Here is a 72089-nt window from a genome sequence, read left to right on the forward strand (position 1 = left end):
TATTTTAGTCCATGGCCGGGAGATGAGGAAAACCTCCGAGGATTGTCTCACTTTGTCTCCAGACTGGAAAGTAGAAGATGAGGACATCACACAGTATAGTCCAGGAGAAAACCCGGCTCCCTCCAATGTCCATCCGGCACCACCCAGTGTAGATGGACCATCGGATTCCTCGTATCCTGAGGAACCTCAGACTCAGAACCTCAGAAACCGGGCCGACCTTCCAACAGGGAAGAGCTTCTCCTGTACTGAGTGCGGGAAATGTTTCTGTTATAAATCCTATCTTAATAGGCATAAAAGATCTCACACGGGAGAGAAGCCGTATTCCTGTCCTGAGTGCGGGAAATGTTTTTCACAGAAATCCAGTCTTTACAGACATCATATATCTCACACGGGGGAGAAGTCACATTCCTGTCCTGAGTGCGGGAAATGTTTTTCATTGAAGTCCCATCTTTACACACATCAGAGATCTCACACGGGGGAGAAGCCGTATTCCTGTCCTGAGTGTGGAAAATGCTTTTCAGAGAAGTCCATTCTTCATAAACATCAACGATCTCACACGGGGGAGAAGCCGTATTCTTGTCCTGAGTGCGGGAAAAGTTTTTCACAGAAGACCCATCTTTACACACATCAGAGATCTCACACGGGAGAGAAGCCGTATTCTTGTCCTGAGTGCGGGAAATGTTTTTCAGTGAAGTCCAGTCTTTACAAACATCAAAGATTTCACATGGGGGAGAAGCCATATGCCTGTCATGAGTGCGGGAAATGTTTTTCAGTGAATTCTCATCTTTACATACATCAAAGATCTCACATGGGGGAGAAGCCATATTCCTGTCCTGAGTGTGGGAAATGTTTTTCAGTGAAGTCCAGTCTTTACACACATCAAAGATCTCACACGGGGGAGAAGCCATATTCCTGTTCTGAGTGCGGGAAATGTTTTTCACAGAAGTCCCATCTTTCCAGACATCAGAGATTGCACACGGGGGAGAAGCTACTTTCCTGTCCTGAGTGAGGGAAATGTTCCTCACTGAAGTCCTGTCTTCCTGTACATCAGGGGTTCCACACAACCCTGGAGGTGTATTAGTGCCTTGAGTGCGGGAAATGTCTTCTAGATGAATGTTGCTGGACATCCCAGCTCTCATGTGGGGAAGAAGCACACCCTGATACACCTCAGATATACTCCATGGCTGATCTTCATCATGGAAGAAACAGTTCATAAGGAGATCAGAGGTCCCCAAAGACATGGATGAAGTGTGGGACCGGGTCGGCCATTGATAGCAGGAGAAGAATAAAAATGGAGTCATGGGGAGGCACATGCTTGGCAGCAGCTTATGACAGATGCGTAGTCCTAGTTACCGCTGCTCGTTTGCTTCCTAGGCCTCCTGAACAGTGGTAATCGTCTTTCATTAGATCGGGACCACAAACTGGGACCTACACATCCCAAGTGGCACCCATGAGCAAAACTGGCCAGTAGAGGATGCTTGCCTCACACCCCAGGAACAGTGTCTCTCCAAGACCCCAGGGGTGGATCAGTTCCTCTTTCAGCCATCCTCTCCTCCCCCTCCCACACAGTCTCCTGAAGATGAGCCCTCTGATCTTCTTATTGATCTTGGTGAGGACGCAGATCTCCATGCCTCTGATCTTCTCATTGATCTTGTGAGGACGCAGATCTCCATGCCTCTGATCTTCTCATTGATCTTGGTGAGGACGCAGATCTCCATGCTTCTGATCTTCTCATTGATCTTGGTGAGGACACAGACCTCCATGCCTCTGATCTTCTCATTGATCTTGTGAGGACACAGGCCTCCATGCCTCCGATCTTCTCATTGATCTTGGTGAGGACGCAGATCTCCATGCCTCTGATCTTCTCATTGATCTTGGTGAGGACGCAGATCTCCATGCTTCTGATCTTCTCATTGATCTTGGTGAGGACACAGATCTCCATGTCTCTGATCTTCTTATTGGTCATGGTGAGGACACAGACCTCCATGCCTCTGATCTTCTCATTGATCTTGGTGAGGACACAGACTTTCATGCCTCTGATCTTCTCATTGATCTTGGTGAGGACACAGACTTTCATGTCTCTGATCTTCTTATTGATCATGGTGAGGACGCAGACCTCCATGCCTCTGATCTTCTCACTGATCTTGGTGAGGACGCAGACCTCCATGCCTCTGATCTTCTCATTGATCTTGGTGAGGACACAGATCTCCATGCCTCTGATCTTCTCATTGATCTTGGTGAGGACACAGATCTCCATGCCTCTGATCTTCTCACTGATCTTGGTAAGGACACAGACTACCATGCCTCTGATCTTCTCATTGATTTTGGTGAGGACACAAATCTCCATGCCTCTGATCTTCTTATCGATCTTGGTGAGGACACAGATCTCCATGCCTCTGATCTTCTCATTGATCTTGGTGAGGACACAGACTTTCATGTCTCTGATCTTCTTATTGATCATGGTGAGGACGCAGACCTCCATGCCTCTGATCTTCTCACTGATCTTGGTGAGGACGCAGACCTCCATGCCTCTGATCTTCTCATTGATCTTGGTGAGGACACAGATCTCCATGCCTCTGATCTTCTCATTGATCTTGGTGAGGACACAGATCTCCATGTCTCTGATCTTCTTATTGATCTTGGTGAGGACACAGATCTCCATGCCTCTGATCTTCTCATTGATCTTGGTGAAGACACAGACCTCCATGCCTCTGATCTTCTCACTGATCTTGGTGAGGACGCAGACCTCCATGCCTCTGATCTTCTCACTGATCTTGGTGAGGACGCAGACTACCATGCCTCTGATCTTCTCATTGATCTTGGTGAGGACACAGACCTCCATGCCTCTGATCTTCTCATTTATCTTGGTGAGGACACAGACCTCCATGCCTCTGATCTTCTCATTTATCTTGGTGAGGACACAGGCCTCCATGCCTCCGATCTTCTCATTGATCTTGGTGAGGGCACAGATCTCCATGCCTCCGATCTTCTCATTGATCTTGTGAGGACGCAGGCCTCCATGTCTCTGATCCTCTCATTGATCTTGGTGAGGACGCAGATCTCCATGCCTCTGATCTTCTCATTTATCTTGGTGAGGACACAGATCTCCATGCCTCCGATCTTCTCATTGATCTTGGTGAGGACACAGACCTCCATGTCTCTGATCTTCTCATTGATCTTGGCGAGGACACAGATCTCCATGCCTCTGATCTTCTCATTAAACTTGATGAGGACGCAGATCTCCATGCCTCTGATCTTCTCATTGATCTTGGTGATGACACAGACTTCCATGTCTCTGATCTCATTGATCTTGGTGAGGACACAGACCTCCATGTCTCTGATCTTCTTATTGATCATGGTGAGGACACAGACCTCCATGTCTCTGATCTTCTTATTGATCATGGTGAGGACACAGACCTCCATGCCTCTGATCTTCTCATTGATCTTCGTGAGGACACAGACCTCCATGCCTCTGATCTTCTCATTGATTTTGGTGAGGACACATATCTCCATGCCTCTGAAGTTCTCATTGATCTTGGTGATGATACAGACTTCCATGTCTCTGATCATCTCATTGATCTTTGTGAGGACACAAATCTCCATGCCTCTGATCGTCTCATTGATCTTGATGAGAACGCAGACCTCCATGCCTCTTACCCTGCTGCATCCACTGGGCCTTACTTAACTAACTCCACCTGGATTACCGGGTTCAAGGTACTGTTGCAAAGTATTACACCCAGTATCTCCAATGAAGTGAGAAAAATGGCACAGGAGTTGAGAGGGGTGCTAGCCTTTTTGGTGGACTGCACAGATCATTTATGAAAACTAAATCTGATGATCTTATACAGTATGTACATGTTCTGGAGGAGCAAAAATATCCTGCAAAGCATAATGTCTTGCAATTAACTTCAACAAGATCTGGAGAATAGGGATCAAGGCCAGAACATACACATACAAGGGGTCCCAGAGATGGTGACTCTGATCTGCACCCCTAATTACTGGGCAACTTCACAATTTGGCCCCATCCTTTCCAGATATAGATTGGTGCCTAGACTGTGCCCATAGGTCTCTGGGCCCCCGTCACCCTTGTGACATCATCATGCATTTTTACTGCTGTGATAGTAAGGAAGCACCGCTACTGAATTCCTGAAACAAATTCAAATATTTGGTGATCCTTCTCCCATCACTCTTGCCAAATGCAGATCTTTATGACTGATTACCTCTTGAGAAGCACCGGGTACCGTATTGCTGGAGCTTTCCTTTTAGACCGATCGCTACTAAACATGGCGCACAGCCTCAAGGATGTTCAAGAAGGAGATGCTTTGCGTAAAAATCTGGTGCTGACATCTCTCCCTGAAGCTTTAATCATCCCACTTCTTAGACCTCGACCCAACAACTACTCAAAGCAGGATTTGGACCCTAGAGCTAGGAATACAGCCTTCAGCCACTTAATGATTTCTTTACCCAGACCTCCAACCTGAAGGGCTGTGATGAGGATTTTAGGATGTCCTTGCGGTTCTCCCCAGGGCAGTTTTCTGCCTACGTACCCTAATTTCGATACTGTTGCCTCCCCATCGGGTTTAATATGATTTGCTTATGTTGTGTTTTGTGCACAGCTGATTTTATAGGAAGCAGATGATGGCTTTTGCCCTGGTGCTGTTGTCTCCATGCCCCCTATTTCCACCAGTGGCGGGTCCATGGTGTCCTCAGACTGGTTTCTAGCTCCGGCTCCTACAATTATTATTTTCTTGGTGGGTCTCCACTGGCCCTTTTACAATATTTTTTGTTGTCAATTTTCTTGTGTACAAATTTCATTTCATTGCCATTTTTCATGACCAGATTTTGGGGGTTATTTACTGAAAACTGGAGAGTGCAAAATCTGGTGCAACTCTTCATTGAAACCAATCGGCTTCCAGGTTTTATTGCCAAAGCTTAATTGCACAAGCTGAAGTCAGAAGCTGATTGGCTGCCATGCACAGCTGCACCAAATTCTGAGTCCTCCAGTTTTAGTAAATCTCCCCCTCTGTTGGTAAATACGTTCTACACTGGATTACTGCAAATTTTCTGCTTCTCTGTCTTTGAAGTTTTGTCATATAATGTGGAGGGCCTAAAGTCTCTCAGGAAAGGATGGTTGGCACCAAGGGGCGGACTGACTATTTGGAAACTTGGGCACTGCCCGAGGGCCCGGGGTCAGTAGGGGGCCCCATGAGTTGTCAGTCCGCCCCAGTTGGCACTGAAAGAGTTTAGGTCCTCTCGGGCTGATGGCATTTTTGTACAGGAAATGCACTTCTGCAAGGAGGGTTCCCTCAAGTTTAAGTCTAAATATTTTTAAATTAATTTTTGGCTTCAGACTCTGCTGGTAAGGTGGGCGTGGTGACCCTAAATAGAAAATCATCCCCTTTGAGAGCAATCTCCTCCACTTTAGACCCCCGTGGGAGATATACAGGGGATATAAAAAGTCTACACACCCCTGTTACAATGTCAGGTTTCTGTGATGTAAAAAAATTTGAAAAAGATAAATAATTTCAGAACCTTTTCCACCTTTAATGGGACCTATAAACTGTACATCTCAATTGAAAAACAAACTGGGGGCAGTAAACATAAAGTACTGAAATAATGTGGTTGCATAAGTGTGCACACCCTCTTATAACTAGGGCTGTAGCTGTGTTCAGAATGAAGCAATCACATTCGCAATCATGTTACATAGGAGTCAGTACACACCCGCCATCATTTAAAGTGCCTCTGATTAACCCAAATAAAGTTCAGCTGTTCTAGTTGGTCTTTCCTGATATTTTCTTAGTCGCATCTTACAGCAAAAGCCATGGTCCGCAGAGAGCTTCCAAAGCATCAGAGGGATCTCATTGTTAAAATGTATCAGTCAGGAGAAGGGGACAAAAGAATTTAAGGCATTAGATATACCATGGAACACAGTGAAGACCGTCATCATCAAGTGGAGAGAATATGGTGCAACAGTGACATCGCCAACAGTGTCATCGCCAACAGTGACATCACCAACAGTGACATCGCCAACAGTGACATTGCCAACAGTGACATCGCCAACAGTGACCTCACCAACAGTAACATTGCCAACAGTGACCTCACCAACAGTAACATCACCAATAGTGACATCGCCAACAGTGACATCACCAAGAACTGGACGTCCCTCCAAAATGGATGAAAGACGAGAAGAAAACTGGTGTGGGAGGCGGCCAGGAGGCCTACAGCAACATGAAAGGAGCTGCAGGAATATGTGACAAGTCCTGGCTGTGCGGTCCATGTGACAACAATCTCCGTGTTCTTCATATGTCTGGGCTATGGGGTAGAGTGGAAGACGGAAGCCCTTAGGAAGAAAACTACCCAAGCCCGGCTACATTCTGCAAAAACACATCTGAAGTCTCCCAGAAGCATGTGGGGAGATGTGTTCTGGTCTGATGAAACCAAGGTTGGACTTTTTGGCCATGATTGCAAAAGATATGTTTGGTGCAAAAATAACACTGCACACCACCAGAAGAACAGCATACCCACTGTGAAGCATGGTGGTGGCAGCATCATGCTTTGGGGCTGTTTTTCTTCAGCTGGAACTGGGGCCTTAGTCAAGGTAGAGGGAATTCATATACCCCAAGAACCCCCAGTGGGTCTTTAATACAGCAATAGGATCATACATATATTGAAAGAGACATTTTGTGAAAAGAGATTTGTATCCACTTTATTACATAGACATTTCCATGGTAATAATGGATACATAGTTTCTAAAAAGAATATTGCTGTGACTGTTCTTGCAAGAGAACTCAATACAAGAATATGAAAGCACACAGAAAGAAAATACTCCGACGCGTTTCGATCATTCCACGTTCTAGATCTTCCTCCAGGGGAATGAGAGACAAAGGGCTTTCTAGTAAATATATAAGCAATCAGAAATGAGTATACCAAAAAATAAACAGATAATCAAAAAGATTTGATCACACAACCAAAACACTTCATTTACTTACAAAAACATATATCAGAGCAAGAGAGGGGATGACTTCCAAGATGGGAGGCTGGACACCATGTTCCGGTGGGATGTGACCCTAAAATTCTTGGTTGGTTGTACCAATATAGAATGCACCGCATTCACAAGACATGAGGTAGACAACTCCTCTAGTCTGACAATTGGTAAATATTTAAGGGTATGGGGGGTGCCATTAGGTAACAAGATAACCTTCATCTTATCAATTAAAGGGCAGTGTGGTCAGTTCCCACAAGGATATGTTCCAAAGTCCAGACAATGTTTATCTCTAGGTGTCTCCTTATACTCAGTATGGACAAGTTTGTCCCCTAGTGATCCAGCCTTTCTAGAGGTGATAGATGGAGCAGTGCTAACAAATTGTTTTACCAAGTCATCGTCCGTTAAAATTGACCAATGACGTTGCAAAATGTGTTTTGTGTATGCTGATTAGAATATTTCAACACTATCAGAGTGGGTTTGGCCACCATGTTCACCTTCTTCTGATAGAGAAGGTTCAAACATGATTGTCGACAAGTGAGATTAAGTGCTTTGCACAGACAGGTTTTGCTATCACCTCTATCAAGCCATCGTTCTCTCAGGTTATTGGCTGCCTCTTGGAAACCAGATATTCGGTGGAACAATTACGCCTAAACCTCAGATACTGACTATATGGTGTCTTGGAAATTCGCTTTCAATGAATTTTTCCTTACCGTGAGTACCCGCAGTTGGATGTGCAGCAATCCCCCATTGGTTTAGAGTTCTTGAGTGGTTGGGGGTGCAAGCTGGATGCATGTAATATGGTATTTGATGCTGTATCTTTCCTAGTCCACTTGATAAGTGGCCATCACTGTCCTTGTATACGCGAACATCCAAAAAGGTCCCAATTTCCCTATTATAAGACATAGTGACTTTAAGGTTATAGTCATTGATATTCATTTTGTCAAAACATTCCAAAATCATTTGCTCCAACCCCTCCCAGATGAGAAAAACATCGTCAATGTACCTGTGCCACATGGATATGCAGCCGAAGTACATAGTAAGGCTCTCATCTGAGAGGAACCACTGCTCCCACTCCCCCAAGTACAGATTAACGTAGGATGGGGCACAACAAGTCCCCATGGCCACGCCCTGGAGGAAGTGGGAGCCGTTGATCAAAAATCATTATGATGAAGGATGTAGTCTAGCCCTGTCAATACAAAATCATTTATAGGCCAGTCTAGAATGGGTCGTTGGGAAAGAGTGCGTCTTACGGCTGCTAAACCACGATCATGGGGAATGGAGCTGTATAGGGCCTCAATATCGATGGTAACTAACAAGGATTCTTTGGGAACAGAGGAATCCTCGATAATTTGTAAAAAATGGATGGTATCCTTAAGAAATGAGGGTAATGATGACACATGAGGTTGTAGGTATGAGACTATAACACGACTCAAGTCTTCAGTTAGACCGCCATTCCCCGAAACTATCAGAGGTCCAGTAGGATTTTTTGGATCCTTGTGTATTTTAGGTAAACTGTAGAATGTAGGAGTTCTAGGAAACTTCACTCTAATGTATTTCTGGATGATACCTTGTTCTAAAGCACTGTCAATAGAACTCTGCCACAAACCTTGCAATCAAAGTTGAGGGGATGGAGCGATACCAATTGTTGTTGGATGGAATTTTGTAACACATTTCCTTGTAATGTATGTTGTCCATAATGACTACGTTACCACCTTTGTCAGATGGTTTCATGGTTGTCATTGTTCTGTAGGGCGCGAGGCACATCTTGTTCCATAGAGGACAAATTGTCACTGTAAATCTGATCATAGGAGAGGTTCTTGATGCTTCTCAATGTAAATCTGATCATAGTAGAGGTTCTTGATGTCTCTCAATGTAAATCTGATCATAGGAGAGGTTCTTGATGTCCTTCAATGTAAATCTGATCATAGTAGAGGTTCTTGATGTCTTTCACTGTAAATCTGATCATAGGAGAGGTTCTTGATGTCTCTCAATGTAAATCTGATCATAGGAGAGGTTCTTGATGTCTCTCAATGTAAATCTGATCATAGGAGAGGTTCTTGATGTCTTTCAATGTAAATCTGATCATAGGAGAGGTTCTTGATGTCTCTCAATGTAAATCTGATCATAGGAGAGGTTCTTCATGTCTTCCAATGTAAATCTGATCATAGGAGAGGTTCTTGATGTCTCCCAATGTAAATCTGATCATAGGAGAGGTTCTTGATGTCTTTCACTGTAAATCTGATCATAGGAGAGGTTCTTGATGTCTCTCAATGTAAATCTGATCATAGGAGAGGTTCTTGATGTCTCTCAATGTAAATCTGATTATAGGAGAGGTTCTTGATGTCTCTCAATGTAAATCTGATCATAGGAGAGGTTCTTGATGTCTCTCAATGTAAATCTGATTATAGGAGAGGTTCTTGATGTCTTTCACTGTAAATCTGATCATAGGAGAGGTTCTTGATGTCTTTCACTGTAAATCTGATCATAGGAGAGGTTCTTGATGTCCTTCAATGTAAATCTGATCATAGGAGAGGTTCTTGATGTCTCTCAATGTAAATCTGATCATAGGAGAGGTTCTTGATGTCTCTCAATGTAAATCTGATCATAGGAGAGGTTCTTGATGTCTTTCAATGTAAATCTGATCATAGGAGAGGTTCTTGATGTCTTTCAATGTAAATCTGATCATAGGAGAGGTTCTTGATGTCTCTCAATGTAAATCTGATCATAGGAGAGGTTCTTGATGTCTCTCAATGTAAATCTGATCATAGGAGAGGTTCTTGATGTCTCCCAATGTAAATCTGATCATAGGAGAGGTTCTTGATGTCTTTCACTGTAAATCTGATCATAGGAGAGGTTCTTGATGTCTCTCAATGTAAATCTGATCATAGGAGAGGTTCTTGATGTCCTTCAATGTAAATCTGATCATAGGAGAGGTTCTTGATGTCTCTCAATGTAAATCTGATCATAGGAGAGGTTCTTGATGTCCTTCAATGTAAATCTGATCATAGGAGAGGTTTTTGATGTCCTTCAATGTAAATCTGATCATAGGAGAGGTTCTTGATGTCTCTCAATGTAAATCTGATCATAGGAGAGGTTCTTGATGTCTCTCAATGTAAATCTGATCATAGGAGAGGTTCTTGATGTCTTCCAATGTAAATCTGATCATAGGAGAGGTTCTTGAAGTCTCTCAATGTAAATCTGATCATAGGAGAGGTTCTTGATGTCTTTCAATGTAAATCTGATCATAGGAGAGGTTCTTGATGTCTCTCAATGTAAATCTGATCATAGGAGAGGTTCTTGATGTCTCCCAATGTAAATCTGATCATAGGAGAGGTTCTTGATGTCTTTCACTGTAAATCTGATCATAGGAGAGGTTCTTGATGTCTCTCAATGTAAATCTGATCATAGGAGAGGTTCTTGATGTCTCTCAATGTAAATCTGATCATAGGAGAGGTTCTTGATGTCTTTCAATGTAAATCTGATCATAGGAGAGGTTCTTGATGTCTTTCAATGTAAATCTGATCATAGGAGAGGTTCTTGATGTCTCTCAATGTAAATCTGATCATAGGAGAGGTTCTTGATGTCTCTCAATGTAAATCTGATCATAGGAGAAGTTCTTGATGTCTCCCAATGTAAATCTGATCATAGGAGAGGTTCTTGATGTCTTTCACTGTAAATCTGATCATAGGAGAGGTTCTTGATGTCTCTCAATGTAAATCTGATCATAGGAGAGGTTCTTGATGTCCTTCAATGTAAATCTGATCATAGGAGAGGTTCTTGATGTCTCTCAATGTAAATCTGATCATAGGAGAGGTTCTTGATGTCCTTCAATGTAAATCTGATCATAGGAGAGGTTTTTGATGTCCTTCAATGTAAATCTGATCATAGGAGAGGTTCTTGATGTCTCTCAATGTAAATCTGATCATAGGAGAGGTTCTTGATGTCTCTCAATGTAAATCTGATCATAGGAGAGGTTCTTGATGTCTTCCAATGTAAATCTGATCATAGGAGAGGTTCTTGAAGTCTCTCAATGTAAATCTGATCATAGGAGAGGTTCTTGATGTCTTTCAATGTAAATCTGATCATAGGAGAGGTTCTTGATGTCTCTCAATGTAAATCTGATCATAGGAGAGGTTCTTGATGTCTCCCAATGTAAATCTGATCATAGGAGAGGTTCTTGATGTCTTTCACTGTAAATCTGATCATAGGAGAGGTTCTTGATGTCTCTCAATGTAAATCTGATCATAGGAGAGGTTCTTGATGTCTTTCACTGTAAATCTGATCATAGGAGAGGTTCTTGATGTCCTTCAATGTAAATCTGATCATAGGAGAGGTTCTTGATGTCTCTCAATGTAAATCTGATCATAGGAGAGGTTCTTGATGTCTCTCAATGTAAATCTGATCATAGGAGAGGTTCTTGATGTCTTCCAATGTAAATCTGATCATAGGAGAGGTTCTTGATGTCTTCCAATGTAAATCTGATCATAGGAGAGGTTCTTGATGTCTTTCAATGTAAATCTGATCATAGGAGAGGTTCTTGATGCTTCTCAATGTAAATCTGATCATAGGAGAGGTTCTTGATGTCTTTCAATGTAAATCTGATCATAGGAGGGGTTCTTGATGTCCTTCACTGTAAATCTGATCATAGGAGAGGTTCTTGATGTCTTTCACTGTAAATCTGATCATAGGAGAGGTTCTTGATGTCCTTCACTGTAAATCTGATCATAGGAGAGGTTCTTGATGTCCTTCAATGTAAATCTGATCATAGGAGAGGTTCTTGATGTCTTTCACTGTAAATCTGATCATAGGAGGGGTTCTTGATGTCTTTCAATGTAAATCTGATCATAGGAGAGGTTCTTGATGTCTTTCACTGTAAATCTGATCATAGGAGGGGTTCTTGATGTCTTTCAGTGTAAATCTGATCATAGGAGGGGTTCTTGATGTATTTCAGTGTAAATCTCATCATAGGAGAGGTTCTTGATGTCTTTCACTGTAAATCTGATCATAGGAGGGGTTCTTGATGTCTTTCAATGTAAATCTGATCATAGGAGAGGTTCTTGATGTCCTTCACTGTAAATCTGATCATAGGAGAGGTTCTTGATGTCCTTCAATGTAAATCTGATCATAGGAGAGGTTCTTGATGTCTTTCACTGTAAATCTGATCATAGGAGGGGTTCTTGATGTCTTTCAATGTAAATCTGATCATAGGAGAGGTTCTTGATGTCTTTCACTGTAAATCTGATCATAGGAGGGGTTCTTGATTTCTTTCAGTGAAAATCTGATCATAGGAGGGGGTTCTTGATGTATTTTAGTGTAAATCTGATCATAGGAGAGGTTCTTGATGTCTTTCACTGTAAATCTGATCATAGGAGGGGTTCTTCATGTCTTTCAATGTAAATCTGATCATAGGAGAGGTTCTTGATGTCTTTCACTGTAAATCTGATCATAGGAGAGGTTCTTGATGTCTTTCAGTGAAAATCTGATCATAGGAGGGGGTTCTTGATGTATTTCAGTGTAAATCTGATCATAGGAGAGGTTCTTGATGTCTTTCAATGTAAATCTGATCATAGGAGGGGTTCTTGATGTCTTTCACTGTAAATCTGATCATAGGAGAGGTTCTTGATGTCTTTCAAGGTAAATCTGATCATAGGAGAGGTTCTTGATGTCTTTCAAGGTAAATCTGATCATAGGAGAGGTTCTTGATGTCTTTCAAGGTAAATCTGATCATAGGAGAGGTTCTTGATGTCTTTCAAGGTAAATCTGATCATAGGAGAGGTGCTTGATGTCTTTCAAAGAAAAATCTGATCATAGGAGAGGTTCTTAATGTCTCTCAATGTAAATCTGATCATAGGAGAGGTTCTTGATGTCTTTCACTGTAAATCTGATCGTAGGAGAGGTTCTTGATGTCCTTCAATGTAAATCTGATCATAGGAGAGGTTCTTGATGTCTTCCAATGTTTGTAAAAGGAATATAGCAATGCTAGGATAATTGCTCAAAGGTGTAAACTTTGAGGACGGCTTTTTAAATTGAGTCAAGGAATCGAATGGTGATTGGTCCGATTCCCACAATAGTGAGTCCAGATCGAGTTGATCAATAAGATCACTGGGTTGGCTTTCTTCCAGCAGGAGCATCAAATCTCTGAGGGCTTTGAAATCTTCTGGAGTATTGCGGCCAATCATAAGATTCGGTGGCATGGCCGGATTTCCCATAAGCACATCTTAGGGAAAGTTTTCTGGCAAAAAGCTTTAAATCCTTAACTAATGCGAACTCATCTGTATTTTGAAGTAGACAGAAGCTCAGTCCACGAGAGATTTTCTTGGAATTGGGTCAAGGCATATGAGGACAAATTGACAATATTCAATGTAGAGGTTAAGTTCAGGTCAGGTAATGTTCTATCCCCTGGCACGATCTCCCCCTTCGGGGCCTAAACAAATCAGAATGTGACTGGTGCATGCCAAAAGGAAGAAATCTAAACTACGGTGCTGGATGAGTCTGACAAAGAAGATTCAGACTCACCTTCTATTGCACCTTCTACAAGAGAGGATCGTGTGATAGGACTTCGTGACTCCCTCATGTGTTCTCCTGTAAGGATTCGGGGTGAGTATCCAGAGAACATTTTTTTATTTTGTTGTTCAAAAGAACCTTTTCTATTACGCTTTATTTTAAGGTGACCTTGTCCCCTGTTCGGAGTAGAATACATTTGAAGAGAAGAGGAGGAGTCAGAGTCCAATGGTGTATTATTGAAATATGATACTGCTAAGGTGTCCTGTGTAGTGTGGTGATAGCGCCTCCTCTGGAGGTTCATGTTCTAAGGTGTCCTGTGTAGTGTGGTGATAGCGCCTCCTCTGGAGGTTCATGTTCTCAGGTGTCCTGTGTAGTGTGGTGATAGCGCCTCCTCTGGAGGTTCATGTTCTAAGGTGTCCTGTGTAGTGTGGTGATAGCGCCTCCTCTGGAGGTTCATGTTCTCAGGTGTCCTGTGTAGTGTGGTGATAGCGCCTCCTCTGGAGGTTCATGTTCTAAGGTGTCCTGTGTAGTGTGGTGATAGGGCCTCCTCCGGAGGTTCATGTTCTAAGGTGTCCTGTGTAGTGTGGTGATGGCGCCTACTCTGGAGGTTCATGTTCTAAGGTGTCCTGTGTAGTGTGGTGATAGCGCCTCCTCTGGAGGTTCATGTTCTAAGGTGTCCTGTGTAGTGTGGTGATAGCGCCTCCTCCGGAGGTTCATGTTCTAAGGTGTCCTGCGTAGTGTGGTGATAGCGCCTCCTCTGGAGGTTCATGTTCTAAGGTGTCCTGCGTAGTGTGGTGATAGCGCCTCCTCTGGAGGTTCATGTTCTAAGGTGTCCTGTGTAGTGTGGTGATAGCGCCTCCTCTGGAGGTTCATGTTCTAAGGTGTCCTGTGTAGTGTGGTGATAGGGCCTCCTCCGGAGGTTCATGTTCTAAGGTGTCCTGTGTAGTGTGGTGATGGCGCCTACTCTGGAGGTTCATGTTCTAAGGTGTCCTGTGTAGTGTGGTGATAGCGCCTCCTCTGGAGGTTCATGTTCTAAGGTGTCCTGTGTAGTGTGGTGATAGCGCCTCCTCCGGAGGTTCATGTTCTAAGGTGTCCTGCGTAGTGTGGTGATAGCGCCTCCTCCGGAGGTTCATGTTCTAAGGTGTCCTGCGTAGTGTGGTGATAGCGCCTCCTCTGGAGGTTCATGTTCTAAGGTGTCCTGTGCAGAGTGGTGATAGCGCCTCCTCTGGAGGTTCATGTTCTAAGGTGTCCTGTGTAGTGTGGTGATAGCGCCTCCTCTGGAGGTTCATGTTCTAAGGTGTCCTGTGTAGTGTGGTGATAGCGCCTCCTCTGGAGGATCATGTTCTAAGGTGTCCTGTGTAGTGTGGTGATAGCGCCTCCTCTGGAGGTTCATGTTCTAAGGTGTCCTGTGTAGTGTGGTGATAGCGCCTCCTCTGGAGGATCATGTTCTAAGGTGTCCTGTGCAGAGTGGTGATAGCGCCTCCTCCGGAGGTTCATGTTCTAAGGTGACCTGTGTAGTGGGTGGTAGCGCTTCCTCTGGACGTTCATGTTCTAAGGTGTCCTGTGTAGTGTGGTGATAGCGCCTCCTCTGGAGGTTCATGTTCTAAGGTGTCCTGTGTAGTGTGGTGATAGCGCCTCCTCTGGAGGTTCATGTTCTAAGGTGTCCCGCGTAATGTGATAGCGCCTCCTCTGGAGGTTCATGTTCTAAGGTGTCCTGTGTAGTGTGGTGATAGAGCCTCCTCCGGAGGTTCATGTTCTCAGGTGACCTGTGTAGTGTGGTGATAGCGCCTCCTCTGGAGGTTCATGTTCTAAGGTGTCCTGTGTAGTGTGGTGATAGCGCCTCCTCTGGAGGTTCATGTTCTAAGGTGTCCTGTGTAGTGTGGTGATAGCGCCTCCTCTGGAGGTTCATGTTCTCAGGTGTCCTGTGCAGTGTGGTGATAGCGCCTCCTCTGGAGGTTCATGTTCTCAGGTGACCTGTGTAGTGTGGTGATAGCGCCTCCTCTGGAGGTTCATGTTCTAAGGTGTCCTGTGTAGTGTGGTGATAGCGCCTCCTCTGGAGGTTCATGTTCTAAGGTGTCCTGTGTAGTGTGGTGATAGCGCCTCCTCTGGAGGTTCATGTTCTCAGGTGTCCTGTGCAGTGTGGTGATAGCGCCTCCTCTGGAGGTTCATGTTCTCAGGTGACCTGTGTAGTGTGGTGATAGCGCCTCCTCTGGAGGTTCATGTTCTAAGGTGTCCTGTGTAGTGTGGTGATAGCGCCTCCTCTGGAGGTTCATGTTCTCAGGTGTCCTGTGTAGTGTGGTGATAGCGCCTCCTCTGGAGGTTCATGTTCTCAGGTGACCTGTGTAGTGTGGCGATAGCGCCTCCTCTGGAGGTTCATGTATTGAGGGGTAGTCCACCTTTATGCTTTCCATTCCAAAACAGTTTTATCTCCCCAAAATGTATTCCCCTTTTTCGTTGATAAGTGTTTGTACAAATCTGCTAGGCCTTCCCTAAGTTTCCTCCCCAAATCAGAATACAATGAATGTGTTGTGAATGCAGATAACAATCTCTCTGCACCTCCAATATCCTTCTCCAATGATAACATCTGTTCATTATATTCCGGAGCCACCGGACATCTTTTGCTGTGAGCATGATTGTAGGCTTTCCTCTCGTTCCCTCTTGAATTCCTCACTTATTTTTTCAGTGTTGGGAAAGATCTGGATCCTCCACCCAAGTGGGTTGATCTTCTCTCGGGCATACTTATCGAATGTTTTAATATGCCAAAAAAATGCCGATTTCTTTTCCAAGAGCTTTCCCAACCTCAAAAACAGCGAATATATTTCTGTTCCAGTTTGTTCCTTCTGGGAAAAGTCCACCTGATAAGAAGACATGAAATGTAGCCATTCTTGACCCCGGAACTCACTCATATTGATGGCTCCACAATCCCATTCCAACAAATGTAACACTTCATTGGCAGAGGATGTGCCCTGTACAGAGGGAAACATGTAAATTATATTCTTTGTAATGTGTAAACGATGATCGCGTTCCTTCATTGTTATATGTAATAAAAGCTCTTTTCTTATTATCTATCGCTTTTGTAACTTTGGCCGTCAGCCACATAGGTTGGATTTGTAGCCTTTTATACTTGTTGCCCATGGGAATATATTGTGCAGTGTGGTCACATACAGTCTTTGTGAAGAACTCCCATTTCTGTGTTGTGTTCATCGATGCCAATATTCCCTCCCAGTCTAAGTCTTGGAGAGCAGCTCTCAGCCTTGGAAAATTAGCTCTCTTAAAGTTGAGCGATTTTATTTTTCCCGTATGTGCTCGCTGTTTACAGCTAACAATAAATGAAATCATGTTATGGTCACGGCTACCCAGATGTTCTTTTATATGGACATTCGTAATAAGATCTGCATGGTTGGAGATGACCGGGTCCGGCAGAGCATCATTCCTAGTTGGGGCCTCTATGACACAGATCCAGCAGAGCATCATTCCTAGTTGGGGCCTCTATGACACAGATCCAGCAGAGCATTATTCCTAGTTGGGGCGTCTATGACTGTACCATACAATTGTCCTGTAGTAGGTTTATACATTTTTGCCCTTTAACTGTTCCTGCAGAACCATTACTCCAGTCAGTTTCCGTGTAGTTACCATCCCCCATTCTTATCACTGTCCCAGCCCTTTCCATCTGTGGGAGGAGCTGAGTCTCCACCTCCTCATTAATACTGGAAGGCCTATAACAAACTCCAATGATGACCTTCGTAGTACCGCCCCCCATGTGCAGTTCCACCCATAATACTTCAGCCTCATCACACTCTCCATCAACTAGGTCCTCTTTCACACTCGCTCAGATCACTTCTCACATAGAGACAGACACCACCCCTTTCCTGTTCCAGACTCCACCCCCTTTCCTATTCCAGACAGACTCCACCCCCTTTCCTATTCCAGACAGACACCACCACCTTTCCTATTTCCCCCGTCTCTCTGAAAGAGAACCTAGCCAGGAATATGAATGGCCCAGTCATGTGAGGAATGAAGCCAAGATTCAGCAACACCAATTCAATCCTAGTTCTCTTCATGCACCAAACCTTCCAACTCACCTATTGTGCTGGGCACACTTCTGGCATTGGTGAACAAACACTTTCATTCACCGACACCTTGTTCATTCACCGACACCTTGTTCATTCATTGACACCTTGTTCATTCACCGACACCTTGTCCATTCACCGACACCTTGTCCATTCACCGACGCCTTGTTCATTCACCGACGCCTTGTCCATTCACCGACACCTTGCTCATTCACCGACACCTTGTTCTCTCACTGACGCCTTGTCCATTCACTGACACCTTGTTCACTCACTGACACCTTGTCCATTCACTGACACCTTGTTCATTCACCGACACCTTGTTCATTCACCGACACCTTGTCCATTCACCGACACCTTGTTCATTCACCGATGCCTTGTTCATTCACCGACACCTTGTTCATTCACTGACACCTTGTTCACTCACTGACACCTTGTTCATTCACTGACACCTTGTTCACTCACTGACACCTTGTTCACACGGATTTTGTGTATTTTTTATTTTCATACAAATGGTACCAATTCCACTGGTTGTTTATAACATGGGAACCTTCTTACCATCTGCCATAGCCCTCCCCCCATCTTTCCCCATTCCACCCCCCAATAAGTACTGACCCGTCTGATTTGTCTACCCCGTTATAATTGAATTCTCCCTCCCCCCTCCATCCTAGTTTATATACTCCTCCAGCCTTCCCATAAACCCCTCCCCCAGCACAGCAGACCCCCTTCCATGTAGGTGCAAGCTGTCACTATCGCGGAATCCGACCGCAGCCTTTCTCACCAAACTCGTGACCGAAGGACTGGCTGATCTTAAACTGTGATGTGACGTGTGTAACAATACCACACCCAGCTGCACCCTGCACAAAGATTTTCCAGCTAATGGACTACAGTTTGTGTACCGGCAGCCTGAGCGATTGTTACTGGGTCAGGTTAATTACGCAATTAACCCTTCACACTGCCACCACCTCCTTTTTATACAGAAAAAGAGGAAACAGCAATACATTAGGATGATTGGTTAACCGTCAGTATCCAGCTATCTCCACAGACAGGTTATACAGAGGGTTAAATACTCATAGTAGTGTCTCTTTAGAGGCAGGGATTCATAAATTGCAAAGAGTTATAGAAACAGTTCAACACTTTCAGAAAGCAAGATTTATTACCAAAAGGTTAAAAGGGTGCAGTAGAAATATTTACAGAAAGAAGATGTAACCAATATATACAGTTATGTGCAAAATAATAGCAGTCAGACATCACTAACCGGATCAATCACTGTTTTTGGTGGAAATGATATTTCTACATGGCAGATAATTTCCTAGCAGGTGTAGTAGAGTCATAGAAATCCAACAGACCCAACAGTCATGACATGCATGCTGCTGATTCTGTGTCATTGAATCACTCATTGAGGGGCGTGTTCACAATAATAGCAGTGTGGAGTTCTATTAGTGAGGTCATTCATTCTTTGATAAACAGGTGGCAATTATTGCCCTTATTTAAGGAAGGAAGGCAGCAAATGTTGGACATGCTGGTTACAGTGCATTTCTCTCTGAAATTCTGAGGAAAATGGGTGGTTCCAGACATTGTTCAGAAGAACAGCGTACCTTGATTACAAAGTTGATTGGAGAGGGGAAAACATATAAAGAAGTGCAGAAAATGATCGGCTGCTCAGCTAAAATGATGGCAAATGCTTTAAAATGGCAACCAAAACGTGAAAGACGAGGAAGAAAGCGAAAAACTACCATTGGAATGGATAGAAGAATAGCCAAAATGTGGCGGACTCAGCCAACAATCAGCTCCAGGAAGATGAAAGAAGGTGTGACGTTCCCTGTGAGGACTCAGCCAACAATCAGCTCCAGGAAGATGAAAGAAGGTGTGACGTTCCCTGTGAGGACTGTTACAATTAGAAGACGCCGATGTGAAGCCAAGCTATCTGCAAGAAGTCCCCGCAAAGTCCCACTGTTGGGGGAAAGACATGTGCTGAAGAGGTTACAATCTGCCAAAGAGCACATTGACTGGTCTAAAGAGAAATGGGGCAACATTTTGTGGACTGAAGAAAGTAAGATTGTTCTTTTTGGGTCTAGTGGGCGGAGACAGTTTGTCAGACGACCCCCAAACACTGAATTCAAGCCACAGTACACTGTGAAGACCGTGAAGCATGGTGGTGCAAGCATCATGATATGGGGATGTTTCTCATACTACGGTGTTGGGCCTATTTATCGCATACCAGGGATCATGGATCAGTTTGAATCCATCAGAATACTTGAAGAGGTCATGCTGCCTTATGCTGAAGAGGAAATGCCCTTGAAATGGGGGTTCCAACAAGACAACGACCCCAAACACACCAGTAAACGTGCGACATCTTGGTTCCAGACCAACAAGATGGACGTTATGGAGTGGCCAGCCCAATCCCCGGATCTTCATCCAATAGAAAACTTGTGGGGTGACATCAAAAATGCCGTTTCTGAGGCCAAACCAAGAAATAGAGAAGAACTGTGGAATGTGGTCCAATCATCCTGGGCTGGAATACCTGATCACAGGGGCCAGAAGTTGGGGGACTCCATGCAACACAGATGTACAGCAGTTCTCAGAAACAGTGCGACTACAACCAAATATTCATGAAGTCATTCAAAGGAAAGCAAAATCTTCAAACATTTCTCAGTTTATATAGTGAATGTTGGAGTTTGGAAAGAAGAATACAAACACGCCCATTTTTTTGAACCGTCTAATATTCACTTTTCTTCCATTTTTTTTAGAGGAACAACACAAATTTGATGTATTTTTCTTCATGTTGTGATTTGGAATAGAATGTGTCGTGTTCCCAATGCATTTGTGTGGATGGAAAGAAAAGGATTAGAAGGATTTGCAGCTTTACTCACTTTTTTCATCACACGGATATTATTTTGAACACAACTGTATATATATATATATATACAGAGCACGACAGCACAGCAAACAGATAACAGAAAGACGTTTAGGTAAATAAGTACTTGCTACATAAATGCCTGGGGTCAAGCAGCTTCATGTTTCATGAGCTCCAGGATGATTTGCTTCTTGTCTCTACTGATAATTCCGTTGACTCATCGCAGGAGACTTTGCTTTCTGTCTGCAGATCTTGTATCGCAGACCGTTCTCTCTCTCTAACTGACCTCAAGAAGAGAGAAAACTCTCCTTATCTAAGACAATCGCACTGGAATTTTCCTATCACAGCCAAACCAATACCTTATTTGGCAAAAGGATTGTTAGGCAGGCCCAGCGTCATATGCTGCTTGCATTCCTGAGGGACGGGAATGAGGAGATACATGAAACCTCCAGGTGTTTGCATAGGAGTTTAAGAGAAATACCCAAAATGTATAAGTTTGAGGCACAATGGAGAACCGCACCTGTCCCTGTGGGCATGATTGTGACACAAGCCATCTCTAGCATATAGGTTGCACCACAATCAGAAGTCAGCCCAGTGCTCTAGGTCAGGACTCCATTTGTATTCTTCTCCTGCCATCAATGGCCGACCCGGACCCACACTTCATCCATGTCTTTGGGGGCCTCTGATCTCCTTATGGACTGTTTCTTCCATGATGAAGATCAGCCATGGAGTATATCTGAGGTGTATATCAGGGTGTGCTTCTTCCCCACATGAGAGCTGGGATGTCCAGCAACATTCATCTAGAAGACATTTCCCGCACTCAAGGCACTAATACACCTCCAGGGTTGTGTGGGACCCCTGATGTACAGGAAGACAGGACTTCAGTGAGGAACATTTCCCTTACTCAGGACAGGAATACGGCTTCTTCCCCGTGTGAGATCTCTGATGTCTGAAAAGATGGGACTTCACTGAAAAACATTTCCCACACTCAGGACAGGAATACGGCTTCTTCCCCGTGTGAGATCGCTGATGTCTGAAAAGATGGGACTTCACTGAAAAACATTTCCCACACTCAGGATAGGAATATGGCTTCTCCCCCATGTGAGATGTCTGTTGTGTAAAGACTGGACTTCTCTGAAAAACATTTCCCACAATCAGGACAGGAATTTGCCTTTTCCCTCGTGTGACATTTCTGATGTCTGTGAAGATTGGACTTCACTGAAAAACATTTCCCGCACTCAGGACAGGAATACGGCTTCTCCCCCGTGTGAGATCTTTGATGTGTGTAAAGATGGGACTTCACTGAAAAACATTTCCCGCACTCAGGACAGGAATACGGCTTCTCCCCTGTGTGTAATTTCTTATGTCTGTAAAGATTAGACTTATCTGAAAAACATTTCCCGCACTCAGTACAGGAGAACCTCTTCTCTGTTGGAAGGCCGGCCCGGTCCCGCACAGTCTGAGGTTCCTCAGGATACGAGGAATCCGATGGTCCATCTACACTGGGTGGTGCCGGATGGACATTGGAGGGAGCCGGGTTTTCTCCTGGACTATACTGTGTGATGTCCTCATCTTCTACTTTCCAGTCTGGAGACAAAGTGAGACAATCCTCGGAGGTTTTCTTCATCTCCCGGCCATGGACTAAAATACAAAGACAAAGAGGATTACTAGACAGGAGCTGGTTGGTTCCCCCAAACCAGGACTCCGCCCACATCAGGCAGCTTGGTCTCTGAGGAGCTTACAATTCCACCCTCAAGGGAACTAGGAAATGGCTCCTTTGATCTCCTACCAGGTCATTTCTTTATTCATGGACCTTAGTCAGAGAGTGAGGAAACAACCAGAACTGTCTTTTATAGGAGGGACAGTGATGAGGGGATTATAGGACGAGGGTCCCCACCCCCTCTATCACTCATCGCCATCTTCCCAACACAAGAAGTACTGCACTTCCTTATTTAGTCCATGATTTAGTCATGAAGAACAGCGGGGCTGAGCCCCACCAGAGGTCAGAGAGTGAGGATGGGGGGAGAACAACCAAGATGAAGACTGGACTGATCCTGAAGACCACCATCATTGGGGTATTGACTCCTCCCTCATTATCACTTTCTGTTTAAGGGTCCAAACTTGGAGGATGTTATCACATTATTATCACCATGTAAAAGTCTGTGCTCCAATCACATCATCCGATATAAAATGTCCAGCTGGGAGGAAATGGGTGTAACAAAAGAGAATCCATATTATGTGTATATATAGCAGTGGGGGGAGGGGGGAGCAGAAGTCAGGACTATGGAATGTACAACATAGAGTATATAGTGCAGGGGTCAGGAGTATGTAATGTACAACATAGAGTATATAGTGCAGGGGTCAGGACTATGGAATGTACAACATAGAGTATATAGTGCAGGGGTCAGGAGTATGTAATGTACAACATAGAGTATATAGTGCAGGGGTCAGGAGTATGTAATGTACAACATAGAGTATATAGTGCAGGGGTCAGGAGTATGTAATGTACAATATAGAGTATATAGTGCAGGGGTCAGGAGTATGTAATGTACAGCATAGAGTATATAGTGCAGGGGTCAGGAGTATGTAATGTACAACATAGAGTATATAGTGCAGGGGTCAGGAGTATGGAATGTACAACATAGAGTATATAGTGACGGGGTCAGGAGTATGTAATGTACAACATAGAGTATATAGTGCAGGGGTCAGGAGTATGTAATGTACAACATAGAGTATATAGTGCAGGGGTCAGGAGTATGTAATGTACAATATAAATTATACAGTGCAGGGGTCAGGACTCATAATATTGTATTCAGTAATCAGTGGAAGATTAAATGTTTACTGTAGACAAGTTGCAGAGATCCCACACCGCTGCCTCCCATCTCCTGAGACTGCACTCAGTGACTTGGGTCTGAGACACTACAGACATATCCCTCCACCCGGCACAGCCAGCAGATAACAGAGAAGGTCCCCTGGAAGAGTCAGGCACAAGGCAGGAGACCCCAGTCACATGTCCTGGGTGCCTACATTATGCAATGCTTAGAGTAAAAATCAACATTTTGCTGCCAGCTGAACCCCAGAACCTCCATAAATCCAGTCTAGAGACATAAATTGTGTCTGCAGCACAGAGAAGGAAGATTATCCGAGAGAAATCCAGGAATACAGGACGGGGAACACAGCTCAGGAAAGTGACCAGGGGATTACAGGCTGATATCACCCAGTCCCCGCCCTACTCTGGACCAATCAGTGAGCAGTATGGGTGGAGGAATGGATTTAGTGTTCATGACCCACCTGTGCTGATCTCTGTAGGAGTGTCCTCCTCTATAAATGTCCCCGTTATTCCATCCTCCTCCATAGACTGCTGATCATCCCTCACATACGCCTCTTCTTCTTCTGCTTTCACCTCAAATTCTATATCGATTGGATCTCCACTCTAAATCAAGGAAATGAGAGAAAATATCATCTGTAAAATATAAGGTCACATAAAAGAACTCCACACATTGTCTCCATGAATCCATGTTCTAGATTCTCCATCCCACCAACCTTGTGATACTGAGGGATGGTGTGACCTTCCTGTGTGGAATCCCGGGAATACAGAGGATGGGGACATCTCTCTGGTGGGTTCCTGGTATTAGGTGGCTCCATCATATCCTTGTGTCCTTCTGAAAACTCCTCCATCACTCCATACTCCTCATCCTCCTCTTTATACTCTTCTTTAACATCAATATTATCATCCCCGAGGATTCCACTCTGAAAGATATAATAAAACATTCATTGTAACAAACATGCTGTGTATAAATCACAACTACCAATAATTGTCATCATCTACCTGATGATGGTGAGGGATGGTGTGACCTTCCTGTGTGGAATCCCGGGAATACAGAGGACGGGGACATCTCTCTGGTGGGTTCCCATGACTGGATCCATCTGTAGGAAACACACACACTGACTGAATCCATTGTTTCTATGTGTTTATCAGATGATGGGGGATCTAGGTGGATCCTCCGTACTGCTCTCTCCTTTACAATAAAGTCTCCTCTTACCCGGTGATGTGAGGGGCGGCTGATTGTCCATCATGACGTCCTTGTAGAGATCCTTGTGTCCTTCTAAATACTCCCACTCCTCCATGGAGAAATAGACAGTGACACCCTGACACCTTATAGGAACCTGACACACACAATGATACAGTCACCATCCAGACACATCCCTTGTCTGTTACTGGAGAATGTCCCAGAATTCCCGGCACCGCTCACCTCTCCTGTCAGCAGCTCCATCATCTTCTTGGTGACTTCTAGAATCTTCTGCATGTTGTGTCTCTCAGGGTTTAGGGAGTCACATGGAGGGACTGTGATGGTCATATGATCACCTGACTTCAGAAGAGGAAATCTCTGAGGAACCAATATGAATATCATGTTAGACTCCCAGAATCCTCCTCACCTCTCCGGTCAGGTCTGTGTTTTATTAATAGAGATGAGAGTGATGTCATGTGACCTCCCAGAATCCTCCTCACCTCTCTGGTCAGGTCTGTGTTTTATTAATAGAGATGAGAGTGACGTCATGTGACCTCCCAGAATCCTCCTCACCTCTCCGGTCAGGTCTGTGTTTTATTAATAGAGATAAGAGTGATGTCATGTGACCTCCCAGAATCCTCCTCACCTCTCCGGTCAGGTCTGTGTTTTATTAATAGAGATAAGAGTGATGTCATGTGACCTCCCAGAATCCTCCTCACCTCTCCGGTCAGGTCTGTGTTTTATTAATAGAGATAAGAGTGATGTCATGTGACCTCCCAGAATCCTCCTCACCTCTCCGGTCAGGTCTGTGTTTTATTAATAGAGATGAGAGTGATGTCATGTGACCTCCCAGAATCCTCCTCACCTCTCCGGTCAGGTCTGTGTTTTATTAATAGAGATAAGAGTGATGTCATGTGACCTCCCAGAATCCTCCTCACCTCTCCGGTCAGCAGGTAGATGATCTCCAGGGTGAGGTTTAGTATCTTCTCAGTCATGTGACTCCGGTCCTCCTCCATCCTCATTGGTGCCATCATGTGATCTATACAGGTCTCCTTGTAGACGGATAACTTTGGGAAATGAAAGTAAGAATGATTTGGATGGTATTGGTCACACAATAATAGGATGTGGATGTGAGGGGGGAATAGGAGGGTTGCTGGACATTGAAGAACTACTCCCCCCATGGGAAGACATTTTGTTTGGACTGTTTAGTGTTTGTTACATCTTGGAGGACCTGGAACCCTCTTGGTTCGTCGGATCAGAAATCCCCTTTTCTCTGTTGGGTTTGTTTTGTTTCTGAACTGGTTTTCAGCTGAATTAGGACTCCTCTAAGAACAAGTGCTCACTGAGTGAAGGAATGTCCTTCTCTATGTTACTTGATATTCCAGAACATGTCACATGACCAGCGAGACAATAAGATGGCTAAGATTGCCGGTTCTGTAAGGTCAGAAAAATAAGTACAGGTGGGGGGGGGCACCAAAGACACAGAGACCTCCCCTCCCTCCGAGTCCCCTGAGCCCTCCAGCCCCCTATTCCCCCAAAGCCCTGCAGCCTGACTACCCCCTAAAAGGTCCCAGATTATCCATTCAGAGGCCCTAAAGTCCTTCAGCTTTACTAAACCCTCACAGCTTCTCAGCTCCTCTACTTCCCTCAGACCCCTCAGTATTTCCCTCCCTCTGACACCAATGATGGAACATATTCTTCATGGCCGGCTGGGGAATGTTTTCTTCCTCCTGAGCAGCAATGTAAGGGGCTCTATGCTCCATACTCCTGACCCCGGCACTCCATCATTGTGTTGGCTGCATAGTGTAATGATTGCCCATTGGCTGCCTGTGTAGTGTCATCATTGCCCTTTGTAGGCCATGTATGGTCAGGATGGTCCTTGTCTTGTCTATTTATTGTCAGTGCTGTTTGTTTAGAGGACCATATTACTAGAATTTATCTCCACAATGAGGAGAATGTTCCGGCCCCGGAAGTGGGGGAATGTTCTGCCCCTGAAGGGGTTCATCTGGGTTCCCACACTATATATGTGTGTATCATCATCTGCTGGAGATAAAAGACGTCACAGTGACTATGGAGGAAGAGGACGGACATGACTATGGAGGAAGAGGACGGACATGACTATGGAGGAAGAGGACGGACGTGACTATGGAGGGAGAGGACGGACGTGACTATGGAGGAAGAGGACGGACGTGACCATGGAGGAAGAGGACGGACGTGACCGTGGAGGAAGAGGACGGACGTGACCGTGGAGGAAGAGGACGGACGTGACCGTGGAGGAAGAGGACGGACGTGACCGTGGAGGAAGAGGACGGACGTGACCGTGGAGGAAGAGGACGGACGTGACCATGGAGGAAGAGGACGGACGTGACCATGGAGGAAGAGGACAGACATGACTATGGAGGAAGAGAACGGATGTGACTATGGAGGAAGAGGACAGACGTGACTATGGAGGAAGAGGACAGACGTGACTATGGAGGAAGAGGACGGACATGACGGGGGGTTACTGGGTGTAAATAGAACATAACATCTTATTACCTCCTCTGCTGCCACTTCCACCAAGGTCTCCTCTCTACTTCCTGTCTGTAGCTGACATCACTTCCTGTCTTCCATAGAGACTTCCTGTCTGGGTATAAGCGAGATCACCACCTTGTGGAGCTCAGAGGAACTGCAGCCCCGAGAAATGTCTCATGGTGTGATCCCGGCCTTGTGCTATGTTCAGCATTTTGAATGTTTTCTTGTCATATTTGCCCTTTAACCCCTTCAATTCCGGGCACTTTTACCCCCTTCCTGCCCAGGACAATCTTCAGGTTTCCCTATCGTTCATTCAGGAGGTCCAGTCCCCACCATCTGGGGATACAGTATGTATGGTAGGTATATGTGATATGGATATCAGCCGCTATGCACAAGGTAACCAAGTAACACCTTACAATCAGCAATGTAAAGGTATATACCTACCATACATACTGTATCCCCAGATGGTGGGGACTGGACCTCCTGAATGATGGATAGGGAAACCTGAAGATTAGCAGCACGAAAATTATTGCAAAAGGTCAAAAAGGTATATAAAAGTGACATAAATATTCACAAATTGTTTCTGAAAAATAAAGTCATGCGATATAAATAACACCAGACATATAAAAGTTCATAAAGTGACTAAGTGCTCCTATATCCTGTACAGTCCTGGAAACGGTGCTGTGCAATCAGGTCTGGAAGAAATGCGCACTCACCGGAACGCGTAAAATAACGTGCGTTTTGTAATAAATCCTGCTGTCATCTAATGGTCATCTCAGGGCAGGAATACAGTAAACTCCCCCTTATGGGGGATGGGTCCTGGGACTTTTCCAGAGTTCCCCTTAAGGGATGGATGGGTGCAGCTCACTGGGTGTAATAGAGGCTCCCTCTCTGGGAACTGGGCAGTGGATGTCTGTAAATCAATACTCCCCGGGGGAGTCAAGGCAAACACATCCCATAATTTAGTAGTATGAATATTTATTGAGATAATAATAGGTATCCAGATAAAAACACATATTGTGAGTAATCAAAACCGCATGGACTAACCAACCAGAGTTAAAGATGGCCACCAGAGCTCCACGTTGCTCCTGCGGCGTTATTGGCTCCTCCTTACGCGTTTCGTGCACCCGCAGGTCATCCGAGGGGAACACCAATAACGCCAAGCCGCGCGCCATCAGTTTATATAGACGACTGCGCATGCGCATTATACATGCGCCATCTTTGAGAAGACGTAACTTAGTGCGCACGCACGGCTAAGCGGGCGCCATTTTTCCTTAGGTGTTTTGAAGGATACAAGCTGGAGTGACATATACAAGTGTCAGCAAATACACAGTAAATATTAGATAGTAGTGGGGTCCGGTTTTCTGACACTTTTTGTTCACATGAAAAAAATCTGTATTTTTTGCTAGGAAATTAATTTAAACCCCCAAACATTATATATATATTTTTTTAAATCAGACACCCTAGTGAATAAAATGGTGGGTACTACAATTTTTTATGGCACATAGTACTCGCGCAGCGATTTTTCAAAAGCAAAAATACACTTTTTTTTTACTTTTAATGCACAAAAACACAATATATTGGCCAATTGTTTGGTAAGATATAAAAGATGATGGTATGCCGAGTAAATAGATACCAAACATGACATGCTTTAAAACTGCGCATGCCCCGTGCAATGCCGACAAACTGCAAACATTTTTAATATCCATAGGCAATGATTTAAAAGACTTTACAAGCCACCATTTTAGATTTTCAGAGGAGGTCTAGTGTTAGAGTTACTGCCCTTCATCTGACGTTCGTGGCGATACCTCACATGCACGGTGCAACCGCTGTTTACATACCGGCACAGGGTCAAGGCTTGTGCACACAGGTGTGCGCACATGGGAGGGGCAAGTTTTTTTTTTTCAGTTATTTTGATTTTTTTAATTATTTTTACATTTGTACCTTTCATTTTTTTTTATCACTTTTAATGCTATCACAGGGAATGCAAATATCCCCGATAACCTCAATGGGCATTGTCATATATTCTTTTTTGAGAAATCTGGGGCCTATCAGACTCTGGATATCTCCTCTGCCCTTACATTATCTAATCAAACCAACATCGGTGGTCAGATGCTTTCCCAATTTACAAATGGCGCTGTTTATATCCTGCAAAACTGAAGTGATGAAATGCTCGTAGCTTCCGATTTCTTAGACTATAGAGATGATTGGCACCACTCTGGTCTCCAATCATCTCTATGGTCAGCTGGCAGAAACACCGGCTGCATTCTCAGGTTGCCCCGATGGCACGGGACTGCCCGAGAAGGCCGTGGAAGGCAGCGGGGGAGGGGGACATCATCTCCCGCTGCTTGTAAAAGCAATCATACAGCTAATTAGCCACTAGGATTGCTTTTACATGAAAGCCGATCACCGGCTGAAAAAAACGATACCAGGATGAGTCCTGCAGCTGTAGGCATCATCCTGGTATAACCATTCAAATCCAGTGATGTACCAGTACGCTGGTCCTTGTTGGGTATATATGATATGTTCTTTTTTTTTGTATGCAGCCTGTGGACTGAATGAAAAAAGAGAAGAAATCTCTGGCAGAAAAAGTGTGTGGTATGCCCACCATTAGAATATACCGCCCTGCATCCACCCACTTCTAATGGTGGGCACACATTAGGTCGCACGGTGCCACATGCGCCAATTCCAAGATTGTACAAATGTCTAAATAGTGGCACGCTTGAATAAAAATTGTCCACGTATAAGTGGTACCCCATATGGAGAAATGATGACACCAAGTCCCAAACTATCTTGCCACTGCTCCCCATGTAGTCTGGGCATCCGGGGGGCTCCACGTGACTATCTTTTCCCTTGTAAATCCGAAACATAAGTATAGCCTGTTGCCCTCTCACAGGTCTTCTACATCTTGACCCCATATCTGGCATGCTTGCTGGGGAGAAATTGTTTGAATGCAAGGCGCCCAGAAAAATGAATGAGGGACTCATCAACGCAGATGTTTTGCTGGGGAGTATAGACATCTGCAAATTTTTGGTTAAGGTGGTTTACAAGGGGATGAATTTTGTGGAGCCGGTCAAATTCAGGGTCACCCCGAGGATGACAGAGTGTATTGTCGCTGAAATGCATAAAACACATTATACTCTCATATCTATGCCTGGCCATGGCAGCAGAGAACACGGCATATGAGGAATCGGGTCTGCGGACCAATACAACCCCAATTCATTTCTTTTAGTAATGCCCATGTTGAGGGTTACGCCCCAAAAAATGTAAATTCAGAAACCGTAATGAGTTTCCATGCGAATGGTCTGGCAAGGTTTGAATTTGGGTTGGCGGAGATAAATTGTTCTGCATATAAACTGCTTTGATCCACAATCAACGCATACAGATATTCAGTGAAAAACAGCTCCAAAAATCAAGGAGGTATGTGAAAGACCAGGATGTACTAGACCGCTGGTACTCGCCAGTTCACCAAAAGGTAGCGCAGCACTAGTACTGGCACTCTGCTGCATGTGAGAGTCATCAAAATGTACCGGCAAGTGCTAACAGAGATCAGGCATGATTCTGCGAACACTGCGGTGTTGTGTGCAATGTATCAAGTGACAGTTACCTACTGACACTGCACTTGCTGGGGGAGAAGGGGGGGGGGTAAGCATAGGGGCTAAAACGCAGGTGCTGGCAGGTGCCGGGGCTGATCCCGCTAATGCTGTATTTTTTGGGACGCTATACTAATGTGAACGCTGGTATAGTGCTGATCTGATCAAAGATATTGACCCGTTCAGACACTATACTAGCAATGGAGGATTATTGTACATGGGCGTGCTCCTGGCAATCAAGGGGTTAAATGTGATGACTGGTGTACTGACAGGCAATCTGACGCTATCTGGGAGGGGCGTGAAAACCACGGGAGCGTGAATCACGTATATATACATATATATATATATACACACACACACACGTACATACATACACACGTGATTTTGCGCACCCATGCCGCCCTGTAGTAGTATTTCTGCTATAGGGCGGTCAGGAAGCGGTTACCGAAGAGGTTTGTGTTACGGCGCTGCGTTACTTTAACTGACAATTGCGCGGTCATGCAACGCTGCACCCAAATTAAATTTACGTTCTTTTTTTCCCACAAATTGAGCTTTCTTTCGGTGGTATTTGATCGCCTGTGCGTTTTTTATTTTTCGCGCTATAAAAAAAAGCTGACAATTTTGAGAAAGAAACAATATTTTGGACTTTTTGCTATAAAACATGTCCAGTAAAAAAAAATTAAAAATCAAATTTCGTCATAAATTTTGGCCAAAATGCATTCTGCGACATGTCTTTGCTTAAAAAAAAAAATCCCAATACGTGTAAATTACTTGGTTTACGTGAAAGTTATAGTGTTTACAAATGGCGGGAAAGATACGGGGATTTTTTTATACTAATAATGGCGGCGATCAGCGACTTATGGAGGTACTGCGGCTGACATTTTGTTTTGACACTGGAGGAGAACCGACTTGGGGTTACTGACATTCCCAGTGACACCAATACAGTGATCAGTGACTTATGGAGGGACTGCGGCTTACATTTTGTTTTGACACTGGAGGGGAATAGACTTGGGGTTACTGACATCCCCAGTGACACCAATACAGTGATCAGCGACTTATGGAGGGATTGCGGCTGACATTTTGTTTTGACACTGGGGGGGAATAGACTTGGGGTCACTGACATCCCCAGTGACACCAATACAGTGATCAGTGACTTATGGAGGTACTGCGGCTGACATTTTGTTTTGACACTGGAGGAGAACCGACTTGGGGTTACTGACATCCCCAGTGACACCAATACAGTGATCAGTGACTTATGGAGGGACTGCGGCTGACATTTTGTTTTGACACTGGAGGAGAACCGACTTGGGGTTACTGACATCCCCAGTGACACCAATACAGTGATCAGTGACTTATGGAGGTACTGCGGCTGACATTTTGTTTTGACACTGGAGGAGAACCGACTTGGGGTTACTGACATCCCCAGTGACACCAATACAGTGATCAGCGACTTATGGAGGGACTGCGTCTTACATTTTGTTTTGACACTGGGGGGGAATAGACTTGGGGTCACTGACATCCCCAGTGACACCAATACAGTGATCAGTGACTTATGGAGGAACTGCGGCTGACATTTTGTTTTGACACTGGGGGGGAATAGACTTGGGGTCACTGACATCCCCAGTGACACCAATACAGTGATCAGCGACTTATGGAGGGACTGCGGCTGACATTTTGTTTTGACACTGGGGGGGAATAGACTTGGGGTCACTGACATCCCCAGTGACACCAATACAGTGATCAGTGACTTATGGAGGTACTGCGGCTGACATTTTGTTTTGACACTGGGGGGCAATAGACTTGGGGTCACTGACATCCCCAGTGACACCAATACAGTGATCAGTGACTTATGGAGGGACTGCGTCTTACATTTTGTTTTGACACTGGGGTGGAATAGACTTGGGGTTACTGACATCCCCAGTGACACCAATACAGTGATCAGTGACTTATGGAGGTACTGCGGCTGACATTTTGTTTTGACACTGGGGGGCAATAGACTTGGGGTCACTGACATCCCCAGTGACACCAATACAGTGATCAGTGACTTATGGAGGGACTGCGTCTTACATTTTGTTTTGACACTGGGGTGGAATAGACTTGGGGTTACTGACATCCCCAGTGACACCAATACAGTGATCAGTGACTTATGGAGGGACTGCGTCTTACATTTTGTTTTGACACTGGGGGGGAATAGACTTGGGGTCACTGACATCCCCAGTGACACCAATACAGTGATCAGTGACTTATGGAGGGACTGCGGCTGACATTTTGTTTTGACACTGGGAGGGAATAGACTTGGGGTCACTGACATCCCCAGTGACACCAATACAGTGATCAGTGACTTATGGAGGGATTGCGGCTGACATTTTGTTTTGACACTGGGGGGGAATAGACTTGGGGTCACTGACATCCCCAGTGACACCAATACAGTGATCAGCGACTTATGGAGGGACTGCGGCTGACATTTTGTTTTGACACTGGGGTGGAATAGACTTGGGGTTACTGACATCCCCAGTGACACCAATACAGTGATCAGTGCAAAAAAAAAAACATTGACCCTGTACTAATGTCACTGGGGAGGAAGGGGTTAACTTTTTTAGGCAATGAAAGGGTTAACTGTGTGAGGGGAGTGTTTTACTAGGGGGGTTGTGTACTTCACAGGAACACACTGATCCCGAGAGATAAACTCCTCTCTCAGGATCAGCGTGCTGGGAACTGACAGTGAGCAGAGCTGCAGTGTAAACAATGCAGCTCTGCTCTGTGTTACTGTTTGCTGGCAATCGCAGGGACCCGGCAGGTAATGACCAGCCGGGACCCGGTGATTGACTTCCGTGGCCACGATCGGTGGCACGGGTGGGGCAGTTGCGTGCATCAGGCGCGCCCCTTACCTGTTTTGCAATATCAGGTGATTTTTCCCAGCAGTGCCACCTTGTGGATGTTTTTCTACATTGGCTGGACGGCAAGCAGTGAAGCTGTTGTTGGCACTCAGTGATCGGATCTCTTTGACTTCGGAGGCATAAGGCAACTCAGACTATTGTTGGAACATGGAGGAGCAGATTGTGCAGAAATTGTATTTTCATTTTCTAATTCCAAAGTTTTTCTTTGTAAATCTAATTTATATTGTAGACAAATCTCTTCAAATGACCAAATCGTTTACAATAGAAACAAGTGGTATTTCCAGTCGGCTCTCAGACTCTCGTTCTGCCTGTGACGTGTTCCTCCATTGGGTGTGGCCATGCACGTGGTCTCTCTCTGGTCGCCATTTTGAATAGCTACATGTGACGGACAGCAGAAATATTCTTTTATTCTGGTGTTGTCTGGAGTTCCTGTGCCCATGGGGGGGGGATAGGATGGATCTCAGCAGGGAACAAAGACAACATGGTCCTGTGTGGCTGTGAGGACCAGTCCAGACCAGTTCTTAGCAGGACGTTGGGGGGTTAGGAAAATATGAAAGGGCCACGCGGTCTCTGGAGGAATGGGAGAGCTTGAGAGAGGAAGTCCTAGCTGAGCCTAGCTATGAGATGCAAGGAACTGTTGTTTGTTTTGTGCACTGCTGGGACCTGTAGTCCTATAATGCCTGTGTGGTTTTGAAGCTCCAGCCAAGACACACAGCCCTCTGAAGAGCTGTTGGTCCCCTGCACATCGCCCAGAATAGCTGTTGGGGAGTCTGAGCTGAGGCCAGACCCCACTGAGTGCTCTGCTGATCCCTGTGTGCTAGAGGGTACTCCTGCCTGCTGTTCGCTGTGTGCCAGAGGATACTCCTGCCTGCTGTGTGCCAGAGGGTACTCCTGCCTGCTGTCTGCTGTGTGCCAGAGGATACTCCTGCCTGCTCTGCTGGGTGCCAGAGGGTACTCCTGCCTGCTCTGCTGTGTGCCAGAGGATACTCCTGCCTGCTGTGTGCCAGAGGGTACTCCTGCCTGCTGTGTGCCAGAGGATACTCCTGCCTGCTCTGCTGTGTGCCAGAGGGTACTCCTGCCTGCTGTCTGCTGTGTGCCAGAGGGTACTCCTGCCTGCTATCTGCTGGGTGCCAGAGGGTACTCCTGCCTGCTGATACCTGTGTGCCAGAGGATACTCCTGCCTGCTGTGTGCCAGAGGGTACTCCTGCCTGCTGTCTGCTGTGTGCCAGAGGATACTCCTGCCTGCTATCTGCTGGGTGCCAGAGGGTACTCCTGCCTGCTATCTGCTGGGTGCCAGAGGGTACTCCTGCCTGCTGTTCGCTGTGTGCCAGAGGATACTCCTGCCTGCTGTCCGCTGTGTGCCCGAGGATACTCCTGCCTGCTGTGTGCCAGAGGGTACTCCTGCCTGCTGTCTGCTGTGTGCCAGAGGATACTCCTGCCTGCTATCTGCTGGGTGCCAGAGGGTACTCCTGCCTGCTGTCTGCTGTGTGCCAGAGGGTACTCCTGCCTGCTATCTGCTGTGTGCCAGAGGATACTCCTGCCTGCTATCTGCTGGGTGCCAGAGGGTACTCCTGCCTGCTATCTGCTGGGTGCCAGAGGGTACTCCTGCCTGCTATCTGCTGGGTGCCAGAGGGTACTCCTGCCTGCTGTCTGCTGTGTGCCAGAGGGTACTCCTGCCTGCTGTCCGCTGTGTGCCAGAGGGTACTCCTGCCTTCTATCTGCTGTGTGCCAGAGGGTACTCCTGCCTGCTGTCCGCTGTGTGCCAGAGGGTACTCCTGCCTTCTATCTGCTGTGTGCCAGAGGGTACTCCTGCCTGCTGTCCGCTGTGTGCCAGAGGGTACTCCTGCCTTCTATCTGCTGTGTGCCAGAGGGTACTCCTGCCTGCTATCTGCTGTGTGCCAGAGGGTACTCCTGCCTGCTGTCTGCTGTGTGCCAGAGGGTACTCCTGCCTGCTATCTGCTGTGTGCCAGAGGGTACTCCTGCCTGCTATCTGCTGTGTGCCAGAGGGTACTCCTGCCTGCTATCTGCTGTGTGCCAGAGGGTACTCCTGCCTGCTGTCTGCTGTGTGCCAGAGGGTACTCCTGCCTGCTATCTGCTGGGTCCCAGAGGGTACTCCTGCCTGCTGTTCGCTGTGTGCCAGAGGGTACTCCTGCCTGCTATCTGCTGTGTGCCAGAGGGTACTCCTGCCTGCTGTTTGTTGGGTACCAGAGGGTACTCCTGCCTGCTATCTGCTGTGTGCCAGAGGGTACTCCTGCCTGCTGTCTGCTGTGTGCCAGAGGATACTCCTGCCTGCTGTGTGCTGTGTGCCAGAGGATACTCCTGCCTGCTGTGTGCTGTGTGCCAGAGGGTACTCCTGCCTGCTGTTTGTTGGGTGCCAGAGGGTACTCCTGCCTGCTATCTGCTGTGTGCCAGAGGGTACTCCTGCCTGCTGTCTGCTGTGTGCCAGAGGGTACTCCTGCCTGCTATCTGCTGTGTGCCAGAGGGTACTCCTGCCTGCTGTCTGCTGTGTGCCAGAGGGTACTCCTGCCTGCTATCTGCTGTGTGCCAGAGGGTACTCCTGCCTGCTGTGTGCTGTGTGCCAGAGGGTACTCCTGCCTGCTGTTTGCTGTGTGCCAGAGGGTACTCCTGCCTGCTGTGTGCCAGAGGGTACTCCTGCCTGCTGTGTGCCAGAGGGTACTCCTGCCTATGCTTCTGTTACACTACACTTTCCATCTTCTGATTGTTTAGTTTAATTTGTCTGCTAACTGTATCTATAACTGTATCTATAACTGTATCTATAACTGTGGATCTAAATCATTTTTCCTGCAGCAATAATAAGAGATGCTGGATATACAGTCAGGTCCATAAATATTGGGACATGGACACAACTCTAACATTTTTGGTTCTATACATCACCACAATGGATTTGAAATGAAAGGAACAAGATGTGCTTTAACTGCAGACGGTCAGCTTTAATTTGAGGGTATTTACATCCAAATCAGGTGAACGGTGTAGGAATTATAACAGTTTGCATATGTGCCTCCCACTTGTTAAGGGACCAAAAGTAATGGGACAGAATAATAATCATAAATCAAACTGTCACTTTTTAATACTTGGTTGCAAATCCTTTGCAGTCAATGACAGCCTGAAGTGTGGAACGCATAGACATCACCAGACGCTGGGTGTCATCCCTGGTGATGCTCTGCGAGGCCTCTACTGCAACTGTCTTCAGTTCCTGCTTGTTCTTGGGGCATTTTCCCTTCAGTTTTGTCTTCAGCAAGTGAAATGCTCAATCGGATTCAGGTCAGGTGATTGGCCATTGCAGAACATTCCACTTCTTTGGTGTCTTTTGCAGTCTGCTTTGGGTCATTGTCCATCTGCACTGTGAAGCGTCCAATGAGTTGTGAAGCATTTGGCTGAATATGAGCCGATAATATTCCCGAAACACTTCACAATTCATCCGGCTGCTTCTGTCAGCAGTCACATCATCAATAAATACAAGAGAAGCAGTTCCATTGGCAGCCATACATGCCCACGCCATGACACTACCACCACCATGATCACTGATGAGGTGGTATGCTGAGGACCATGAGCAGTTCCTTCTCCATCCTCTTCTCTTCCCATCACTCTGGTACAAGTTGATGTCGGTCTCATCTGTCCATAGGATGTTGTTCCAGAACTGTGAAGGCTTTTTTACATGTCGTTTGGCAAACTCTAATCTGGCCTTCCTGTGTTTGAGGCTCACCAATGGTTTCCATCTTGTGGTGAACCCTCTGTATTCACTCTGGTGAAGTCTTCTCTTGATTGGTGACTTTGACACACATACACCTACCTCCTGGAGGGTGTTCTTGATCTGGCCAACTGTTGTGAAGGGTGTTTTCTTCACCAGGGAAAGAATTCTTCGCTCATCCACCACAGTTGTTTTCCGTGGTCTTCCGGGTCTTTTGGTGTTGCTGAGCTCACCGGTGCGTTCCTTCTTTTTAAGAATGTTCCAAACAGTTGTTTTGGCCATGCTCAATGTTTTTGCTATCTCTCTGATGGGTTTGTTTTGTTTTTTCAGCCTAATGATGGCTTCACTGATAGTGACAGCTCTTTGGATCTCATCTTGAGACTTGACAGCAACAGATTCCAAATGCAAATAGCACACTTGAAATGAACTCTGGACCTTTTATCTGCTCATTGTAATTGAGATAATGAGGGAATAACACACACCTGGCCATGGAACAGCTGGGAAGCCAATTGTCCCATTACTTTTGGTCCCTTAATAAGTGGTAGGCACATATGCAAATTGTTGTCATTCCTACACCGTTCACCTGATTTGGATGTAAATACCCTCAAATTAAAGCTGACAGTCTGCAGGTAAAGCACATCTTGTTCATTTCATTTCAAATCCATTGTGGTGTATAGAGCCAAAAATGTTAGAATTGTGTCCATGTCCCAATATTTATGGACCTGACTGTAGATACCTAAATTTTCTAAAATTTTAAAATTTTTTTATCACAGCAGAAGTCTCATTGTCCAAATTAAATATCATTTTGTATACATTGGAAAATCTATTTTTAACCCCCCTGATGGTATTCCCGAGTGTAGCTCGGGGTAAGATTTCAGTACCACAAGCGGTAACCCCCCCCCCGAGCTACACTCGGGCTTACCATGCGGCGCTGCTCTGCGATCCCTCGGTCACTTACCTTGTCCTGCGCTCCCGCGATGTCCCCCCTGCAGTGTCCCCAACAATGTAATCCGGCGGATGCCGGCATCTGTCATCTGTGTTCCGTCCCCTGCGAGCGTCGGGACGTACGGGGGATGGAACGGCGGGAAATTTGAAAATGACTAAAAGTGACATTCACTAAAATCACATAGTAAAACATTCCTGTATCCAACCATTTCACATACATTGTGTCCCGAGTGCTTTGTCCGGCGCCCTGCCTGCATTTTTACTGTTCTTTCTGCCTGGAAACTGAGAAACGTCCACGGCGTCCAAAAAGCGTCCCTTTAGGTCAGACGCGGTTTTAGAGCGGCTAGAGAACAGCGATAGTAAATCAGAACCACTTGCAGAATTGAGTGATAATGATTGGTGGGGGAAATTCCTCATCAGACACTGAAAACGATTCTGCGACTGAGCTCAGCGATGTGAGAACTTGGCGCCATATTTCACATTTCAGTGTTTTTGGTTTGATTATATTATTGAATTACATTTATTATTATTATTATATTATTATTTTTTATGATTATTAAATTATAATTTATGATTTCGTGTTTCAAGTTTTATCCTCCCCGGGATGTTTACTAGACTCTTGTCCGGACAGATTTCAGGGAGTTATTCCTAAAAATTACAGCCTACAATAAAAAAAACGACATATTTCCATGCAAAATAATGTACCGCTTTGAGCACAGAAATCCTGACATAATCAGACCGCCAGGGGGGTTAAAATCAAAAGGATCATCATTGATCGTAGCTCTTAAGGAGTCTAATATTTCCAGGGAAGGAGTTTCCTCTCCATAGCAATAACTGACGCAATCAGTCTGACGCATTGCTATGAATTTCCACATCATCCTCGTTAATATATGGGGTCTTGGTTAATCGATGTGCCACAAAGCTGGGGGGGTCATAATCTGAAGAGAAAATGTATTCGCTCCTCATTCAGGCAAAAGTTATTGCACAAAATTTCAAAAACCTCTGTAATGTGAAAAGCATCCGCTTCCATGTCATAGGCTGGCATATCCTTCCAAATCTTCATGAGCTGATCAAGGATCTTACGATGAAGTTCTGCAGATTTATCCATTCATTTTCCCTTAAGAATTGCTTCACGATCCTGCAGATCATCTTCTATAAACTGGATGTCTGATATCAAAGATGTTTGTCTGCCGTGTCTCTGGCCAGTATTTACACTAATTCTTTTTATATCATTCTGTAGTTCAGAAAGCTGAATGACTTTTGTTTGAATTGCACTTTGCAGGTCAACTATTTGCTCAAAGTCTGGCAATTAGCACATACACTGATCTTGTCTGACTTCTTCATTACACAAGCAGCAATCCTAGGAACCTCCAAAATCATGGCGTTAAAAACATTAACTCACTTCATTACATTTCTAACTTGTTTGCTCAATTTCTTAAAGGAAAACCTAGATTTTTCTATCTTAACCACTACCAGTCTGGACACTTTCCCCCCCTTCCAGTCCGGACACTTTCCCCCACTTCCAGTCCGGACACTTTCCCCCCTTCCAGTCCGGACATTTTCACCCCCCTTCCAGTCCGGACACTTTCCCCCCCTTCCAGTCCGGACACTTTCCCCCCCTTCCAGTCCGGACACTTTCACCCCCTTCCAGTCCGGACTCTTTCCCCCCCTTCCAGTCCGGACACTTTCCCCCCTTCCACTCCAGACACTTTCACCCCCTTCCAGTCCGGACACTTTTCCCCCTTCCAGTCCGGACACTTTCCCCCCCTTCCAGTCCGGACACTTTCCCCCCTTCCAGTCCGGACACTTTCCCCCCCCTCCAGTCCGGACGCTTTCCCCCCCTTCCAGTCCGGACGCTTTCCCCCCTTCCAGACCGGACACTTTCACCCCCTTCCTGTCCGGACACTTTTCCCCCCCTTCCAGTCTGGACACTTTCCCCCCTTCCGGTCCGGACACTTTCCCCCCCTTCCAGTCCGGACGCTTTCCCCCCTTCCAGACCGGACACTTTCACCCCCTTCCAGTCCGGACTCTTTCCCCCCTTCCAGTCCGGACGCTTTCCCCCCCTTCCAGTCCGGACGCTTTCCCCCCTTCCAGTCCGGACACTTTCCCCCCCTTCCAGTCCGGACGCTTTCCCCCCCTTCCAGTCCGGACGCTTTCCCCCCCTTCCAGTCCGGACGCTTTCCCCACTTCCAGTCCGGACACTTTCCCCCCTTCCAGTCCGGACACTTTCCCCCCCTTCCAGTCCGGACACTTTCCCCCCCTTCCAGTCCGGACACTTTCCCCCCCTTCCAGTCCGGACACTTTCCCCCCCTTCCAGTCCGGACACTTTCCCCCCCTTCCAGTCCAGACGCTTTCCCCCCCTTCCAGTCCGGACGCTTTCCCCCCTTCCAGTCCGGACGCTTTCCCCCCTTCCAGTCCGGACGCTTTCCCCCCTTCCAGACCGGACACTTTCACCCCCTTCCTGTCCGGACACTTTCCCCCCCTTCCAGTCCGGACACTTTCCCCCCCTTCCAGTCCGGACACTTTCCCCCCCTTCCAGTCCGGACACTTTCCCCCCCTTCCAGTCCGGACACTTTCCCCCCCTTCCAGTCCGGACACTTCCCCCCCCTTCCAGTCCGGACACTTCCCCCCCCTTCCAGTCCGGACACTTTTCCCCCTTCCAGTCCGGACACTTTCCCCCCCTTCCAGTCCGGACACTTTCCCCCCCTTCCAGTCCGGACACTTTCCCCCCTTCCAGTCCGGACACTTTCCCCCCCTTCCAGTCCGGACACTTTCACCCCCCCCTTCCAGTCCGGACACTTTCCCCCCCTTCCAGTCTGGACACTTTCCCCCCTTCCAGTCCGGACACTTTCCCCCCCTTCCAGTCTGGACACTTTCCCCCCCCTTCCAGTCCGGACACTTTCCCCCCTTCCAGTCCGGACACTTTCCCCCCTTCCAGACCGGACACTTTCACCCCCTTCCTGTCCGGACATTTTCCCCCCCTTCCAGTCCGGACACTTTCCCCCCTTCCAGTCCGGACACTTTCCCCCCTTCCAGTCCGGACACTTTCCCCCCTTCCAGTCCGGACACTTTCCCCCCTTCCAGTCCGGACACTTTCCCCCCCTTCCAGTCCGGACACTTCCCCCCCCTTCCAGTCCGGACACTTTCCCCCCCTTCCAGTCCGGACACTTTCCCCCCCTTCCAGTCCGGACACTTTTCCCCCTTCCAGTCCGGACGCTTTCCCCCCTTCCAGTCCGGACGCTTTCCCCCCTTCCAGACCGGACACTTTCACCCCCTTCCTGTCCGGACACTTTCCCCCCCTTCCAGTCTGGACACTTTCCCCCCTTCCGGTCCGGACACTTTCCCCCCCTTCCAGTCCGGACGCTTTCCCCCCTTCCAGACCGGACACTTTCACCCCCTTCCAGTCCGGACACTTTCCCCCCTTCCAGTCCGGACACTTTCCCCCCCTTCCAGTCCGGACACTTTCCCCCCTTCCAGTCCGGACACTTTCCCCCCTTCCAGTCCGGACACTTTCCCCCCTTCCAGTCCGGACACTTTCCCCCCCTTCCAGTCCGGACACTTTCCCCCCCTTCCAGTCCGGACACTTTCCCCCCTTCCAGTCCGGACGCTTTCCCCCCCTTCCACTCCGGACGCTTTCCCCCCCTTCCAGTCCGGACGCTTTCCCCCCCTTCCAGTCCGGACGCTTTCCCCCCCTTCCAGTCCGGACACTTTCCCCCCCTTCCAGTCCGGACACTTTCCCCCCCTTCCAGTCCGGACACTTCCCCCCCCTTCCAGTCCGGACACTTTCCCCCCCTTCCAGTCCGGACACTTTCCCCCCCTTCCAGTCCGGACACTTTCCCCCCTTCCAGTCCGGACACTTTCCCCCCTTCCAGTCCGGACACTTTCACCCCTTCCAGTCCGGACACTTTCACCCCTTCCAGTCCGGACGCTTTCACCCCCTTCCAGTCCGGACGCTTTCCCCCCCTTCCAGTCCGGACGCTTTCCCCCCCTTCCAGTCCGGACGCTTTCCCCCCTTCCAGTCCGGACACTTTCACCCCCTTCCAGTCCGGACACTTTCCCCCCTTCCAGTCCGGACACTTTCCCCCCCTTCCAGTCCGGACACTTTCCCCCCCTTCCAGTCCGGACACTTCCCCCCCCTTCCAGTCCGGACACTTTCCCCCCCTTCCAGTCCGGACGCTTTCCCCCCTTCCAGACCGGACACTTTCACCCCCTTCCTGTTCGGACACTTTCCCCCCTTCCAGTCCGGACACTTTCACCCCCTTCCTGTTCGGACACTTTCCCCCCCTTCCAGTCCGGACACTTTCCCCCCCTTCCAGTCCGGACACTTTCCCCCCCTTCCAGTCCGGACACTTCCCCCCCCCTTCCAGTCCGGACACTTCCCCCCCCTTCCAGTCCGGACACTTTCCCCCCCTTCCAGTCCGGACACTTTCCCCCCCTTCCAGTCCGGACACTTTCCCCCCTTCCAGTCCGGACACTTTCCCCCCTTCCAGTCCGGACACTTTCACCCCTTCCAGTCCGGACACTTTCACCCCCTTCCAGTCCGGACGCTTTCCCCCCCTTCCAGTCCGGACGCTTTCCCCCCCTTCCAGTCCGGACGCTTTCCCCCCTTCCAGTCCGGACACTTTCACCCCCTTCCAGTCCGGACACTTTCCCCCCTTCCAGTCCGGACACTTTCCCCCCCTTCCAGTCCGGACACTTTCCCCCCTTCCAGTCCGGACACTTCCCCCCCCTTCCAGTCCGGACACTTTCCCCCCCTTCCAGTCCGGACGCTTTCCCCCCTTCCAGACCGGACACTTTCACCCCCTTCCTGTTCGGACACTTTCCCCCCCCTTCCAGTCCGGACACTTTCACCCCCTTCCAGTCCGGACACTTTCACCCCCTTCCAGTCCAGGGCAATTTTCAGCTTTCAGCGCTATCACACTTTGAATGACAATTGCGCAGTCATGCAACTCTGTACCCAGATGAATTTTTTACCATTTTTTTGAGACAGATAAAGCTTTATTTTGGTGATATTTATTCACCGCTGGGATTTTTATTTTTTTTGCTATGTAAATGAAAATGTCCAAAAATTTTGAAAAAAAGTTTTTTTTTCATAAAACTTTGCAAATAAATAATATTTCATCATAAATCTTGGCCAAAATTTATTCCGTTATCTTTTAAGTAAAAAAAAAAAATCCAAATTAGTTTATAAGCAAAAATTATAATTTTTAAACATTTTTTTTACATTTTTATTTTATTTTTTATATTATTATTATTATTTTTTTTTTTTTACATACTGTCACCCTAGCAGTAGTGTCACCATGGTGACACTGTACTACTTGTGGGGGGCGATGAAGATTTTTTTTTTTTTTTTTTTACACTGATTGCTTTTACACCATAAAGGATATAAAAGCAATCATTTCTCTTTCTCTCTGTGTGCATTCTTGCAGCCATTGAGAAGTACTGAGTGAGCTGTGATTGGTCACAGCTTGTCACATGGTACAAGCCTGTTGTGAATAGCCTTCTACCATGTGACCTCGGTGATCATTCACAGATTTCACACGTAGTAAGCAATGATGTCAGAAGTGACATCTTGCTTACTACTTTGCATGTGATCACTGATTGGCCAATCAGTGATCACATGATCGGGACCTCGTACAGAGGTCCCGTCCGACGATGAGTGTTTCACTGTGTCCGGAGGGAGCGCGCACAAGCAGGGTGCGGGGAGGCCGTTTATAGACGGCCACCCGACCCTGCAGTGCCACCGTCCGGCCATTTATATACAACGGCCGGACGGGAAGTGGTTAATATTAGCCTGTAAGCACTCATTATACATGTACCGCCAAAGTTCATCATCTTTAACAAATTTAGACAGATTTTGGAATTCTAATTTACTCTCTCTAGATAATTCATCGATAAAATCCATTACTTACCGATTAAGAAGGTCTTTCTTCATGTAATGTTCCTTTTCTCTCTTGGCGGGAAATTACATCACAGCGTTTTCTAGCATTTGCACGAAATTCTCACCAATTCCGATTCTAGGCGGTTTCAATTATGCCGAAGGGTCATCTGCTGAAGGCTTTTATTTCTCCTGAAAGCTCGACTTCATATTTTGCTGACCTTGCAGCCATCTTCCCTCTCATCAAGGTGAAGGAGAAAAAAAGTCAAAAATGATCGATATTCGGAAAAAATCTAACTGGCTTGACTCGCCACTGTAAAATACCGGATTGTCTCGATATTTTGTTAACTTGTTGTCAGGGCCCCGGGTATGATCAGAGGTGTGTGGACTGACACAGGGAAACGCAGGCTTCAGGTATGACCAGAGGTGTGTGGACTGACACAGGGAAACGCAGGCTTCAGGTATGACCAGAGGTGTGTGGACTGACACAGGGAAACGCAGGCTTCAGGTATGACCAGAGGTGTGTGGACTGACACAGGGAAACGCAGGCTTCAGGTATGACCAGAGGTGTGTGGACTGACACAGGGAAACGCAGGCTTCAGGTATAGTATAAACAATATAATTTAAGACTAAACAATACATAAACGCAGTGCAAGACTAACCATAAACACAGTGCAACCAAACCCAACCAAAACCCCCAACAGATAACAAAAGAACAATACTAAGCGTAGTCGGGCAGGCCGGGTCGGTAGCAAACGGGCAGGCAAGGTACAAAGGAGCAGGCAGAGCGTAGTCAGACGGGCCAAGTCAGGAACAATCAGGCAGACAAGGTACCAAAGGAGCAGACTGGAGAGTGGTCAGGAATAGCAGAGGTCAGGACAGGCGGAGTTCAATCAGAGTCAGGGATCAAGCAGGATCAGACAGGAAGCAGACAGGATGCAGGTACAGGGGCTCATGGGAAAACATACACCAAGGCCCTGCTTGCAAGTCTGGCCATTCCTATATACACCTCCTGCAATCAGCCTCAGGTGTTTTGGCTGACTGCAGGAGTGAGCCTCTGGTTGCTGAGAGCACCCGCTGGTCAGTTCTGGTACTGCAAACCACAAGGCAGGTGAGTCCCAACACTATTGGCGAGTCCATTCCTGACACTTGTATTGATGAATCAATTCACTAGATACCCCAGGACAGTCCATGCGCCATCTTTCTGAAGCCCACATCATGTTTATACCAAAAGAAAAACAAGGACCAGACATTGCCAGCTAACCATCGTCCAATCTCCCTCCTGAACGTTGATCTAAAGATTTTCACCAAAACACTAGCCGATTGTTTACTACACATCATAGACACCATTATTTCAACTGACCAGGTAGGGTTTGTACTCGGTAGAGAGGCAAGAGAGAATACGATCAGGGCGATAAATGTACATCATTGGTTGGCACAGAAGAAACAATCTGGCTTCTTCCTATCTCTAGATGCTGAGAAGGCCTTCGACAGATTGGCGCGGGACTACATGGAGGCCGTTCTGACTGGCCTTGGGCTTCCTCCACGTCTCTTGAACTTTATCATGTCTTTATATACAACACCAACGGCTGAAGTGAGAGTCAATGGCCCCCTTTCAGATGCCTTCTCGATAAGCAATGGGACCAGACAGGGTTGTCCATTGTTGTCCATGTGACAACATCAATCCACAAAATAGCTGCCTTTGCTGACGACATCTTACTTTTCCTGACAGACCCACATATTACGCTACCTAACTTACTACACGATTTCACATTGTTCCAGTATTTGGCCAATTTTAAAATTAACTTCAATAAATCCCAAGCCGTCAATGTTTCCCTAACCCAAGATACGGTCAGACAGGCGAAAATGAACTTTCCTTTCGCATGGCAGTCCTAGGCCATTACTGTCAGGGTCCGCCGCGGCTCCGTCCCCGGCGCATGCGCAATAGCGGTGGCTCACGCCGGGACACAGGCACCAGATCCCGGCAGGCTGCAGCTGACAGGAGGCCGCGCATGCGCAGTAGGAGCCGCGGGCGCGCCTCGGGCGGCCAATGACAGCCCGGGGGCGTGTCCTGGGCGGCCAATGACAGTGCAGGGCGTGATATTTAAAGATGCCCTGCACTGTCACAAATCGCCGCAAGGTCTGACCTGTTACCTGAGTGCCCTGTGATTGTGTCCCGGATTGTTTGACGTTCTGCCTGCTCCTGCTTTGACCCGGATTGTCCCTGACTATGCTGCCTTCTCCTGTGATTGACCCGGATTGCCCTGACTACGCTGCCTTCTCCTGTGATTGACCCGGATTGCCCTGACTACGCTGCCTTCTCCTGTGATTGACCCGGATTGTCCTGACTACGCTGCCTTCTCCTGTGATTGACCCGGATTGTCCTGACTACGCTGCCTTCTCCTGTGATTGACCCGGATTGTCCTGACTACGCTGCCTTCTCCTGTGATTGACCCGGATTGTCCTGACTACGCTGCCTTCTCCTGTGATTGACCCGGATTGTCCTGACTACGCTGCCTTCTCCTGTGATTGACCCGGATTGCCCTGACTACGCTGCCTTCTCCTACCCTGACCCGGATTGCCCTGACTACGCTGCCTTCTCCTGATATTGACCCGGATTGTCCCTGACTACGCTTCCTTCTCCTGTGATTGACCCGGATTGCCCTGACTACGCTGCCTTCTCCTGTGTTTGACCCGGATTGTCCTGACTACACTGCCTTCTCCTGTGATTGACCCGGATTGTCCTGACTACGCTGCCTTCTCCTGTGATTGACCCGGATTGTCCCTGACTACGCTGCCTTCTCCTGTGTTTGACCCGGATTGTCCTGACTACGCTGCCTTCTCCTGATATTGACCCGGATTGTCCTGACTACGCTGCCTTCTCCTGTGATTGACCCGGATTGTCCTGACTACGCTGCCTTCTCCTGTGATTGACCCAAATTGTCCCTGACTACGCTGCCTTCTCCTGTCCCGACCCCTGGCTTGTTTGACCATTCCGGGGACTGACTCCGGTAACTGACCCTGCGTGTGACCTGACCACTCTCTGCCTGCCGTCTCGGTACCTCGCCATTTCCCACGGTGACAACCGCCGGTTTATCCTGCCAGGTCCTGCCGGCCTCCTCACATCTGGCTCTATTCTGTCCTACTCTTATCCCCGGAGGCTCCCTCTGCCACGGGTGGTATTGCTCGGAGGTCGTGACCTGGTCCTGGTTCTGCTCCAAGTCCATCCCCACCATCAGGGGCCCTGGTGAAAACGCAGACCGGGACTTCACGCTCCGGGTGATTCCGCCTAGTGGGCTGCCAGAGGTACCACCTGGCGGATCCGTAACAATTACATACTTAGGAATCCAATTACCATCTGACCTTACAGAACTCTATGCCAAAAACTTTTTATGTAGCATCACCAAAGATCTACAGACTTGGGACAAACCATTCTCCTCTTGGTTTGGCAGAGCAGCTGTCCTTAAGATGAACGTTCTTCCCAGACTACTCTACCTGATGAAAACGATTCCAATCAAACTGCCCAATTCCTTCTTTAAGTCCTATAAAACATTATGTACCTCGTTTCTATGGTGTAATAAACACCCCAGAATCAGTTTTGACCAACTTACCATGCCTAAGATGGACGGAGGTATTGGACTGCCTGATATCACCCGCTACTATAGAGCCTGTCACATGACAAGAATTGGTCTAGGAACCGCAACTGTAACGCGTGGGTTAATTTGGAAGCTGCATTTTCGGGGACCCCGCTCGCCGCTTCCCCTTGGCTGAAAAATTCCCACATCCCGTCTGAGTTCAGGGAACACCTTCTTATAGGCCCTACTCGTGTTATCATCTGATAAGTCACAAAACAGGTTTTTCTTCAACCCCTGGTCCACTCACTCCTATTAAAATGAACCCAGACTCCCCCCTGGTATGTTTCGTGCCTTTTCTCGCCGGGTCTAGCCCCCCAGACAATTTGAATCTGCATCAACTCTTCAAAGACGGGACATTCTTACTCAGAGACCACCTTTTGAACAAATGGCCATCCCTCACCCTGATGCTGTGGATGTACAGACAGCTCCACCACTTTATACACAGCTCCTCCCACCTAAAAGATCATACTAGACCACTCATCCCATTTGAAAAACTTTGCTCAACAGACTCTCCCCAGAGACATGTTATATCTGAGTTGTACACATGCCTCGAAAACACCACTGACCTTCCATCTAGGAAAGCTTGCAAGGCCTGGAGCTCTGACTTACAACTCCAAATATTGCCAGAAGACTGGGATCACATCTACAACCATATACACAAAGGGTCCATATGTGTCTCCTGTCATGGAAATTTTGTATTTTTGGTTGAACTTTAAATGTGTCCTATATTCGTGTTCTTCATATGTCTCTGGTGTGTATAATGAAAGCTCTGAAGGCTGCAATTGGGCCATGCCATGTACAATGTATGTATTACAGTACTCAGCTCGGTAATGGATGAGATGGCGGATCTGCGCTTATAGACCGGCGTGTATACCACCATTCCATGCGAATGCCGCTGGCGGTAGACCGCGGGCCTGTATCCACATATCAGCAGCATAGTACCACATGGACTTCGTACCGCAAGGCGCCAAGCGGTGTGAACTCCACGTGTAGGCTTATGCATATCTTACAACCCATTACCGACCTGAACTGTATCTGGATGGATGTGTTTTAATAAAGATCGTATCGGGCCCATCCGGGTACAGACTGGTGTTTAATCTAGGGGATGCTTGTACAGAGAATGGACATACTACTAGGAGCTGATAGGATGGGAAGCCTGCTCTACACAGAGAGCTCACCATGGGAAAGGGGGAGGGGAGAACTGGTTTCCAGTATAGATAAAAGGAAAGGCTATGCTCCAATCAGGATGTACATTCTGTGTATAGACGCTCCCCATTGCATTGTTCTGTGGGAGGGGATTGACCTGACCCCCCCTGCGTGGGGGAGGGTGTGTGTGTTTGTAATAAAACCAGAGGCTGAGAATGAAAACTTTCTCTATGTGAATTCCAACAGCAACCTGAGAGTGTCGTGTGATCATTCCTAGGTAACTGGAGCTCCATTTCCTCACATCTCGAGATAGCTAAACCAGTTGGAGGCGCAGGAATCGTGAGGCTAAGCTGCAGTCGTGGTAAGCGAGATTCGCACAGCTTTATGGGGGATTGCTGCGCATCCAACTGCGAGTACTCACGGTAAGGAGAAATTCGTTAAAAGCGAATTTCCAAGACACTCCACACAAGAAAACCATTTTAAACTATACTCTAGATGGTACAGAGTTCCGTCCCTGCTTCACAAATTTGACCCTAACATCTCAGATTGGTGTTGGAGATGTCACCAGGTGACGGGTACACTCTTGAATATCTGGTGGGACTGCCCATTGCTGCAGCCTTTCTGGGGGAAAATCCAACCCATAATCACGCAAGTAGCTACGTACTTCTTAGACCTCTCCCCCGCACAATTCTTGCTCCACCACTCACTTCCATTTAGGACGTACCGCAAATCACTCACCATGCACATGGTAAACGCGGCAAAACAATGTATCCCAGTCCACTGGCACTCAACACGTCCCCACTATTCGGGAATGGTTTGCTAGGATCAACAAAATGGAGGAAATGGAGGAAATGTAGCAAAACACCATCCCGAGAGATTCAGGAAGACTTGGGCTTGTTGGACTCATTTGAAAACCACCCCTACCTATCGCCTATTATTGCATGAACAGCCTACACCCCCCCGGTTAAATAATTGGACACAATGTTATCTCAAAAGACTCCCTATCCACCAGCGACACATTTCATGGACATTTAGATGGATTGAGACTCCACATCATAACCTACCTTTCAGGTTCTTGCCCCACATATTGCCCCATTAAATGATCTTCCACATATTAAATCCTAAGCTACATACCTATCTTTCTGGCTCATATACAACAATGTGATTTATCTGCAGATACCCATTCTACCCCCTCTACTCCTTACCCATTCTACCCCCTCTACTCCTTACCCATTCTACCCCCTCTACTCCTTACCCATTTTACCCCCTCTACTCCTTACCCATTCTAACATCCCCTCTACTCCTTACCCATTCTAACATCCCCTCTACTCCTTACCCATTCTAACATCCCCTCTACTCCTTACCCATTCTACCCCCTCTACTCCTTACCCATTCTACCCCCTCTACTCCTTACCCATTCTACCCCCTCTACTCCTTACCCATTTTACCCCCTCTACTCCTTACCCATTCTAACATCCCCTCTACTCCTTACCCATTCTAACATCCCCTCTACTCCTTACCCATTCTAACATCCCCTCTACTCCTTACCCATTCTACCCCTCTACTCCTTACCCATTCTAACATCCCCTCTACTCCTTACCCATTCTACCCCCTCTACTCCTTACCCATTCTAACATCCCCTCTACTCCTTACTCATTCTACCCCCTCTACTCCCTTACCCATTCTACCCCCTCTACTCCTTACCCATTTCTAACATCCCTCTACTCCTTACCCATTCTACCCCCTCTACTCCTTACCCATTCTACCCCTCTACTCTTACCTATTCTACCCCCTCTACTCCTTACCCATTCTAACATCCCCTCTACTCCTTACCCATTCTACCCCCTCTACTCCTTACCCATTCTACCCCCTCTACTCCTTACCCATTCTAACATCCCCTCTACTCCTTACCCATTCTACCCCCTCTACTCCTTACCCATTCTAACATCCCCCTACTCCTTACCCATTCTACCCCTCTACTCCTTACCCATTCTAACATCCCCTCTACTCCTTACCCATTCTACCCCCTCTACTCCTTACCCATTCTAACATCCCCTCTACTCCTTACCCATTCTACCCCCTCTACTCCTTACCCATTCTACCCCCTCTACTCCTTACCCATTCTAACATCCCCTCTACTCCTTACCCATTCTACCCCCTCTACTCCTTACCCATTCTACCCCCTCTACTCCTTACCCATTCTAACACCCCCTCTACTCCTTACCCATTCTACCCCCTCTACTCCTTACCCATTCTAACATCCCCTCTACTCCTTACCCATTCTACCCCTCTACTCCTTACCCATTCTACCCCCTCTACTCCTTACCCATTCTACCTCCTCTACTCCTTACCCATTGTAACATCTCCTCTACTCCTTACCCATTCTACCCCCTCTACTCCTTACCCATTCTACCCCCTCTACTCCTTACCCATTCTACCCCCTCTACTCCTTACCCATTCTACCCCCTCTACTCCTTACCCATTCTACCCCCTCTACTCCTTACCCATTCTAACATCCCCTCTACTCCTTACCCATTCTACCCCCTCTACTCCTTACCCATTCTACCCCCTCTACTCCTTACCCATTCTAACACCCCCTCTACTCCTTACCCATTCTACCCCCTCTACTCCTTACCCATTCTACCCCCTCTACTCCTTACCCATTCTACCCCCTCTACTCCTTACCCATTCTAACACCCCCTCTACTCCTTACCCATTCTACCCCCTCTACTCCTTACCCATTCTACCCCCTCTACTCCTTACCCATTCTACCCCCTCTACTCCTTACCCATTCTAACATCTCCTCTACTCCTTACCCATTCTACCCCCTCTACTCCTTACCCATTCTACCCCCTCTACTCCTTACCCATTCTACCCCCTCTACTCCTTACCCATTCTACCCCCTCTACTCCTTACCCATTCTAACATCCCCTCTACTCCTTACCCATTCTAACATCCCCTCTACTCCTTACCCATTCTACCCCCTCTACTCCTTACCCATTCTACCCCCTCTACTCCTTACCCATTCTACCCCCTCTACTCCTTACCCATTCTAACATCCCCTCTACTCCTTACCCATTCTACCCCCTCTACTCCTTACCCATTCTACCCCCTCTACTCCTTACCCATTCTACCCCCTCTACTCCTTACCCATTCTAACATCCCCTCTACTCCTTACCCATTCTACCCCCTCTACTCCTTACCCATTCTACCCCCTCTACCCCTTACCCATTCTACCCCCTCTACCCCTTACCCATTCTACCCCCTCTACTCCTTACCCATTCTACCCCCTCTACTCCTTACCCATTCTACCCCCTCTACTCCTTACCCATTCTAACATCCCCTCTACTCCTTACGCATTCTACCCCCTCTACCCCTTACCCATTCTACCCCCTCTACCCCTTACCCATTCTACCCCCTCTACTCCTTACCCATTCTACCCCCTCTACTCCTTACCCATTCTACCCCCTCTACCCCTTACCCATTCTACCCCCTCTACCCCTTACCCATTCTACCCCCTCTACCCCTTACCCATTCTACCCCCTCTACCCCTTACCCATTCTACCCCCTCTACCCCTTACCCATTCTACCCCCTCTACCCCTTACCCATTCTAACATCCCCTCCACCTCTCCCCCGTCACACCGACATCAAATACTCAGCAGATTTTGGTGAATGAAAAGCCTTTAAGGATTTTTGGGAAATCCTAAACCCTCATTTGCATCAGATCAATGGTAGCCCCCCCACCAGGTATGGATCTTCTCCCGGGTCCTCACCGCGGTCTCCTTGTTTCCTCCAACGTATCAGAGAAAACACTTCTGTAGTGTAATATTGGCAGATAGATGTTATAACAGAAGACAGACTCCAGGCCAATCACATTGTTCCAACTTGTAAAAGGCGCATTTATTAAGCCAACACCAGCCTGATATTAAGAACCAGCAAACAGCCCCAAAATCCAGGATTCTCACATCAATAAAGCCAGTAAGAGCAGAGGAACAGCAGAAGACCAGCCTAAATCCCTCAAAATGGCCGCTGGAACGCACCGCCCGGCGTTGTGACGTCAGAAGTGACGTCGGATGTGTGGACCGGAATTGCGTCAACGCGTTTCGCCCCTCCCACAGGGCGTTCTCAAGACCTTTTTGTGGATTTTGTGTCTTTTTGCTGGTTCCTAATATCAGGCTGGTGTTGGCTTAATAAATGCGCCTTTTACAAGTTGGAACAATGTGATTGGCCTGGAGTCTGTCTTCTGTTATAACATTTATCTGCCAATATTACACTACAGAAGTGTTTTCTCCGATACGGTGGAGGAAACAAGGAGACCGCGGTGAGGACGCGGGAGAAGATTTAAGAACCTGGTGGGGCAGGCTACCATTGATCTGATGTAAAGAGGGTTTAGGATTTCCCAAAAATCCTTAACCCCCTCCCCCTCCTGAGGATTTACCCCCCTTAATGACCACGCCTCTTTTTGCTACTCGGCGCTGCACTAATTCAACTGATAATTGCACGGTCATGCAACGCTGCACCCAAACAAAATTTACGTCCTTTTTTTCACACAAATCTTTCTTTCGGTGGTATTTGATCACCTGTGCGCTTTTTATTTTTCACGCTATAAACAAAAAAAGGCCAAAAATTTTGAAGAAAAACAATATTTTTTAATTTCAGCTATAAAAATATATAGTAAACTCAAAGTTGGTTATAAATTTAGGCCAAAATGTATTCTGCTCCATGTTTTTGGTAAAAAAAATCCCAATAAGTGTATATTGATTGCTTTGTGTGACAGTTATAGTGTCTACAAACTATGGGAGAGATAATGGAATTTACGCCATTTTTCTGCCATACAGCGCTGCGCTAGTTTAACGGACAATTGCGCGGTCATGCAATACGGTACATAAATGACATTTACATCCTTTTTTCCCCACAAATTGAGCTTTCTTTTGGTGGTATTTGATCGCCTGTGTGGTTTTTATTTTTTGCGCTATAAAAAAAAAAGTCTGACAATTTTGAGGAATAAAAAACAATATTTTGGACTTTTTGCTACAAAACATGTCCAGTTAAAAAAAATGCAAAAATCAAATTTAGTCATAAATTTCTGCCAAAATGCATTCTGCGACATGTCTCTGCTAAAAAAAAACCCAATACGTGTAAATTATAGTACGTGTATATTAAAGTTATAGCGTTTACAAATGGCGGGAAAGATACTGGGATTTTTAGGTTTTTTTTATACTAATAATGGCGGCGATCAGCGAATTATGGCAGCGATCAGCGAATTATGGCAGCGACCAGCGACTTATGGCGGTGATCAGTGAATTATGGCAGCGATCAGTGAATTATGGCAGCGATCAGCGAATTATGGCAGCGATCAGCGAATTATGGCAGCAATCAGCGAATTATGGTGGCGACCAGGGACTTATGGCAGCGACCAGCGACTTATGGCGGTGATCAGTGAATTATGGCAGCGATCAGTGAATTATGGCAGCGATCAGCGAATTATGGCGGCGATCAGCGACTTATGGCGGCGATCAGCGACTTATGGCGGCGATCAGCGAATTATGGCGGCGATCAGCGAATTATGGCGGCGATCAGCGAATTATGGCAGCGATCAGCGAATTATGGCAGCAATCAGCGAATTATGGTGGCGACCAGGGACTTATGGCAGCGACCAGCGACTTATGGCGGTGATCGGTGAATTATGGCAGCGATCAGTGAATTATGGCAGCGATCAGCGAATTATGGCGGCGATCAGCGACTTATGGCGGCGATCAGCGACTTATGGCGGCGATCAGCGAATTATGGCGGCGATCAGCGAATTATGGCAGCGATCAGCGAATTATGGCAGCGATCAGCGACTTATGGCAGCGATCAGCGACTTATGGCGCCGATCAGTAACTTATGGCAGCGATCAGCAACTTATGGCAGCGATCAACGACTTATGGTGGCGATCAGCGACTTATGGCAGCGATCAGCAACTTATGGCGCCGATCAGTGACTTATGGCAGGGATCAGTGGCTTATGGCGGCGATCAGTGACTTATGGCGGCGATCAGTGAATTATGGCGGCGATCAGCGACTTATGGCGGCAATCAGCGACTTATGGCAGGGATCAGTGGCTTATGGCGGCGATCAATGACTTATGGCGGCGATCAGTGGCTTATGGCGGCGATCAGCGACCTTTGGCGGCGATCAGCGAATTATGGCGGCGATCAGCGACTTATGGTGGCAATCAGCGACTTATGGCGGCGATCAGCGACTTATGGCAAGGATCAGTGGCTTATGGCGGCGATCAGCGACTTATGGCGGAGATCAGAGACTTATGGCGGCGATCAGCGACTTATGGCGGCGATCAGCGACTTATGGCGGCAATCAGTGAATTATGGCGGCGATCAGCGACTTATGGTGGCAATCAGTGACTTATGGCGGCGATCAGCGAATTATGGCGGCGATCAGCGACTTATGGTGGCGATCAGTGAATTATGGCGGGACTGCGGCGGACATTCTGACATTGGGGGGTACTGACTTGGGGTCACTGACATCTCCAAAAACACTAATACAGTGATCAGTGCAAAAAAAAAAAAACACTGACACTGTACTAATGGCACTGGGGAGGAAGGGGTTAACTTTATTTTGCAGGGAATGGTTATAGGAGTGAGGGGAGTGTTTTACTAGGGGGCGGGTCTATGTGAGGGGGAGTGTTTTACTAGGGGGCGGGGGTGTGTGAGGGGAGTGTTTTACTAGGGGGCGGGGGTGTGTGAGGGGGAGTGTTTTACTAGGGGGCAGGGGTGTGTACTGGGTGGGACAAGGCTGATCGAGAAAGAGAAACTGTTCTTTCTCGATCAGCTCATCCTCGAGCTGACAGGGAAGTGACAGTCAGCACAGCTACTGCAGCTGTGCTCTCTGTCACTGTTTGCCGCCGATCGCCGGGACATAGGCGCTAAGGAACGGCTGTGACCCGGCGACTGACATCTGCGGCGGTGATCCGTGGGACAGATAGGGTAGCGGCGTGCCTCGCGCGCGCCCCCTATTTGTTTACATAACACGCGTCTTAAAACGTGGTTTGCCTGCGAGTGCCGCCCTGCGCCGTACATGTACAGTGGCTGGGCGGCATGCGGTTAAAGGCTTTTCATTCACCAAAATCTGCTGAGTATTTGATGTCGGTGTGACGGGTGAGAGGGGGAAGTTTCCTAAAAGCATTTGGAATCCTCATCTTTCATCACAAGTGGTTTTGGGGCGTCTTTCCTGAAGATTTTGTTGACAGAAATACGCACCAATGAATATGGGACATTTATGTTTTGTGATTTATTAAATTTGCATGAAGGTCTATTTTGCGCTGTTTTACTTATAAATATTATTTGTGTTTTCACATTTTTTGCGCAGCAGCAATTTAGAAGAGAGATGCACAGATTTTGTATTTGGCACTTATTTTGTATTGGCGCAAGAATATTTTATTTTTTATTTTACACAAGTCATAACGCAGACGTCACCACGTGATATCCTTTCCCAGCACTTCACATTCCCTCAACATAAAGGCTTACCAGTAGATAGGTCAGTAATTAACCATTAGCTGCCCGGCCAATGGCCGCTTGGCGGCTTCAAAAGTGTTGCTGCATTCCGGGTGGACGCCATTCGGCGTGCTCCCGCACATGCGCAGTTTGCACTAATGCAGAGCGGCGCAGCGGTGCGATCTGTCACCGGGCGTGTACCTCGGACACGGCCGATGACAGATCTGAGTACCGGCCCCCGTTGCCGGTACCATGTGACCTGCTGTGACCAATCACTGCAGGTCACATGACAGTTGTATACAATGGATGGCTTCATTCATGATGCCATCCATTGTATACTAGTGTCTAGCTGTGAATGGTCACAGAGGTCACATGCACATGTCATGTGATTAGCTGTGACCAAATCACAGCTAAGCACAAAAAAAAAAAAAAAAAGCTGAATGAATCGATTTTATTGAAGGTAAATGCTTGCTTATAGGAAAGTAATTCTTTGCTATAAGCAAATTGTGTAAAAAAAAAAAAATACTGATCACTTCCCCCAAAGTAGTACAATGTTACTATGGTAACATTGTACTACTTTGAACATAGTAAAATATGAAAAAAAAATCTTAAATAAAATAAAAAAAAATATAATAAAAAATTAAAAATAATAAAAAAAAAATATAAATATATTTTTTTTTTTCATACTGTCACCAGTCAGTGTCCCTGATCACCGCCATGCCAGTTATATGATGACGCTGTACTGCGCTGGTGACAGGATGTAAAAAAAGAAATAGTGAAAATAATTTTTTTACTTTTTTCATTTTCCGAAAAATTATGACAAAAAAATACAACTTCAAAAAACTCGCCATTCCTCTTATGAAGGACGTCGGACTGTCTACTCTGCAAAAAGGGGTCATTTGGGGGATATCTGTACTATTCTGACATTTGGGGTATATCTGTACCGTCCTGACATTTGGGGGATATCTGTACTGTCCTGACATTTGGGGGATATCTGTACCATCCTGACATTTGGGGGATATCTGTACCGTTCTGACATTTGGGGGATATCTGTACTGTCCTGACATTTGGGGGATATCTGTACTGTCCTGACATTTGGTGGATATCTGTCCTGTCCTGACATTTGGGGGATATCTGTACCGTTCTGACATTTGGGGGATATCTGTACCGTCCTGACATTTGGGGGATATCTGTACTGTCCTGACATTTGGGGGATATCTGTACTATTCTGACATTTGGGGGATATCTGTACTGTCCTGACATTTGGGGGATATCTGTACTGTCCTGACATTTGGGGGATATCTGTCCTGTCCTGACATTTGGGGGATATCTGTACCGTTCTGACATTTGGGGGATATCTGTACCGTCCTGACATTTGGGGGATATCTGTACCGTCCTGACATTTGGGGGATATCTGTACCGTCCTGACATTTGGGGGATATCTGTACCGTCCTGACATTTGGGGGATATCTGTACCGTGCTGACATTTGGGGGATATCTGTACCGTCCTGACATTTGGGGGGATATCTGTACCGTCCTGACATTTGGGGGGTATCTGTACTGTGCTGACATTTGGGGGATATCTGTACCGTCCTGACATTTGGGTGATATCTGTACTGTGCTGACATTTGGGGGATATCTGTACCGTCCTGACATTTGGGGGATATCTGTAGTGTTCTGACATTTGGGGGATATCTGTACTGTCCTGACATTTGGGGGATGTCTGTACTGTCCTGACATTTGGGGGATATCTGTACCGTCCTGACATTCTTGGACCTCAAGAAATGAGATTGGCTGTCAGTACTTCAGGATTGATCAATATTCAGATCTATACCATAGTTTGTGAACTCTATAACTTTCCTACAAACTAAATAATACATCCTAATTTGGGTTATGTTCACCAAAGACATGGAGCAGAATACATCTCGGCCTAAATTTATGAAGAACAATTATTTATTTGTAAACTTTTATAACAGAAACAAAGAAAATCGTGTTTTTTTTTTTTTAATTTTTGGTCTTTTTTTGTTAATTTAGCAAAAAATAAAAACCCCAGCGGTGATTAAATACCACCAAAAGAAAGCTCTAGTTGTGTGAAGAAAATGATAAAATGTTAGTTTGGGTACAATGTTGTATGACAGCGCAATTGTCATTCAAAGTGTGAGAGCGCTGAAACCTGAAAACTGGCCGGGGCAGGAAGGGGGTAAAGTGCCCGGTATGGAAGGGGGGGGAGTGTCCGGTATGGAAGGGGGGGGAGAGTGTCCGGTATGGAAGGGGGGGGGAGTGTCCGGTATGGAAGGGGGGGGAGAGTGTCCGGTATGGAAGGGGGGGGGGAGTGTCCGGTATGGAAGGGGGGGGGGGGGAGTGTCCGGTATGGAAGGGGGGGGAGAGTGTCCGGTATGGAAGGGGGGGGGGAGAGTGCCCGGTATGGAAGGGGGGGAGAGTGCCCGGTATGGAAGGGGGGGGGAGTGCCCGGTATGGAAGGGGGGGGGAGTGTCCGGTATGGAAGGGGGGGGAGAGTGTCCGGTATGGAAGGGGGGGGAGTGTCCGGTATGGAAGGGGGGGGAGAGTGTCCGGTATGGAAGGGGGGGGAGTGTCCGGTATGGAAGGGGGGGGAGAGTGCCCGGTATGGAAGGGGGGGGGGGGAGTGTCCGGTATGGAAGGGGGGGGGAGTGTCCGGTATGGAAGGGGGGGGGAGTGTCCGGTATGGAAGGGGGGGGAGAGTGCCCGGTATGGAAGGGGGGGGAGAGTGTCCGGTATGGAAGGGGGGGGGAGTGTCCGGTATGGAAGGGGGGGGAGAGTGCCCGGTATGGAAGGGGGGGGGGGAGTGCCCGGTATGGAAGGGGGGGAGAGTGCCCGGTATGGAAGGGGGGGGGGGAGTGCCCGGTATGGAAGGGGGGGGGAGTGCCCGGTATGGAAGGGGTTAATGTACCTACAAGGATGTATCTATTATACTTTGTATCTGCTGGTTTGCTATACACCTCAGATATAAAGAGATCCCTCACCTCCATTTGTACAATTCCAGCCCATAGCCGTCTGGGAAGCGGGATGCAGCCTATGGTCTCTATGTTCGCACTGTCATCCATATTTCTATGGACATTCATCTGCCTTAACTTTCCCAATAAAATTATTTTTGAAAAAATAAAAAGACCTTAAAACTTGTATTGATGAGAAAAGTCCAAAATAGAAAGTCCTTCCAACTCTTACATGACCTTAAAAATGTGTTCAATAATAATATTGCATACAATGAGAAATAAAATATTGGAATTCAGAATGTTTTTATAATGTCCAAAAATATAGTTATGTTCTTGAGATACAAATTGTATGTAAAGTTGTTTGTGTGAATCTGTAGTCTCCTCAGCCCAGCTTCTAAAAAGTCTGCCACCAAAAAGTCTTTGTTCTGCTCTATAAAGGAGCAATTCAGCCCCCACCTTCTCCTGGCTGGTTGTCCTCTCTGGTTCTTATAGTCCCACAATAATATCTGGTGACAGATGTATAGAACAAACCTTCAGTCTAGGAGAGAGGCTGAAAATGAATCCTTGGGACCTCTAATCAAACCTTCACTGACATTCCATCAGTCAGGGGGGATGGGATGTGTAACACATATATACTATACAGAGATATATATATATATAATATATATAAACTGTAATATTAATATAAAAGTTATATCATATAGAAATATCCTAATCAAGAAATATTACAGTATAAAATGTGTAAGCTTACCATGTATGAAATAGATTCTTACAATTCTCCTATTAGTGAACCTTTAGCTCCTCCCCACAGAGATGGGGGAGGGAAGCCAGCTAACCAATTCATGACTAATTACTACCACACGTTACTAGAATGTAGAGAACAAACCCAAGATATATATATCCATATACATATGTATTCACATAGACTAACAATAGTCTGTTTATCTCACTTTTCCCAATCTAGAACAAATAGAAATATAATAAATCAATTACTTTATTAAGATCCAACACATTCATACATAAGTTAGTAATGTCAATAGGCAGATATTAGGATATGGAAGGCTTCTAACAGGAACATTTCCCTCACTCAGGACAGGAAACTGGCTTTTTCAACCACATGAAGCTTCTGATGTCTGACAAGTTTTGATTTTTCTGCAAAACATTTCCCGCACTCAGAACAGGAATACGGCTTCTCCCCCGTGTGATATCTTTGATGTGTGTTAAGACTGGACTTGTTTGAAAAACATTTCCCGCACTCAGAACAGGAATAAGGCTTCTCCCCCGTGTGAGATCTCTGATGTGTGTTAAGACTTGACTTGTCTGAAAAACATTTCCCGCACTCAGGACAGGAATACGGCTTCTCTCCCGTGTGAGATCTCTGATGTATGTATAGATGGGACTTAATTGAAAAGCATTTCCCGCACTCAGGACACGAATATGGCTTTTCCCCTGTGTGACATCTCTGATGTTTTTGAAGACTGGCCTTCACTGTAAAACATACCCCGCACTCAGGACAAGAATACGGCTTTTCCCCTGTGTGAGACCTCTGATGTATGGAAAGATGGGACTTGCATGAAAAACATTTCCCGCACTCAGAACAGGAATAAGGATTCTCCCCCGTGTGCAATCTCTGATGTGTGTGAAGATAGTACTTAGTTGAAAAACATTTCCCACACTCAGGACAGGAATTCAGCTTCTCTCCCGTGTGAGATCTCTGATGTGTGTAAAGATAGTACTTAGTTGAAAAACATTTCCCGCACTCAGGACAGGAATACAGCTTCTCTCCTGTGTGAGATCTCTGATGTATGGAAAGATAGGACTTATCTGAAAAACATTTCCCGCACTCAGGACAGGAATACGGCTTCTCACCCGTGTGAGATCTCTGATGTGTGCAAAGATAGTACTTAGTTGAAAAACATTTCCCGCACTCAGGACAGGAATACGGCTTCTCTCCCGTGTGAGATCTCTGATGTTTGTACAGATTGGACTTCTTTGAAAAACATTTCCCGCACTCAGGACAGGAATACGGCTTCTCCCCCGTGTGAGATCTTTTATGTCTATTTAGATGGGATTTAAAATGGAAACATTTCCCGCACACAGTACAGGAGAGCCTCTTCCCTGTTGGAAGGCCGGCCTGGTCCCGCACAGTCTGAGGTTCCTCAGGATACGAGGAATCCGATGGTCCATCTACACTGGGTGGTGCCGGATGGACATTGGAGGGAGCCGGGTTTTCTCCTGGACTATACTGTGTGATGTCCTCATCTTCTACTTTCCAGTCTGGAGACAAAGTGAGACAATCCTCGGAGGTTTTCCTCATCTCCCGGCCATGGACTAAAATACAAAGACAAAGAGGATTACTAGACAGGAGCTGATTGGTTCTCCCAAACCAGGACTCCGCCCACATCAGGCAGCTTGGTCTCTGAGGAGCTTACAATTCCACCCTCAAGGGAACTAGGAAATGGCTCCTCTGACCTCCTACCAGGTCATTTCTTTATTCATGGACCTTAGTCAGAGAGTGAGGAAACAACCAGAACTGTCTTTTATAGGAGGGACAGTGATGAGGGGATTATAGGACGAGGGTCCCCACCCCCTCTATCACTCATCGCCATCTTCCCAACACAAGAAGTACTGCACTTCCTTATTTAGTCCATGATTTAGTCATGAAGAACAGCGGGGCTGAGCCCCACCAGAGGTCAGAGAGTGAGGATGGGGGGGAGAACCACCAAGATGAAGACTGGACTGATCCTGAAGACCACCATCATTGGGGTATTGACTCCTCCCTCATTATCACTTTCTGTTTAAGGGTCCAAAGTTGGAGGATGTTATCACATTATTATCACCATGTAAAAGTCTGTGCTCCAATCACATCATCCGATATAAAATGTCCAGCTGGGAGGAAATGGGGGGAAAAGAAGTAAGGCCGATGTAATGTACAACATATTATATAGGATACAAAAGTTAGGACTAGACAGTATTAGTTTTCTTCTATATTTATCTGGTGATCTAGCCAGTAAATCTGTTGTTTTATAAAGACCATTTACCACTGACAGGGGGCTTACAATGATCAGCTTTTATTTATTCATGTAAAAAGTTTATCCCAAAAGGTAAAAACAGTTTGATGAAACTGATTATGAAGTGTGAGCTGGAGTTTGGCTTCAATTAGTTACTGTTTTTATATCTGCTAATACATCTAACACTCCCCTCCCCCCAGACTGACCATGCTGCTGCCTCCACAGTGGGGGCGCTCTAATACACAAGGTGTGTTACTGGCCAGATCACCAGGAGAAAACAGGGAAAAAAGCCAAAGAAATGCAATGCAGCCGCCACCTCATCCTATGTCCAGTGATAGCAGTGACATCTACTGGCCACAGTGAGACATCACAGGACAACCTAAACTTAGGGAGAAACCAAGTGAAGAACTATACAATCAGCCTGAGCCAAGTACAGCCCAGCCACAAACTAAACCCACATAGTACCTCTATTCAGGACAAGGGGGGCGATACTAATAAATAGTGTAAGGATCACATCAAATTGGTGTTTAGTAATCAGAGATCACTTACAGGGGTTGTAACCCTCAGACATGGAATATGGACAAACATATCCCTCTACAGTGTGTACTTGTCTCACTCCAGAGCAATAAGAGCCATTTCTGTCTGCTGTCTCCTTCCTCTGTGATCAGCAGCTGAGTCCCTTCTGACAAGTCTTCCTGACACCAGGAGAAAAAAAAGATGACAGGGGAGGGAGCTCCAGCACACAGCCTGTGATTGACAGCCTCAGCTCTGTTCCTGTGTGAAGAAGTGTGTCCCTTCCCATCAATCATATCTCAGAGCTCACTTCACAGAGCTGTGAAGAGAGTGACTTCAGCTCTCTGCCCCCTTTTTTCTGACTTCTCAGACAAGCTGTATAAATTCTGGACTTTGAACAAATATAGAGAAATGAGTGCTATAGATAAACAGGTACAACGTATGTAGGAGGATTTGTTGTATCTCTGTGTATCACCTGAGGCCAGTCATTGGAGTATATGGAGGGTTTACAACCACTTTAAATGTTTACTGTAGACAAGTTGCAGAGGTCCCACACCGCTGCCTCCATCTCCTGAGACTGCACTCAGTGACTTGGGGCTGAGACACTACAGACATATCCCTCCACCCGGCACAGCCAGCAGATAACAGAGAAGGTCCCCTGGAGGAGTCAGGCACAAGGCAGGAGACCCCAGTCACATGTCCTGGGTGCCTACATTATTATTATTATTCAGTATTTATAAAGCCCCCATAGTTGGCTCAGCGCTGTACATTATAGAGGGGACAGAACATGTGACAGAACAATACCAATACAATGCAATACATGAGGGGATTGAGGGCCCTGCTCCTTGGAGCTTACAATCTAGGAGGGAGGGGATGGTGGTACAGGAGGAGATAGCTGTGGGGGATGGAGTGGTAGGAAGAGTGGAGGAGGTCGGCAAGTTAGCAGGGGGTGGGGTAGGCTTCCCTGAAGAGGTGGGTTTTCAGGGTGCGCCTAAAGGAGAGGAGAGTAGGTGATAATCTGATGGGTTGGGGCAGGGAGTTCCAGAGGATGGGTGACACCCTGGAGAAGTCCTGGAGGCGGGCATGGGAGGAGGAGACCAGGGAACTAGAGAGAAGGAGGTCTTGTGAGGAGCGGAGTGTGCGTGTTGGGCGGTACTTGGATATTAGGTCAGTGATGTAGTTCGGGGCAGTATGGTGGACGGCTTTGTACATCAGTGTTAGGATTTTGAATTTGATCCGTTGCGCAATCGGAAGCCAGTGGAGGGATTGGCAGAGAGGGGTGGAGGACACTGAGTGGAGGCCAGTGGAGGGATTGGCAGAGGGGGGTGGAGGACACTGAGTGGAGCCCAGTGGAGGGATTGGCAGAGGGGGGTGGAGGCCAGTGGAGGGATTGGCAGAGGGGGGTGGCGGAGACGGAGCGGTTGGAAAGGTGAATGAGTCTGGCAGCCGTATTCAGGATGGACTGAAGCGGGGATAGCCAGCGGCGAGGCAGGCCAGTGAGGAGGGAGTTGCAGTAGTCGAGTCGTGATATGATGAGGGAGTGGATGAGCTGTTTAGTGGTTTCTGGGGTTAGGAACGTGCGGATTTTGGCGATGTTGCGGAGGTGGAGTCTGCATGTTGCGGAGGCGGAGTCTGCATGTTGCGGAGGCGGAGTCTGCATGTTGCGGAGGCGGAGTCTGCATGTTGCGGAGGCGGAGTCTGCATGTTGCGGAGGCGGAGTCTGCATGTTGCGGAGGCGGAGTCTGCATGTTGCGGAGGCGGAGTCTGCATGTTGCGGAGGCGGAGTCGGCACGAGTCTGTTAAAGATTGGACTTGGGGCTGGAAGGATAGACTGGAGTCCAGAATGGCACCAAGTCCTCTGGCCTGTGGGGCGGGTTTGATGGCAGCGTTGTTGGATGTGATGGAGAAGTCAATGGGGGGTGGTGTCCGGGCTGGGGGGAAGACTAGGAGCTTAGTTTTGGAAAGGTTCAGTTTAAGGAAGTGGAGCGACATCCAGTCTGATATGTCGCTCAGTAGGTGTGTGATTCGGGCGGAGACCGAGGGGGTGAGGTGTGATGCGGAGACCGAGGGGGTGAGGTGGGGGGCGGAGACCGAGGGGGTGAGGTGGGGGGCGGAGACCGAGGGGGTGAGGTGGGGGGTGGAGAGATAGATTTGTGTGTCGTCGGCATAGAGGTGGTAGTTGAAGCCGTAAGAGTGTATGAGTTGGCCAAGGGAGGAGGTGTAGATGGAGAAGAGAAGGGGCCCGAGGACAGAGCCTTGAGGGACCCCAACAGAGAGGGGGAGTGAGGGGGAGGTGGTAGCATTATAGGTAACGCTGAAGGAGCGTTGTGACAGGTAGGATGAGAGCCAGGAGAGAGCAGAATCTCTGAGGCTGAGGGAGTGTAGTTTTTTGAGGAGGAGGGGGTGGTGGACTGTGTGGAAGGCCGCAGAGAGGTCAAGGAGAAGGAGCACTGAATAGTGGCCATTGGCTTTGGCGGTTAGCAGGTCGTTGGAGAGTTTGAGTAAGGCAGTTTCGGTGGAGTGTAGGGCGGTTTCGGTGGAGTGTAGGGTGGTTTCGGTGGAGTGTAGGACGGTTTCGGTGGAGTGTAGGGGACGGAAGCCGGACTGTAGGGGATCGAGGAGGTTGTTGTCGTTGAGGTGAGATCATAGGCGGGTGTAGACTAGGCGCTCGAGGAGTTTAGATGTAAATGGGAGCAGGGAGATGGGTCTGAGGTTGTTGGGGTCATTGGGGTCCAGGGAGGGCTTTTTAAGTATGGGGGTGATGTGTGCATGTTTCAGAGGGGAGGGGAAAGTGCCTGAGGAGAGGGAAAGATTAAAGATGTGGGTGAGGGAGCGTAGGATGGAAGGGGAGGGAGGTCGTAGGAGTTGTGAGGGGATAGGGTCAAGGGGGCAGGTGGTGAGGCAGGCATCAGAGAGGAACTTGGAGACTTCCTCGATGGTAGTAAGGTCAAAGGTGTCGAGTGTTGAGGGGGCTTCAGTGTGAGGAATGTTGGGTGGGGTGGAGGTCAGAGCAGTGGTGGGGCCGAAGGAGAGGGGTGATGAGGAGGAAGCTGTGTGAGGGTGAAGGGGGTTGGAGAGAGTTTGAGGAGCTGCGATGTCTTTGCAAATTGTGTCAATCTTGTTTTTAAAGTGATTGGCAATCTCATGGGCAGTGAGTGAGGTGCTGGGTGGAGGTGGGGGTGGAGAGAGTAGAGAGTTGAAGGTGGAGAAGAGCCGGCGAGGATTGGAGGAGAGGGCCTTGATGAGGGTCAGGAAATAGGCTTGTTTGGCAGTGTGGAGGGAGGAGGTGTAGGTGTGGAAGGCAGATATGTAGCAATGCAATGCTTAGAGTAAAAATGAACATTTTGCTGCCAGCTGAACCCCAGAACCTCCATAAATCCAGTCTAGAGACCTAAATTGTGTCTGCAGCACAGAGAAGGAAGATTATCCGAGAGAAATCCAGGAATACAGGACGGGGAACACAGCTCAGGAAAGTGACCAGGGGATTACAGGCTGATATCACCCAGTCCCCGCCCTACTCTGGACCAATCAGTGAGCAGTATGGGTGGAGGAATGGATTTAGTGTTCATGACCCACCTGTGCTGATCTCTGTAGGAGTGTCCTCCTCTATAAATGTCCCCGTTATTCCATCCTCCTCCATAGACTGCTGATCATCCCTCACATACGCCTCTTCTTCTTCTGCTTTCACCTCAAATTCTATATCGATTGGATCTCCACTCTAAATCAAGGAAATGAGAGAAAATATCATCTGTAAAATATAAGGTCACAGAAAAGAACTCCACACATTGTCTCCACAAGTCCATGTTCTAGATGCTCCATCCCACTGACCTTGCAATACTGAGGGATGGTGTGACCTTCCTGTGTGGAATCCCGGGAATACAGAGGACGGGGACATCTCTCTGGTGGGTTCCTGGTATTAGGTGGCTCCATCATATCCTTGTGTCCTTCTGAAAACTCCTCCATCACTCCATACTCCTCATCCTCCTCTTTATACTCTTCTTTAACATCAATATTATCATCCCCGAGGATTCCACTCTGAACATTCAAAAAGAAATTCAATGTAACAAACACCCTTGAGGAACAATCACTAATAGTTATGATTTATACACATCTACCTGATGATGTTCTGCATAGTTGTGATCTTCCTGTGTGGAATCCCGGGAATCCAGAGGACGGGGACATCTCTCTGGTGGGTTCCCATGACTGGATCCATCTACCTGATGATGTTCTGCATAGTTGTGATCTTCCTGTGTGGAATCCCGGGAATACAGAGGACGGGGACATCTCTCTGGTGGGTTCCCATGACTGGATCCATCTGTAGGAAACACACACACTGACTGAATCCATTGTTTCTATGTGTTTATCAGATGATGGGGGATCTAGGTGGATCCTCCGTACTGCTCTCTCCTTTACAATAAAGTCTCCTCTTACCCGGTGATGTGAGGGGCGGCTGATTGTCCATCATGACGTCCTTGTAGAGATCCTTGTGTCCTTCTAAATACTCCCACTCCTCCATGGAGAAATAGACAGTGACACCCTGACACCTTATAGGAACCTGACACACACAATGATACAGTCACCATCCAGACACATCCCTTGTCTGTTACTGGAGAATGTCCCAGAATTCCCGGCACCGCTCACCTCTCCTGTCAGCAGCTCCATCATCTTCTTGGTGACTTCTAGAATCTTCTGCATGTTGTGTCTCTCAGGGTTTAGGGAGTCACATGGAGGCACTGTGATGGTCATATGATCACCTGACTTCAGAAGAGGAAATCTCTGTATTGGGGAACCAATAGGAATATCATGTTAGACTCCCAGAATCCTCCTCACCTCTCCGGTCAGGTCTGTGTATTATTAATAGAAGAGTGATGTCATGTGACCTCCCAGAATCCTCCTCACCTCTCCGGTCAGGTCTGTGTTTTATTAATACAGATGAGAGTGATGTCATGTGACCTCCCAGAATCCTCCTCACCTCTCCGGTCAGGTCTGTGTTTTATTAATAGAGATAGGAGTGATGTCATGTGACCTCCCAGAATCCTCCTCACCTCTCCGGTCAGGTCTGTGTGATGTCATGTGACCTCCCAGAATCCTCCTCACCTTTCTGGTCAGGTCTGTGTATTATTAATAGAAGAGTGATGTCATGTGACCTCCCAGAATCCTCCTCACCTCTCCGGTCAGCAGGTAGATGATCTCCAGGGTGAGGTTTAGTATCTTCTCAGTCATGTGACTCCGGTCCTCCTCCATCCTCATTGGTGCCATCATGTGATCTATACAGGTCTCCTTGTAGACGGATAACTTTGGGAAATGAAAGTAAGAATGATTTGGATGGTATTGGTCACACAATAATAGGATGTGGATGTGAGGGGGGAATAGGAGGGTTGCTGGACATTGAAGAACTACTCCCCCCATGGGAAGACATTTTGTTTGGACTGTTTAGTGTTTACTACAATTTTGAGGTCCGGGGCCCCTTTTCTCTGTTGGGTTTGTTTGGTCTCTGAACTGGTTTTGATGAGTATTAGATCTGCAGACAAGGAATGATAAATATGATCCTTCCTATGACTTGTTTGCTCTGAGGCAGTGCTGTGAGGTCAATGTCGGCTCATCATGAGGTCCAGGAAGGGAAACTTGTTGACTTTTGGCCAGAGTTGCTGCCTAATCAGGACAATTGGCAGAACTCCGGCTGCAAGGCTCCAATCTGTGGCAGCCTGCTGACTGACAGGAGTGATGTCACTGTCACTCTCTGCAGGAAGAGAAGGGATTGGATGGGATTGCAGTAAGATGGTGCTGGTGGAGTAGAGAGCTGTGAGGAAGGAGCCTATTCTCTTCCCTCCAATGACAGCGCAGTGTGGGTAGAAGGAGGACAGGAGGGGGAGGGGTTTGGTTACCAAGCATATTGTAGCATCCAGGACATTGTACAGAGTGGTGGTGGGTTCCTGGGGCTCTGAATTCCAGCACCGGGCACTGCCAGAGCCTGTGTCATGGGAGGTATTGGAGTGTCTCCTGAAGATGTTCAGCACTGACCCCTGACTACCTTTTAGTCATTAATGTACCAACAGACCTCCTCAAAGAACAAGTGTCCACCAAGGGGTGAATGACTGTCCTTCTTCATTCTATTTGGTATCTTGGAATACATTATTTGACCAGTGAGATGGTAAGAAGGTGAAGGTTGTCTTCCTATCCTGGTAGGAGTTCTGTAAGGAGGTCTGGAAAGTAAGTGCAGGTAAGAGGACAATCAGAGACCAAGAGCCCCCCTCCCTGCCTCAGTGTCCCCCTGAGCCTGACAAACTTTTCCTTCCTCAGAGCTCTGCTCCCCGCCAACCCAGATCCCTTCAGCTACGCTACCCCCTCAAAACCCTTTAACTTCACTATCCCCTCAGGGGCCCCAAAGTCTCCCATCCACAGTAACCCCTGAGAGACCCCTCAGCTCCTCTACTTCCCTCAGACTCCTCAGTATTTCCCTCCCTCTGACACCAATGATGGAACATATTCTTCATGGCCGGCTGGGGAATGTTTCCTTCCTCCTGAGCAGCAATGTAAGGGGCTCTATGCTCCATACTCCTGACCCCGGCACTCCATCATTGTGTTGGCTGCATAGTGTAATGATTGCCCATTGGCTGCCTGTGTAGTGTCATCATTGCCCTTTGTAGGCCATGTATGGTCAGGATGGTCCTTGTCTTGTCTATTTATTGTCAGTGCTGTTTGTTTAGAGGACCATATTACTAGAATTTATCTCCACAATGAGGAGAATGTTCCGGCCCCGGAAGTGGGGGAATGTTCTGCCCCTGAAGGGGTTCATCTGGGTTCCCACACTATATATGTGTGTATCATCATCTGCTGGAGATAAAAGACGTCACAGTGACTATGGAGGAAGAGGATGAACGTGACTATGGAGGAAGAGGACGGACATGACTACGGAGGAAGAGGATGAACGTGACTACGGAGGAAGAGGATGAACGTGACTACGGAGCAAGAGGACAGACGTGACTACGGAGCAAGAGGACGGACGTGACTACGGAGCAAGAGGACGGACGTGACTACGGAGCAAGAGGACGGACGTGACTACGGAGCAAGAGGACGGACGTGACTACGGAGCAAGAGGACGGACGTGACTATGGAGCAAGAGGACGGACGTGACTATGGAGCAAGAGGACGGACGTGACTATGGAGCAAGAGGACGGACGTGACTATGGAGCAAGAGGACGGACGTGACTATGGAGCAAGAGGACGGACGTGACTATGGAGCAAGAGGACGGACGTGACTATGGAGCAAGAGGACGGACGTGACTATGGAGCAAGAGGACGGACGTGACTATGGAGCAAGAGGACGGACGTGACTATGGAGCAAGAGGACGGACTATGGAGCAAGAGGACGGACTATGGAGCAAGAGGACGGACTATGGAGCAAGAGGACGGACTATGGAGCAAGAGGACGGACTATGGAGGAAGAGGACGGACTATGGAGGAAGAGGACGGACGTGACTATGGAGGAAGAGGACGGACGTGACTATGGAGGAAGAGGACGGACGTGACTATGGAGGAAGAGGACGGACGTGACTATGGAGGAAGAGGACGGACGTGACTATGGAGGAAGAGGACGGACGTGACTATGGAGGAAGAGGACGGACGTGACTATGGAGGAAGAGGACGGACGTGACTATGGAGGAAGAGGACGGACGTGACTATGGAGGAAGAGGACGGACGTGACTATGGAGGAAGAGGACGGACGTGACTATGGAGGAAGAGGACGGACGTGACTATGGAGGAAGAGGACGGACGTGACTATGGAGGAAGAGGACGGACGTGACTATGGAGGAAGAGGACGGACGTGACTATGGAGGAAGAGGACGGACGTGACTATGGAGGAAGAGGACGGACGTGACTATGGAGGAAGAGGACGGACGTGACTATGGAGGAAGAGGACGGACGTGACTATGGAGGAAGAGGACGGACGTGACTATGGAGGAAGAGGACGGACGTGACTATGGAGGAAGAGGACGGACGTGACTATGGAGGAAGAGGACGGACGTGACTATGGAGGAAGAGGACGGACGTGACTATGGAGGAAGAGGACGGACGTGACTATGGAGGAAGAGGACGGACGTGACTATGGAGGAAGAGGACGGACGTGACTATGGAGGAAGAGGACGGACGTGACTATGGAGGAAGAGGACGGACGTGACTATGGAGGAAGAGGACGGACGTGACTATGGAGGAAGAGGACGGACGTGACTATGGAGGAAGAGGACGGACGTGACTATGGAGGAAGGGGACGGACGTGACTATGGAGGAAGGGGACGGACGGACGTGACTATGGAGGAAGAGGACGGACGGACGTGACTATGGAGGAAGAGGATGGACTATGGAGGAAGAGGACGGATGGGACTATGGAGGAAGAGGACGGATGGGACTATGGAGGAAGAGGACGGACGTGACTATGGAGGAAGAGGACGGACGTGACTATGGAGGAAGAGGACGAACGGACGTGACTATGGAGGAAGAGGACGGACGGACGTGACTATGGAGGAAGAGGACGGATGTGACTATGGAGGAAGAGGATGGACTATGGAGGAAGAGGACAGACATGACTATGGAGGAAGAGGACGGATGTGACTATGGAGGAAGAGGACGGATGTGACTATGGAGGAAGAGGACGGACTATGGAGGAAGAGGACAGACGTGACTATGGAGGAAGAGGACGGACGTGACTATGGAGGAAGAGGACGGACGTGACTATGGAGGAAGAGGATGGACTATGGAGGAAGAGGACAGACGTGACTATGGAGGAAGAGGATGGACTATGGAGGAAGAGGACAGACGTGACTATGGAGGAAGAGGACGGACGGACGTGACTATGGAGGAAGAGGACGGACGGACGTGACTATGGAGGAAGAGGACGGACGGACGTGACTATGGAGGAAGAGGACGGACGGACGTGACTATGGAGGAAGAGGACGGACGGACGTGACTATGGAGGAAGAGGACGGATGTGACTATGGAGGAAGAGGATGGACTATGGAGGAAGAGGATGGATGTGACCATGGAGGAAGAGGACCGACGTGACCATGGAGGAAGAGGACCGACGTGACCATGGAGGAAGAGGACCGACGTGACCATGGAGGAAGAGGACGGACGGACGTGACTATGGAGGAAGAGGACGGACGGACGTGACTATGGAGGAAGAGGACGGACGGACGTGACTATGGAGGAAGAGGACGGACGGACGTGACTATGGAGGAAGAGGACGGACGGACGTGACTATGGAGGAAGAGGACGGACGGACGTGACTATGGAGGAAGAGGACGGACGGACGTGACTATGGAGGAAGAGGACGGACGTGACTATGGAGGAAGAGGATGGACTATG

The 72089-nt window shown here is 47.4% G+C and overlaps 1 protein-coding gene across 1 annotated transcript; it reads right to left on the reverse strand.

Moving 5' to 3' along the window:
- Positions 1–18810: 18810 nt before the first annotated feature.
- LOC149452155 (uncharacterized) lies at positions 18811–39458 on the reverse strand. The gene is made up of 3 exons (XM_089689728.1): positions 39399–39458; positions 23705–23846; positions 18811–22054 (listed from the first exon to the last, which is right to left on the reverse strand). Exons 1-3 carry the CDS (start codon positions 39456–39458, stop codon positions 21486–21488), a joined length of 771 nt encoding a protein of 256 aa, XP_089545854.1. The 3' UTR covers positions 18811–21485.
- Positions 39459–72089: the final 32631 nt, after the last annotated feature.

Source organism: Staurois parvus, unplaced genomic scaffold (genome assembly GCF_062004578.1).
Source record: "Staurois parvus isolate SC_StPar_1 unplaced genomic scaffold, SC_StPar_1.0 ptg000494l, whole genome shotgun sequence".
In the NCBI taxonomy this organism is placed as follows: Eukaryota; Metazoa; Chordata; class Amphibia; order Anura; family Ranidae; genus Staurois; species Staurois parvus.

Bases quoted from the DNA above. Each gene is read 5' to 3' on its own strand.
- LOC149452155 (XM_089689728.1), bottom strand. From the start codon at position 39,458: ATGATTTTGGAGGTTCCTAGGATTGCTGCTTGTGTAATGAAGAAGTCA. The intron at 23,847-39,398 runs GTATGTGCTAAT...TCCTTGATTTAG, and splicing joins AGAAGTCAGACAAGATCAGT to AGTGGAGATCCAATCGATAT. The intron at 22,055-23,704 runs GTGGGTCATGAA...TTTGTATTTTAG, and splicing joins TCCTACAGAGATCAGCACAG to TCCATGGCCGGGAGATGAAG.